Source organism: Bombina bombina, chromosome 3, assembly GCF_027579735.1.
Source record: "Bombina bombina isolate aBomBom1 chromosome 3, aBomBom1.pri, whole genome shotgun sequence".
NCBI lineage: Eukaryota > Metazoa > Chordata > Amphibia > Anura > Bombinatoridae > Bombina > Bombina bombina.
In genome coordinates this window covers 1,293,142-1,365,230 of record NC_069501.1, presented here as the reverse complement: position 1 = coordinate 1,365,230, position 72,089 = coordinate 1,293,142, and the positions used below count along the sequence as shown (strand labels likewise).

The window sequence follows — 72,089 nt, the reverse complement described above, 5'->3', positions numbered from 1 at the left end:
GCCCATATTTCTTTTTAGAATTTTAAATTTCGATGTCTTAATGTTTATGCCCATGTTCTTAAAAAAGGTAGAAGTGAGTTGTTTAGGATGTTAGCTTTGTTTTTAGCAGATTCTGAACCTTTGATTTTAGGTGGGGATTTTAACTGTATTTTACCTGGTGAGAAGAGGGAGAGTGTTGGTGCAAGTGCAAGGTTGGATGGTTCTGTGAGTTTTTTGAAAGGTATGATTGAGGATTTTAGGTTGTGTGATGTATGGAAGAAATTAATATAAATACAGATAGAGGGAGCGCCAGCTATAGCTAAAGTATCAGAATAACAGAATATTAAAAATTAATTTATTGCATTCATATAAACTAGGGTACCCTATGCACATATAACAATTCAATTGAAAACAATTAAAAAATAGTTAAAAACAATAGAGTAAGTGCCCCTCAGGAGAGAGGGGAATACCAAAACATATAAACACAAAGAAAGTCCCAAATGATATAAAAAGTCTTCATGAGTGATGATATCCTTAACGAATGTCCTGTGTAACAGATCCGGTGCCCTTGTGAATCCAATTAATCCTTTGTGTATGATGGGGTATCCAAGAAATCAAAAATAAAAATAAAAATGGTTATCAAAAATATATATGATAAAAATAAAACATAAAATAAAAAAATAAAAATTGGAGAAAAGGGAATCAAGTGAAAAAAGTGAATAAGAAATCCAAAAGGATCCAAAAATTGCAGTACCTGCGAAAATAAAAAATCACATAGTGCAATAACGCTAATATGAATATAAACTTAATTGAAAATAGGCTTGCCCTATGGGGCCTAGTTATCAAGCCGTCAACCTCAAATACGCTGGAATTCCGCAGCGTATTTGTGGCAAGGCTGATTCGCCTTAGTTATCAAAGGCTAGAGACCGGCAAAAGTAGAATTTTGTGACGTAAACTTCGATCCACCGGACTCAGTCCTACACAGATCAATTCTTACGTCACTCCAGATGTTCCGCACACAAGTGCGGCACAATCTGACTACTTTTGCTAGTTATCAAAAAACTAGCAGGTACGCTCGGCACTTTTCCGGCCCAGCGTACCTGGTTTTCAATCTGCCGCCCTGGAGGCGGCGGATCCCATAGGAATCAATGGGAGTCTGACCATAGCGAAAGTATAAGTTCGCTGCTGCCAGACATCCCATTGATTCCTATGGGAGCTGTCTACACCTAACACCCTAACATGTACCCCGAGTCTAAACACCACTAATCTGTCCCCCCTACACCGCCGCAACTAAATAAAGTTATTACCCCCTAAACCGCCGCTCCCGGAGCACACCGCAAGCTACTCTATACATATTAACCCCTAAACCGCCGCTCCCGGAGCCCACCGCCACCTACATTATACCTAGTAACCCCTATCCTGTCCCCCTATACTGCCGCCCTCTATAATAACGTTATTAACCCCTATCCTGCTGATCCCGCACCTCGCCACAAATAAATAAATATTTTAACCCCTAAACCGCCGCTCCCTGAACCCGCCACAACCTATATTAAATTTATTAACCCCTATCCTGCCCCCCTACACCGTTGCCACCTATAATAAATTTATTAACCCCTATCCTGCCCCCCACTACACCGCCGCCACTGTAATACATTTATTAACCCCTAAACCTAAGTCTAACACTAACCCTAACACCCCCCTAACTTAAATATTAATTAAATAAATCTAAATAATATTTCTATTATGAACTAAATTAATCCTATTTAAAACTAAATACTTACCTTTAAAATAAACCATAATATAGCTACAATATAAACAATAATTATATTGTAGCTATCTTAGGATTTATTTTTATTTTACAGGCAAATTTCAATTTATTTTAACTAGGTACAATAGCTATTAAATAGTTATTAACTATTTAATAGCTTACCTAGCTAAAATAAAGAGAAATTAACCTGTAAAATAAAAACTAACCTAAGTTACAATTACACCTAACACTACACTATACTTAAATAAATTATTCCTATTTAAAACTAAATACTTACCTTTAAAATAAACCCTAATATAGCTACAATATAAATAATCATTATATTGTAACTATCTTAGGATTTATTTTTATTTTACAGGCAAATTTCAATTTATTTTAACTAGGTACAATAGCTATTAAATAGTTATTAACTATTTAATAGCTTACCTAGCTAAAATAAAGAGAAATTAACCTGTAAAATAAAAACTAACCTAAGTTACAATTACACCTAACACTACACTATACTTAAATAAATTATTCCTATTTAAAACTAAATACTTACCTTTAAAATAAACTCTAATATAGCTACAATATAAATAATAATTATATTGTAGCTATCTTAGGATTTATATTTATTTTACAGGTAACTTTGTATTTATTTTAGCTAGTTAGAATAGTTATTAAATAGTTATTAACTATTTAATAACTACCTAGCTAAAAGAAATACAAAAATACCTGTAAAATAAATCCTAACTTAAGTTACAATTAAACCTAACATTACACTATCATTAAATTAATTAAATAAATTAACTACAAATAACTACAATTAAATACAATTACATAAAGTACAAAAAATAAAAAAAGCTAAGTTACAAAAAATAAAAAAAATAAGTTACAAACATTTTAAAAATATTACAACAATTTTAAGCTACTTACACCTAATCTAAGCCCCCTAATAAAATAACAAAGCCCCCCAAAATAAAAAAATAGTGTTAGGCTATTTTAAGGGGGGTTTGGGTTACATTAGGGGTATGTGGGTGGTGGGTTTTAATGTTGGGGGGGTTGTATTTTTCTTTTACAGGCAAAAGAGCTGAATTCTTTGGGGCATGCCCCACAAAAGGTCCTTTTAAGGGCTGGTAAGGTTAAAGAGCTTTGAACTTTTTTAATTTAGAATAGGGTAGGGTATTTTTTTTATTTTGGGGGGCTTTGTTATTTTATTAGGGGGCTTAGATTAGGTGTAAGTAGCTTAAAATTGTTGTAATATTTTTAAAATGTTTGTAACTTATTTTTTTTATTTTTTGTAACTTAGCTTTTTTTATTTTTTGTACTTTAGTTAGTTTATGTAATTGTATTTAATTGTAGTTATTTGTAGTTAATTTATTTAATTAATTTAATGATAGTGTAATGTTAGGTTTAATTGTAACTTAAGTTAGGATTTATTTTACAGGTATTTTTGTATTTCTTTTAGCTAGGTAGTTATTAAATAGTTAATAACTATTTAATAACTATTCTAACTAGCTAAAATAAATACAAAATTACCTGTAAAATAAATAAATTTTTCAGGTCCGCGGCGGCGATGTGAGGCGAGCTTAGGCGGGCGTATTGAGCCGGCGAAGGCAGGAAAGTTGACACGTTGATAACTGCTTATAACATGTATATGTAAACTCGAGCAGTGACTGCTTATAAGTAACATGTATATGTAAACTCGAGCAGTGACTGCTTATAACATGTATATGTAAACTCGAGCAGTGACTGCTTATAACATGTATATGTAAACTCGAGCAGTGACTAGTTATAACATGTATATGTAAACTCGAGCAGTGACTACTTATAACATGTATATGTAAACTCGAGCAGTGACTGCTTATAACATGTATATGTAAACTCGAGCATTGACTACTTATGACATGTATATGTAAACTCGAGCAGTGACTACTTATAACATGTATATGTAAACTCGAGCAGTGACTACTTATAACATGTATATGTAAACTCAAGTAGTGACTACTTATAACATGTATATGTAAACTCAAGTAGTGACTACTTATAACATGTACATGTAAACTCGAGCAGTGACTACTTATAACATGTATATGTAAACTCAAACAGTGACTACTTATAACATGTACATGTAAACTCGAGCAGTGACTGCTTATAACATGTACATGTAAACTCAAGCAGTGACTACTTATAACATGTATATGTAAACTCGAGCAGTGACTACTTATAACATGTATATGTAAACTCGAGCAGTGACTGCTTATAACATGTATATGTAAACTCGAGCATTGACTACTTATAACATGTATATGTAAACTCGAGCAGTGACTACTTATAACATGTACATGTAAACTCAAGCAGTGACTACTTATAACATTTATATGTAAACTCGAGCAGTGACTGCTTATAACATGTATATGTAAACTCGAGCATTGACTACTTATAACATGTATATGTAAACTCGAGCAGTGACTACTTATAACATGTATATGTAAACTCGAGCAGTGACTACTTATAACATGTATATGTAAACTCGAGCAGTGACTACTTATAACATATATATGTAAACTCAAGTAGTGACTACTTATAACATGTACATGTAAACTCGAGCAGTGACTGCTTATAACATGTACATGTAAACTCAAGTAGTGACTACTTATAACATGTACATGTAAACTCGAGCCTTGACTGCTTATAACATGTACATGTAAACTCAAGCAGTGACTACTTATAACATGTATATGTAAACTCGAGCAGTGACTGCTTATAACATGTACATGTAAACTCGAGCAGTGACTACTTATAACATGTATATGTAAACTCGAGCAGTGACTACTTATAACATGTATATGTAAACTCGAGCAGTGACTACTTATAACATGTATATGTAAACTCGAGCAGTGACTACTTATAACATGTACATGTAAACTCAAGCAGTGACTACTTATAACATGTATATGTAAACTCGAGCAGTGACTGCTTATAACATGTATATGTAAACTCCAGCAGTGACTGCTTATAACATGTATATGTAAACTCGAGCAGTGACTGCTTATAACATGTATATGTAAACTCGAGCAGTGACTGCTTATAACATGTATATGTAAACTCGAGCATTGACTACTTATAACATGTATATGTAAACTCGAGCAGTGACTACTTATAACATGGACATGTAAACTCGAGTAGTGACTACTTATAACATGTATATGTAAACTCGAGCAGTGACTACTTATAACATGTATATGTAAACTCAAGTAGTGACTACTTATAACATGGACATGTAAACTCGAGTAGTGACTACTTATAACATGTATATGTAAACTCGAGCAGTGACTACTTATAACATGTATATGTAAACTCAAGTAGTGACTACTTATAACATGTATATGTAAACTCGAGCATTGACTACTTATAACATGTATATGTAAACTCGAGCATTGACTGCTTATAACATGTATATGTAAACTCGAGCAGTGACTACTTATAACATGTATATGTAAACTCGAGCAGTGACTGCTTATAACATGTATATGTAAACTCGAGCATTGACTACTTATAACATGTATATGTAAACTCGAGCATTGACTGCTTATAACGTATATGTAAACTCGAGCAGTGACTACTTATAACATGTATATGTAAACTCGAGCAGTGACTGCTTATAACATGTATATGTAAACTCGAGCAGTGACTACTTATAACATGTACATGTAAACTCAAGCAGTGACTACTTATAACATGTATATGTAAACTCAAGCAGTGACTACTTATAACATGTATATGTAAACTCGAGCAGTGACTGCTTATAACATGTACATGTAAACTCGAGCAGTGACTGCTTATAACATGTATATGTAAACTCGAGCAGTGACTGCTTATAACATGTATATGTAAACTCGAGCAGTGACTACTTATAACATGTATATGTAAACTCGAGCAGTGACTACTTATAACATGTATATGTAAACTCGAGCAGTGACTACTTATAACATGTATATGTAAACTCGAGCAGTGACTACTTATAACATGTATATGTAAACTCGAGCAGTGACTACTTATAACATGTATATGTAAACTCGAGCAGTGACTACTTATAACATGTACATGTAAACTCGAGCAGTGACTACTTATAACATGTATATGTAAACTCGAGTAGTGACTACTTATAACATGTACATGTAAACTCGAGCAGTGACTGCTTATAACATGTACATGTAAACTCAAGCAGTGACTACTTATAACATGTATATGTAAACTCGAGCAGTGACTACTTATAACATGTATATGTAAACTCAAGTAGTGACTACTTATAACATGTACATGTAAACTCGAGCAGTGACTGCTTATAACATGTATATGTAAACTCGAGCAGTGACTGCTTATAACATGTATATGTAAACTCGAGCAGTGACTGCTTATAACATGTATATGTAAACTCGAGCATTGACTACTTATAACATGTATATGTAAACTCGAGCAGTGACTACTTATAACATGTATATGTAAACTCGAGCAGTGACTACTTATAACATGTACATGTAAACTCGAGTAGTGACTACTTATAACATGTATATGTAAACTCGAGCAGTGACTACTTATAACATGTATATGTAAACTCAAGTAGTGACTACTTATAACATGTATATGTAAACTCGAGCATTGACTACTTATAACATGTATATGTAAACTCGAGCATTGACTGCTTATAACATGTACATGTAAACTCGAGCAGTGACTACTTATAACATGTATATGTAAACTCGAGCAGTGACTGCTTATAACATGTATATGTAAACTCGAGCATTGACTACTTATAACATGTATATGTAAACTCGAGCATTGACTGCTTATAACATGTATATGTAAACTCGAGCAGTGACTACTTATAACATGTATATGTAAACTCGAGCAGTGACTACTTATAACATGTATATGTAAACTCGAGCAGTGACTGCTTATAACATGTATATGTAAACTCGAGCAGTGACTGCTTATAACATGTACATGTAAACTCAAGCAGTGACTGCTTATAACATGTATATGTAAACTCGAGCAGTGACTGGTTATAACATGTATATGTAAACTCGAGCATTGACTACTTATAACATGTATATGTAAACTCGAGCAGTGACTGCTTATAACATGTATATGTAAACTCGAGCAGTGACTGCTTATAACATGTATATGTAAACTCGAGCAGTGACTGCTTATAACATGTATATGTAAACTCGAGCAGTGACTACTTATAACATGTATATGTAAACTCGAGCAGTGACTGCTTATAACATGTATATGTAAACTCAAGTAGTGACTACTTATAACATGTACATGTAAACTCGAGCAGTGACTACTTATAACATGTATATGTAAACTCGAGCAGTGACTGCTTATAACATGTATATGTAAACTCGAGCAGTGACTACTTATAACATGTATATGTAAACTCAAGTAGTGACTACTTATAACATGTACATGTAAACTCGAGCAGTGACTGCTTATAACATGTACATGTAAACTCAAGCAGTGACTACTTATAACATGTATATGTAAACTCGAGCAGTGACTACTTATAACATGTATATGTAAACTCGAGCAGTGACTGCTTATAACATGTATATGTAAACTCGAGCAGTGACTACTTATAACATGTATATGTAAACTCGAGCAGTGACTACTTATAACATGTATATGTAAACTCGAGCAGTGACTACTTATAACATGTATATGTAAACTCGAGCATTGACTACTTATAACATGTACATGTAAACTCGAGCAGTGACTGCTTATAACATGTACATGTAAACTCGAGCAGTGACTACTTATAACATGTATATGTAAACTCGAGCAGTGACTGCTTATAACATGTATATGTAAACTCGAGCAGTGACTGCTTATAACATGTATAAGTAAACTCGAGCAGTGACTGCTTATAACATGTATATGTAAACTCGAGCAGTGACTGCTTATAACATGTATATGTAAACTCGAGCAGTGACTACTTATAACATGTATATGTGAACTCGAGCAGTGACTGCTTATAACATGTATATGTAAACTCGAGCAGTGACTGCTTATAACATGTATATGTAAACTCGAGCATTGACTACTTATAACATGTATATGTAAACTCGAGCAGTGACTACTTATAACATGTATATGTAAACTCGAGCAGTGACTACTTATAACATGTACATGTAAACTCGAGTAGTGACTACTTATAACATGTATATGTAAACTCGAGCAGTGACTACTTATAACATGTATATGTAAACTCAAGTAGTGACTACTTATAACATGTATATGTAAACTCGAGCATTGACTACTTATAACATGTATATGTAAACTCGAGCATTGACTGCTTATAACATGTACATGTAAACTCGAGCAGTGACTACTTATAACATGTATATGTAAACTCGAGCAGTGACTGCTTATAACATGTATATGTAAACTCGAGCATTGACTACTTATAACATGTATATGTAAACTCGAGCATTGACTGCTTATAACATGTATATGTAAACTCGAGCAGTGACTACTTATAACATGTATATGTAAACTCGAGCAGTGACTACTTATAACATGTATATGTAAACTCGAGCAGTGACTGCTTATAACATGTATATGTAAACTCGAGCAGTGACTGCTTATAACATGTACATGTAAACTCAAGCAGTGACTGCTTATAACATGTATATGTAAACTCGAGCAGTGACTGGTTATAACATGTATATGTAAACTCGAGCATTGACTACTTATAACATGTATATGTAAACTCGAGCAGTGACTGCTTATAACATGTATATGTAAACTCGAGCAGTGACTGCTTATAACATGTATATGTAAACTCGAGCAGTGACTGCTTATAACATGTATATGTAAACTCGAGCAGTGACTACTTATAACATGTATATGTAAACTCGAGCAGTGACTGCTTATAACATGTATATGTAAACTCAAGTAGTGACTACTTATAACATGTACATGTAAACTCGAGCAGTGACTACTTATAACATGTATATGTAAACTCGAGCAGTGACTGCTTATAACATGTATATGTAAACTCGAGCAGTGACTACTTATAACATGTATATGTAAACTCAAGTAGTGACTACTTATAACATGTACATGTAAACTCGAGCAGTGACTGCTTATAACATGTACATGTAAACTCAAGCAGTGACTACTTATAACATGTATATGTAAACTCGAGCAGTGACTACTTATAACATGTATATGTAAACTCGAGCAGTGACTGCTTATAACATGTATATGTAAACTCGAGCAGTGACTACTTATAACATGTATATGTAAACTCGAGCAGTGACTACTTATAACATGTATATGTAAACTCGAGCAGTGACTACTTATAACATGTATATGTAAACTCGAGCATTGACTACTTATAACATGTACATGTAAACTCGAGCAGTGACTGCTTATAACATGTACATGTAAACTCGAGCAGTGACTACTTATAACATGTATATGTAAACTCGAGCAGTGACTGCTTATAACATGTATATGTAAACTCGAGCAGTGACTGCTTATAACATGTATAAGTAAACTCGAGCAGTGACTGCTTATAACATGTATATGTAAACTCGAGCAGTGACTGCTTATAACATGTATATGTAAACTCGAGCAGTGACTACTTATAACATGTATATGTGAACTCGAGCAGTGACTGCTTATAACATGTATATGTAAACTCGAGCAGTGACTGCTTATAACATGTATATGTAAACTCGAGCAGTGACTACTTATAACTTGTATATGTAAACTCAAGTAGTGACTACTTATAACATGTATATGTAAACTCGAGCAGTGACTGGTTATAACATGTATATGTAAACTAAACTTTTGCACACTTACCACTATCCTAAAGCCACAGGTCACCCAGGCAAGAACCAAATTATTTGGTCTGTCACTCGACAATTCTGGTGGCCAGGTCTTCGTTCTGATGTTGCTGCGTATGTTGCCTCCTGCTCAGTTTGTGCACAGAATAAGACTCCTCGACGTCTTCCTGTGGGTCTTCTTCAACCTATTGCTAATGGTGAGCATCCTTGGACACATTTTTCCATGGACTTCATTGTCAAGCTCCCAGTTTCCAATGGCAATACTGTTATCCTTATGGTGGTTGACCGTTTTTCTAAAATGTCAACTTGCATTCCCTTGATGAAGCTGCCTACCGCTCAGGATCTTGCTTCAATTTTTGCCCGGGAGGTCTTCCATTTACATTGGTTACCCAAGGAGATAGTGCCAGTTTGTCTCCAGATTTTGGTGTTCCTTTTGTGCTCAAATGGGGATCCAGCTTTCCTTCTCCTCGGCATATCACCCTCAATCCAATGGGTCTGTGGAACGGTCTAATAAAGCTCTGGAACAGTTCCTCCATTGCTATGTCTCAGATCACCACAATAATTGGTCTGAACTGTTACCTTGGGCAGAGTTTGCTCGTAAAAGTGCTATTAATGCTTCCTCCAAGTTATCCCCATTCATGGCGAATTATGGGTTTCAACCATCCTTGTTGCCCGATTCATTCATGTCTCAAGGTATTCCGGCTTTGGAGGAGCATCTCCGGCAACTCCGTTCCACGTGGGTGCAGATTAAAGATTGCCTTCATCGTTCTATACAGCGCCAAAATGTCCAGGCTGATCGTAGGCGTCTCCCTGCACCTTCCTACCAGGTTGGTGAGAGAGTTTGGCTGTCCTCCCACAACTTGAACCTTTGTGTGCCTTCCAATAAATTGGCTCTCCGTTATGTTGGTCCTTTTCGAATACTCCGACGGGTTAATCCTGTTGCTTACGCTCTTGACCTTCCTCCTGCTATGCGCATCTCCAATGTTTTTCATGTCTCCCTCTTGAAACCATTGGTTTGTAATCAGTGTTCTTGGGTTCCCTCCTCTGATGTTCATGCTCCTGCCCTCCTCTGTGCCTTCCATGCCCGTTTCCCCAATAAGCCTTTTGTCCTCCCGCAGGGGAAGGGTCATTGAGGGGAGGGTACTGTCAGGGTTTTTTCCCTGTTGTGTTTGCCATGTGCTGCTGGCAGCCATTTTCTCACCTCTCTTCCTGTCTTGGTGCATTGTGGGGGATGCTGCTCATTGCCTGCACTTCCTTTTATGGCCAGACTGTTGTGCATCATCCATGTGAGACAGGATGCGGTCTCAGAATTGTGATGTCATCACTTATTATTTAAAGGGCCTCGGTTCAGTATGCTTTGCCCTTGCGTTGTCTCAGACCTGTTTGTGAGAGCTCCTGTATTTTACCTGGCTGACTGACGTCCTTCCTTGTTCCTGATCCCTGGCTTGTTCAAGACTCTGCTGTTTTCCTTGTTCCTGATTCTGGCTCGTCTGACTATTCGCTTTGGCTCCTGACTCGGCTAGTCTGACTACCAGCTCTGGTTTTGACTCCTGGCTTGTTATTTGACTTGTGGACTTTTTATTATTTTTTGCTATTAATAAAGATGTGATTATTTTTGCACTTCTCGTCTCAGTCTGATTCCTTGCACCCTGACATACGCATACTAAACTCTTTGTCTCCACAGAAATACACCCCGGAGTGAAGCGGATATGGATTGTGGGTCACTCCTTTATCCACTAGGCCTCCATTCCCATTGGACCAGAATTTAAGGTTCCCCTCACACAAAGCCTCTGTTAGGTGGTTAGGGAATAGGGGAATGTGCTGGCCTCAACTTGCTGAGTTGATCTCTTGGGCCCTCTTAAGATGGGGGAAACCTCATCTCCTTGTCCTTCATCTGGGGGGTAACAATGTGGGGTCTGTCCAAGTACTCCAATTGATTAAAATTATGCAGTCAGATATCAGCAGGCTGCATAGGCATATCCCGGGAGTAGTTGTAGGGTGGTCAAACATAGTTCCCTGCCTTCATTGGAGGCATATGTCAGCCCATAAGGCGGAAAACAGAATTAGAAAAAAAATGAATGCCTCAATTTCAAAAACTGTCACAGGGTCTTGTGACTTTGTGGTACGGCACGAAGCCATCTCAGCCAACAGAACTGAACTCTACAGAAGGGACAAGGTTCATTTATCAGATGTAGGGCTAGATCTGTTTATTAAGAACATCCAGAGAGCTATTTCACCCTTCCTGTAAGTCAGGTTGTGGTGGTGGCGGCAAGAGCATTGGTAACGCTTCCTTGTGGCAGGAGGTCTCTGCCCTGTTGCACAGGAAAAGGTCGCTAGGGGTGAGTGATGACCAGAAAGGGGAGGGGTGGTAGGCCTCATGTGCACGTGAGGTAACCCCCCTCTCTCCCCATTGGGGGATGGTCACGTCATCTCTTCAAACCCTCAGCGTCATTTCTATTTTTGAGCAGAGACCCCTCTGTTGCTTGTTTCCATTGGGCCGTTGATCTCCTTGCTGTTCTGGGCCTTATTTAGCTCTATGCCGACATTTTTGTTTCTGTTGGCTAAAAATAAAGTTAAAAGTTTAATAAAAATTTGACCTGTGATGGTCAAAATTTTCCCACTACGAAGTTGTCTGTCTTTATTTATTATTGCACATGTTTAAATTATATTTATGTAAGTTAAAGTGTCCCCCCTTCTCTCCTGGAAACGCCCCGATAAGCATTTAATCCCTTAGTAGAAGAGGATATTGTTAAGATAAAGGGAGAAATAAAAAAGATTTTAGAAGATAAAGCAAAACAAATCATTTTTAATTGTAAAGTTCAGGTTTTAGAGGAAGATGAAAAGTGTTCCCGTTTCTTTATTAAAAAAAAACTTGCCAGTGATAAGAGTTTTATTGAGGTTTTAGAAGGGGAAACTGGGATTTTAAATATTAAAAAGGTTGTTTTTGATTTTTATGATAATTTATTTTCTCCTAAAATTTTAGACCGTTCTTTAGAAAAACATTTTTTAAACCTTTTAGATTTTTCTTTTAATATTGATGACCAAAGTTTTTTAGCCCAGGATTTTACTAGTGAGGAGATTTTAAATGCTGTTAAGAGTTTTTCAAATGGCAAGACCTGTTTCATGTGGTGTAAATAATGACAGTACAAGCATTAGTGTACAGAAGCCATGATCTTAGCATAGAACTAACAGGAACAGGAAAAGCCAAACAGGAAACAAGTGCAATAGAAATAAATCATAGAGTTGCATATAAGCTAAACATAACACCCATAACATCTCCCTCTTTTAGTGTTAATAAATCAACATTGTAAAATTTGGATGAGTCCTTGTAACAACACATTCTACAGGTTGTCTCTTGGGCGGTTGTGAATGTCTGCCACTATGGGTGAAGACTGGCCCTCCTTGTACAAAGAGTTTCTTAGCCCTCTCTGAGGTTAATGGGCTCTCCTCAATACTTGCTGGCATGCTCTGTCCTTGACTGACATGAGGTATACCTGCTTGCTCAGGACTGTCATTAATATTAGTCTGTGGCATCACCTCATTACATTTCTTACTGCCAATGGGTGAGTGTGTCCTTATAATATCAGATGAGTCTGGTCTGTCAACTGGATATTGAGAATCAGGCTGCTCAGCCACTCGCAGATCCACACGATTCCGTCGATAGAGGGTTCCTTCAATGTCCACAAGATAGGAGCGTGGTGCAACTTTTTGCAGACAGGTACCCATTCTCCAATGACTTGTTCGATCTCCAGGCAGGGGTTTCATACGGATTCGTTCCCCAATATTCAATTCAGGCAAATCTCTGGCAGATGTGTCATATCGTGCCTTGAACACTTGCCTCTTAAGTCGTAACTTTTCTGGAATACCATGTATCACAGAGGGTTCAAGTAGCTTGTTGGCAACTGGTAAAGAGGTCTTTAATCTACTTGACATCAGTCTCTGTGCCGGACTACTATCCATGCCCTCGGTTGGAGTGTTTCTCCAATGTAAGATGGCCTTCCATGGGTCTTTACCATCACGTTGTGCTTTCTTGCATACATTTTTAACAATCTTCACAGCAGATTCAGCTTTGCCGTTAGCCTGTGGATGACGTGGTGAAGAAGTCACATGCTCAAACTCCCATTCAGTGGCAAATTTCCAGAATTGTAAGCTTGCAAACTGAGGGCGGTTATCAGAGATCACTTTGGGGCCTAGTTATCAAGCCGTCAACCTCAAATATGCTGGAATTCCGCAGCGTATTTGTGGCGAGGCTGATTCGCCTTAGTTATCAAAGGCTAGAGACCGGCAAAAGTAGAATTTTGTGACGTAAACTTCGATCCGCCGGACTCAGTCCGACACAGATCGATTCTTACGTCACTCCAGATGTTCCGCACACAAGTACGGTACAATCTGACTACTTTTGCTAATTATCAAAAAACTAGCAGGTACGCTTGGCACTTTTCCGGCCCACCGTACCTGGTTTTCAAACCGCCACCCTGGAGGCGGCGGATCCCATAGGAATCAATGGGAGTCTGACCATAGCGAAAGTACAAGTTTGCTGCTGCCAGACATCCCATTGATTCCTATGGGAGATGTCTGCACCTAACACCCTAAAATGTACCCGGAGTCTAAACACCACTAATCTGTCCCCCCTACATCGCCGCAACTAAATAAAGTTATTACCCCCTAAACCGCCGCTCCCGGAGCCCACCGCAAGCTACTCTATACATATTAACCCCTAAACCGCTGCTCCCTGACCCCGCCGCAACTATAATAAATGTATTAACCCCTAAACCGCCGCTCCCGGAGCCCACCGCCACCTACATTATACCTAGTAACCCCTATCCTGCCCCCCCTATACCGCCGCCCTCTATAATAAAGTTATTAACCCCTATCCTGCCAATCCCGCACCTCGCCGCAACTAAATAAATAGTTTAACCCCTAAACCGCCGCTCCAAGACCCTGCCGCAACCTATATTAAATTTATTAACCCCTAATCTGCCCCCCCTACACCGTAGCCAATTATAAAACATTTATTAACCCCTATCCTGCCCCTCACTACACCGCCGCCACTGTAATAAATTTATTAACCCCTAAACCCAAGTCTAACACTAACCCTAACACCCCCCTAACTTAAATATTAATTAAATAAATCTAAATAATATTTCTATTATAAACTAAATTAATCCTATTTAAAACTAAATACAGTACCTTTAAAATAAACCCTAATATAGCTACAATATAAATAATTATTATATTGTAGCTATCTTAGGATTTATTTTTATTTTACAGGCATCTTTCTGTGGCCTAGATTTAGAGTTGGGCGGTAGCCGTCAAAACCAGCGTTAGAGGCTCCTAACGCTGGTTTTAGGCTACCGCCGGTATTTGGAGTCAGTCAGGAAAGGGTCTAACGCTCACTTTGCAGCCGCGACTTTTCCATACCGCAGATCCCCTTACGTCAATTGCGTATCCTATCTTTTCAATGGGATCTTTCTAACTCCGGTATTTAGAGTCGTGGCTGAAGTGAGCGTTAGAAATCTAACGACAAAACTCCAGCCGCAGAAAAAAGTCAGTAGTTAAGAGCTTTCTGGGCTAACGCCGGTTTATAAAGCTCTTAACTACTGTGCTCTAAAGTACACTAACACCCATAAACTACCTATGTACCTCTAAACTGAGGCCCCCCCACATCGCCGGCACTAAAAAATTGTTAACCCCTAATCTTCCGCTCCGTACACTGCCGCCAACTACGTTATCCCTATGTACCCCTAATCTGCTGCCCCTAACACCGCCGACCCCTATATTATATTTATTAACCCCTAATCTGCCCCCCACAACGTCGCCTCCACCTGCCTACACTTATTAACCCCTAATCTGCTGTCCGCACGCCGCTGCCAGCTACATTATAGCTATGTACCCCTAATCTGCTGCCCCTAACACCGCCGACCCCTATATTATATTTATTAACCCCTAATGTGCCCCCCACAACGTCGCCTCCACCTGCCTACACTTATTAACCCCTAATCTGCCGAGCGGACCGCACCGCTATTATAATAAAGTTATTAACCCCTAATCCGCCTCACTCCCGCCTCAATAACCCTATAATAAATAGTATTAACCCCTAATCTGCCCTCCCTAACATCGCCGACACCTAACTTCAAGTATTAACCCCTAATCTGCCGATCGGAGCTCACCGCTACTCTAATAAATTTTTTAACCCCTAAAGCTAATTTTAACCCTAACCCTAACACCCCCCTAAGTTAAATATAATTTTATTCTAACGAAATAAATTAACTCTTATTAAATAAATTATTCCTATTTAAAGCTAAATACTTACCTGTAAAATAAACCCTAATATAGCTACAATATAAATTATAATTACATTATAGCTATTGTAGGATTAATATTTATTTTACAGGCAACTTTGTATTTATTTTAACCAGGTACAATAGCTATTAAATAGTTAAGAACTATTTAATAGCTACCTAGTTAAAATAATAACAAATTTACCTGTAAAATAAATCCTAACCTAAGTTACAATTAAACCTAACACTACACTATCAATAAATTAATTAAATACAATATCTACAATTATCTACAATTAAACCTAACACTACACTATCAATAAATTATTTAAATACAATATCTACAATTATCTACAATTAAACCTAACACTACACTATCAATAAATTATTTAAATACAATATCTACAATTAAACCTAACACTACACTATCAATAAATTAATTAAATACAATATCTACAATTACCTACAATTAAACCTAACACTACACTATCAATAAATTAATTAAATACAATATCTTCAAATAAATACAATGAAATAAACTAACTAAAGTACAAAAAATAAAAAAGAACTAAGTTACAAAAAATAAAAAAATATTTACAAATATTAGAAAAATATTACAACAATTTTAAACTAATTACACCTACTCTAAGCCCCCTTATAAAATAACAAACCCCCCCAAAATAAAAAAATGCCCTACCCTATTCTAAATTAAAAAAGTTCAAAGCTCTTTTACCTTACCAGCCCTAAACAGGGCCCTTTGCGGGGCATGCCCCAAACAATTCAGCTCTGTTCCGATCAGCCAATAGAATGCAAGCTCAATCTGATTGGCTGATCGGATCAGCCAATCGGATTGAACTTGAATCTGATTGGCTGATAGAATCCTATCAGCCAATCGGAATTCGAGGGACGCCATCTTGGATGACGTCCCTTAAAGGAACCGTCATTCGTCGGTAGTCCGTCGGTAAAGAAGGATGTTCCGCGTCGGCGGGATGAACTACATGGATACGGAAGAAAGAAGATTGAAGATGCCGCTTGATAGAAGACTTCAGTCGGATCATGGACCTCTTCAGCTCTCGCTTGGATGAAGACTTCAGCCGGATCATGGACATCTTCAGCCCCCCGCTTGGGCTTGGATCAAGACATCGGAGGCTCTTCTGGATCGATCGGTGAACCCGGCGTGGTGAAGACAAGGTAGGGAGATCTTCAGGGGCTTAGTGTTAAGTTTATTTAAGGGGGGTTTGGGTTAGATTAGGGGTATGTGGGTGGTGGGTTATAATGTTGGGGGGGGGTATTGTATGTTTTTTTTTTACAGGCAAAAGAGCTGAATTCTTTGGGGCATGCCCCGCAAAGGGCCCTTTTCAGGGCTGGTAAGGTAAAAGAGCTTTTCTATTTTAATTTTAGAATAGGGTAGGACATTTTTTTATTTTGGGGGTATTTGTTATTTTATTAGGGGGCTTAGAGTAGGTGTAATTAGTTTAAAATTGTTGTAATATTTTTCTAATGTTTGTAAATATTTTTTTATTTTTTGTAACTTAGTTCTTTTTTATTTTTTGTACTTTAGTTAGTTTATTTCATTGTATTTATTTGTAGGTATTGTATTTAATTAATTTATTGATAGTGTAGTGTTAGGTTTAATTGTAGTTAATTGTAGGTAGTTTATTTAATTAATTTATTGATAGTGTAGTGTTAGGTTTAATTGTAACTTAGGTTAGGATTTATTTTACAGGTAATTTTGTAATTATTTTAACTAGGTAGCTATTAAATAGTTATTAACTATTTAATAGCTATTGTACCTGGTTAAAATAAATACAAAGTTGCCTGTAAAATAAATATTAATCCTAAAATAGCTACAATATAATTATTATTTATATTGTAGCTATATTAGGATTTATTTTACAGGTAATTATTTAGCTTTAAATAGGAATAATTTATTTAATAAGAGTTAATTTATTTCGTTAGATTTAAATTATATTTAACTTAGGGGGGTGTTAGTGTTAGGGTTAGACTTAGCTTTAGGGGTTAATACATTTATTAGAGTAGCGGTGCGGTCCGGTTGGCAGATTAGGGGTTAATTATTGTAGGTAGGTGGAGGCGACTTTGGGGGCGGCAGATTAGGGGTTAATAAATATAATATAGGGGTCGGCGGTGTTAGGGGCAGCAGATTAGGGGTACATAGGGATAACGTAGGTTGCGGCAGTGTACGGAGCGGCAGATTAGGGGTTAATAATAATATGCAGGGGTCAGCGATAGCGGGGTCGGCAGATTAGGGGTTAATAAGTGTAAGGTTAGGGGTGTTTAGACTCGGGGTACATGTTAGGGTGTTAGGTGCAGACTTAGGTAGTGTTTCCCCATAGGAAACAATGGGGCTGCGTTAGGAGTTGAACGCTGCTTTTTTGCAGGTGTTAGGTTTTTTTTCAGCTCAAACAGCCCCATTGTTTCCTATGGGGGAATCGTGCACGAGCACGTTTTTGAAGCTGGCCGCGTCCGTAAGCACCGCTGGTATCGAGAGTTGCAGTGGCGGTAAATATGCTCTACGCTCCCTTTTTTGGAGCCTAACGCAGCCCTTCTGTGAACTCTAAATACCAGCAGTATTTAAAAGGTGCGGGGAAAAAAAGCATGCGTAGCTAACGCACCCCTTTGGCCGCAGAACTCTAAATCTAGCCGTTAGTTAGTAAAAAGAGTTTTATGGGGAGTATAGAGGGGAAATCTGATATTAATGGTATGAAGCAAGAGGTTTTAATTTTTATTCTGATTTATATTCTCCAAAATTTTTAGATCCCTCCCTAAAAGAATTTTTTTTATCTCAATTGGATTCTTCTTTTAATTTTAATGATCAATCTTTTTTAGCTCAAGATTTTAGTTGTGTGGAAATTTTAGGGGTTATGAAAAGTTTTAGTAATGGTAAAACCCCGGGGAATGATGGGTTACCAATTGAGTTTTATAGGGTTTTTTGGGATGTTTTAAAGGATGATTTTATGATTTTATTTAAAAAATTTAAAAAAAGTTAAGCAGGGCTGCCCCTTATCACCTATTTTATTTATTTGTTGTGTTGAGCCACTATTATGTGCATTAAGAAAAGACAAGGGGGCCTAGTTATCAAGCCGTCAACCTCAAATACGCTGGAATTCCGCAGCGTATTTGTGGCAAGGCTGATTCGCCTTAGTTTTAATTACAATAAATATACCAAATATCACAAAGAAAAAAAAATGTGAAATAAATGTGATAACAAAAATCATAAAAGGAAAACCAAATAAAGTTCTGAATAAAGGATATGTCTGTGTCCTCTGGATGAGTTTTTCAGCTTGTTAGCATTCCTCAGTGAGATCCCATAAAAAAGGAGACAGAAAATTGCAACATAGTGTGAATCTGTAATGGCACTTTGAGGAAGTAGTTGTTTTGTAACAAATGACTACTCACATTTGTTGGAGCTTTCCACTAAGCTCAAGGATATGCGCACTCCCACTTTATACTGATGGGAAAACAGTACACTAGGCAAAACTTGGATACAAATTTATTTTAAAATATATAAAAGCGTCACATAAGCCTTGATAACACCACAATGTAAGGGTACAAAAGCAGATATGCTGTAATAAATGCTTCAAATCGCCAAACTTGCAAAGAGGTAAATGGATCAGCAGGAGTGTGACCGCCGAAACCAAAACCTCTTTAGTAGCAAGACAGTAGCGCTAAGCCCCCAGGTGTCCTGGCTAGTGTAGAGACGTGATAAAACTCAATATAGAACAGTTCAGTTCCTTTCTGATTCGCCTTAGTTATCAAAGGCTAGAGACCGGCAAAAGTAGAATTTTGTGACGTAAACTTCGATCCGCCGGACTCAGTCCGACACAAATCGATTCTTACGTCACTCCAGATGTTCCGCACACAAGTGCGGCACAATCTGACTACTTTTGCTAGTTATCAAAAAACTAGCAGGTACGCTCGGCACTTTTCCGTCCCAGCGTACCTGGTTTTCAAACCGCCACCCGGGAGGCAGCGGATCCCATAGGAATCAATGGGAGTCTGACCATAGCGAAAGTACAAGTTCGCTGCTGCCAGACATCCCATTGATTTCTATGGGAGCTGTCTACACCTAACACCCTAACATGTACCCCGAGTCTAAACACCCCTAAGCTGTTCCCCCCTACACCGCCGCAACTAAATAAAGTTATTACCCCCTAAACCGCCGCTCCCGGAGCCCACCGCAAGCTATAATAAACTGATTAACCCCTAAACCGCCGCTCCCGGAGCCCACCGCAAGCTACTCTATACATATTAACCCCTAAACCACCGCTCCCGGAGCCCACCGCAAGCTACTCTATACATATTAACCCCTAAACCGCCGCTCCCGGAGCCCACCGCAAGCTACTCTATACATATTAACCCCTAAACCGCCGCTCCCTGACCCCGCCGCAACTATAATAAATGTATTAACCCCTAAACCGCCGCTCCCGGAGCCCACCGCCATCTACATTATACCTAGTAATCCCTATCCTGCCCCCACCATACCGCCACCATCTATAATAAAGTTATTAACCCCTATCCTGCCGATCCTGCACCTCGCCGCAACTAAATAAATAGTTTAACCACTAAACCGCCGCTCCTGGACCCTGCCACAACCTATATTAAATTTATTAACCCCTAATCTGTCCCCCTACACCGTCGCCACCTATAATAAATTTATTAACCCCTATCCTGCCCCCCACTACACCGATGCCACTGTAATAAATTTATTAACCCCTAAACCTAAGTCTAACACTAACCCTAACACCCCCCTAACTTAAATATTAATTAAATAAATCTAAATAATATTTCTATTATGAACTAAATTAATCCTATTTAAAACTAAATACTTACCTATAAAATAAACCCTAATATAGCTACAATATAAATAATAATTACATTGTAGCTATGTTAGGATTTATTTTTATTTTACAGGTAACTTTCAATTTATTTTAACTAGGTACAATAGCTATTAAATAGTTATTAACTATTTAATAGCTTACCTAGCTAAAATAAAGAGAAATGTACCTGTAAAATAAAAACTAACCTAAGTTACAATTACACCTAACACTACACTATCATTAAATAAATTATTCCTATTTAAAACTAAATACTTACCTGTAAAATAAACCCTAAGATAGCTACAATGTAATTAATAATTACATTGTAGCTATTTTAGGAATTATATTTATTTTACAGGTAACTTTGTATTTATTTTAGCTAGTTAGAATAGTTATTAAATAGTTATTAACTATTTAATAACTACCTAGCTAAAAGAAATTCAAAATTACCTGTAAAATAAATCCTAACCTAAGTTATAATTAAACCTAAAACTACACTATCATTAAATTAATTAAATAAATTACCTACAAATAACTACAATTAAATACAATTACATAAACTAACTAAAGAACAAAAAAATAAAAAAGCTAAGTTACAAAAAATAAAAAAAATAAGTTACAAACATTTTAAAAATATTACAACAATTTTAAGCTACTTACACCTAATCTAAACCCCCTAATAAAATAACAACCCCCCCCCCAAAATAAAAAAAATGCCCTACCCTATTCTAAATTAAAAAAGTTCAAAGCTCTTTTACCTTACCAGCCCTTAAAAGGGCCTTTTGTGGGACATGCCCCAAAGAATTCAGCTCTTTTGCCTGTAAAAGAAAAATACAACCCCCCCAACATTAAAACCCACAACCCACATACCCCTAATCTAACCCAAACCCCCCTTAAAATAAACTAACACTAATTCCCTGAAGATCATCCTACCTTGAGTCGTCTTCACTCAGCCGAGCAGCGATGGAACCGAAGAGGACATCCGGAGCGGCAGAAGTTATCCTCCAAGGGGCGCTGAAGAAATCTTCCATCCGATGAAGTGATCCTCCAGTCGGCACTGAAGAAGTCTTCCATCCGGGCGATGTCATCTTCCAAGAGGCGCTGAAGAAGTCTTCTATCCGGGCGATGTCATCTTCCAAGCGGGGTCTTCAATCTTCATCCCGCCGACGCGAAACATCCTTCTTTACCGACGGACTACCGACGAATGAAGGCTCCTTTAAGGGACGTCAACCAAGATGGCGTCCCTTCAATTCCGATTGGCTGATAGGATTCTAAAGGAGTCTTCATTCGTCGGTAGTCCGTCGGTAAAGAAGGATGTTCCGCGTCGGCGGGATGAAGATTGAAGACCCCGCTTGGAAGATGACATCGCCCGGATAGAAGACTTCTTCAGCGCCTCTTGGAAGATGACATCGCCCGGAAGGAAGACTTCTTCAGCGCCGACTGGAGGATCACTTCATCGGATGGAAGATTTCTTCAGCGCCCCTTGGAGGATAACTTCTGCCGCTCCGGATGTCCTCTTTGGTTCCATTGCTGCTCGGCTGAGTGAAGGCAAGGTAGGATGATCTTCAGGGGATTAGTGTTAGGTTATTTTAAGGGGGGTTTGGGTTAGATTAGGGGTATGTGGGTGGTGGGTTTTAATGTTGGGGGTGTTGTATTTTTCTTTTACAGGCAAAAGAGCTGAATTCTTTGGGGCATGCCCCACAAAAGGTCCTTTTAAGGGCTAGTAAGGTAAAAGAGCTTTGAACTTTTTTAATTTAGAATAGGGTAGGCCATTTTTTTTATTTTGGGGGGGTTAGTTATTTTATTAGGGGGCTTAGATTAGGTGTAAGTAGCTTAAAATTGTTGTAATATTTTTAAAATGTTTGTAACTTATTTTTTTTTATTTTTTGTAACTTAGCTTTTTTATTTTTTGTACTTTAGTTAGTTTATGTAATTGTATTTAATTGTAGTTATTTGTAGGTAATTTATTTAATTAATTTAATGATAGTGTAGTGTTAGGTTTAATTGTAACTTAGGTTAGGATTTATTTTACAGGTAATTTTGTATTTCTTTTAGCTAGGTAGTTATTAAATAGTTAATAACTAATAACTATTCTAACTAGCTAAAATAAATACAAAGTTACCTGCAAAATAAATATAAATCCTAAGATAGCTACAATGTAATTATTAATTACATTGTAGCTATCTTAGGGTTTATTTTACAGGTAAGTATTTAGTTTTAAATAGGAATAATTTATTTAAGTATAGTGTAGTGTTAGGTGTAATTGTAACTTAGGTCAGTTTTTATTTTACAGGTTAATTTCTCTTTATTTTAGCTAGGTAAGCTATTAAATAGTTAATAACTATTTAATAGCTATTGTACCTAGTTAAAATAAATTGAAATTTGCCTGTAAAATAAAAATAAATCCTAAGATAGCTACAATATAATTATTATTTATATTGTAGCTATATTAGGGTTTATTTTAAAGGTAAGTATTTAGTTTTAAATAGGATTAATTTAGTTCATAATAGAAATATTATTTAGATTTATTTAATTAATATTTAAGTTAGGGGGTGTTAGGGCTAGTGTTAGACTTAGGTTTAGGGGTAAATAATTTTATTACAGTGGCGGCGGTGTAGTGGGGGGCAGGATAGGGGTTAATAAATTTATTATAGGTGGCGATGGTGTAGGGGGGGCAGGATTGGGGTTAATAAATTTAATATAGGTTGCGGCGGGGTCAGGGAGCGGCGGTTTAGGGGTTAAACTATTTAGTTGCGGCGATGTGCGGGATCAGCAGGATAGGGGTTAATAACTTTATTATAGAGGGCGACGGTATAGGGGGGCAGGATAGGGGTTACTAGGTATAATGTAGGTGGCAGCGGTGTCCGGGAGCGGCGGTTTAGGGGTTAATACATTTATAAGAGTTGCGGCGGGGTCTAGAAGCGGCGGTTTAGGGGTTAATACAATTATAAGAGTTGTGGCGGGGTCTAGGAGCGGCGGTTTGGGGGTTAATACATTTATAAGAGTTGCAGCGGGGTCTAGGAGTGGCGGTTTAGGGGTTAGTAACTTTATTTAGTTGCGGGAGGCTCCGGTATAGGGGGTAGAACAGTGTAGTTAGTGTGGGTGCTTAGTGACAGGCTAGCAAGAAAGCTGTAAAAAAGCCGAAGAGCAGCGAGATCGGATGAGTGATAACTCTCACAGTCCGCTGCTCATCGCCCCGTACTTGGTGCGTGGCTTTTTGACAGCTTTTTGATAACTTAGGCAAATTTTTGCAGGTCCACGGCGGCGATGTGAGGCGAGCTTAGGCGGGCATATTGGGCCGGCGAAGGCAGAAAAAGTAGACACGTTGATAACTACCCCCCAAGGTGATTTGTGATGTGCCTGTTCCTGGAGGGGGAGGAACGCAAGCTAAAACCGTGGCATACATGGATGACATCACCGTTCTGTGCACTGACATAGTCTCTTTAAATAGAGCAGTAAGGACTGTGGAGTGGTTCTGTTGTGCATCTGGGTGTAAGATGAATGCGGATAAATCTGAGTGTGACTGTGCCACTTGTGAGAGATAAGATTAAGATGAAGTATGATTTTATGTGGGAAACCGTTTTAGCAAAAGTGAAGAAAAAAATTCAGTTGTGGGCTTTTAGAAAATTAACATTAGAGGGTAAGATTTTAATAGTTAGACAGGTGATTTTACCCATTGTTTTATATGTATCCATGGTTTTATTTCCCCCGGTTTTATTTTTAAAGAGAATTATCCGTGAATGTTTTATTTTTTATTGGGGGGCTAAAATGGAGCGTTTTAAAAGAACTGAATTACAGAAATTGTCTTTTAATGGTGGGAAGAACGCTCTGGACATGGATAGGTTTTTAAGTTTTAAGTTTTTATCCTATAATATAAAGATGGCTCTTTGCAGTGAGGATTGCATTGCTAGTTTGTTTATAAAATACACCACTGGATTTATTTTTCACAAATACAAATGGGTTCAATTGGCTTTGAATAGACCTTATGCGTTTAACCTGCCCAAACATTATGTGGTTTTAGAGAGAATCATTCGAGTTTTTAAGTTGCAGAATTTTACTACAGAGACTTTAATTGACCATAAGAAAATTTTTGGGGTATTTTTCACTGGCGAAGTTATAAGTCCTGTTGTAAATTTTTCTGCAATTGTCTCTCGACAAATCTGGAAGAATGTGGCGCATAAATTTCTATCTAACTTCCAGAAGGATTTGGCCTGGGGGATTGTCACAGACTCTCTCCCTACCAGGGAATTCCAGCATAGACGGGGCCTGGTTGCCAGTGCCAAGTGCCCTCGAGCAGGGTGTGAAAGTTGTGAGACGCCACTTCACATCTTTTGGAACTGCAGATTTGCACAAGAGGTCTGGAGGCAAATTAGTCCCCTTCTAAAGTGGGTAGGCGGTCTGAGGATTCTCAACCATGAGGCTGTTTTATATGGCAAGATGCTTTGCATAGCGGAAGAAAAGTTTTTATATGTCTGGCTTATTATCAATTATTTTAAAGAAGCCATCTGGCTGGCCAGAAATATTTTACTTTTTAATCATGAAATTTTATCTGTAAAGAACTGTGTACAATATGCCCTGAGTTTGATCCATATTTATTATTTACGTAAAAAGAAAAGCATTGGAGACAAAGACGCTAAAGCACATTTCGGTTTTCTTTTTTGGAGCCGGATCTCCTTTTAATTATATTTTATGCTTTTCTAGGGACAGTTGTAGGGACAGCTGTAGGGAAAGCTGTAGGGTCAGTTAGTTGGGTTGGGTGAAGAGAGGGACAGAGCTGAGGGTGAGCTTATAGGGTTATTCTGAGGGACAGTTCTTTTATGCCAGTTATTTTATGCCATTTTTCACTGATTTTTCTGGCTTTTTCACAAATGATGTGATTGAGTTCCTCATTGGTTTTATGTGTGTATTCTCCTCCGGGGGAATTAAAACTGGACGTTAACTCTTGACTGAAGTGAAAGAAAAAAAAAATCTGTTCTTATCAGTTTAATATCTGATACGCGCCCTATCTGGGTGCCATATATTAAATGGATTTTTGAAACAGGGAGATGGAAGAAGAGCTTGCTCTGTCCACTCCACGCATTGACCTGGTATTGCAGTACCTCCAGGACCGGTGAACCCCTCTCTTTTGCTGTGTGACAAAAACAGAATAATCCTCCTCATCCATACAACAACCAGAAGCCGAAATGAGCTGCAGCAGCATGTTTCTGGAAGAAATCCTGAGCGACGAGCTGCTTTCCTGCCTGCTTGATTTCATTTTGGATTCTTGTTAACCCCTTGTGTGCTGCTTGGCCAAAAAAGCCTAGCAAACGTTATTTACCTGTCGAGGCGACGTGTTTGCTATCCTTTTGTGTTCATTCTTCATTTGATGAGCATTTCTTCCCAAATCTATGTATTGCTGTGTAAATGCATGCATTCATTTATATTTTTTTTGGTTCTCTCTATTTATTAATTTATGTATTTATTTATTTATTTATTGATTGATTGATTTATTTCTCTGGTTCCTCATTTTGTATGTATTTCGATGTGTCCATTTCTTGCTTTATTGATGTGTTTACTAATAATTTCTTTATCTTTCTATCTTTCTATCTATCTATCTATCTATCTATCTATCTATCTATCTCTCCTTCTTGGCAGACAATAAAAGTCTTTGGAGCTGTAAATGTTGTCTGTGTGCTTCTTTCTCCCCCTGGTGGTGCCTGGACAGGGAAGTTTTAAAAAATAGAGTTGAGCCTGCTTGCTAGCTAGCGAGTGAGACAGGCAGGCAGCTAGGCCCACAAGATCCAGTAGCAGCAGCAGCTACTCGGTCCAATCAGCCTGATGTGCCAGCCCGGTGGCTTTGACGCCTTTCTGTGTGTCTGCGGAGTGCAGCTCCGACGATGGCGGGGGGGAAGGAGGGGGGCTGTTTTCGGGGGAGGGTGGAGGAGGCGGAGCCATGCAAATTGGAGAGCAGCTCTCTGTCCAGTAGTCAGGAGGCAGCAGCAGCAGCAGGTTCCTGGTCGCCGCTGCTGCTTTTTCTCCTAAAGCAGATTATTTAGTGGTTATCTAGTTGTGTTTTTTGTCTGGCCTAGCCATGTGTTGTTATTTGCTGCTGCTTTTGGATTTGCAATGGTGTGATTAGTGGTTAGCATTGGAGTGCTGCCCTGTCTCCCCGAGGCAGAGGGAGTGCTCTGAGCGTGCGGCGTCCCAGACAAGAGCGTTGCGGTTATCGCTTCTCGGCCTTTTGGCTAAGATCAAGTGTAGTATCTGTTCTTATCAATTTAATATCTGATACGCACCCTATCTGGGTGCCATATATTAAATGGATTTTTGAAACAGGGAGATGGAAGAAGAGCTTGCTCTGTCCACTCCACGCATTGACCTGGTATTGCAGTACCTCCAGGACCGGTGCACCCCTCTCTTTTGCTGTGTGACAAAAACAGAATGATCCTCCTCATCATCCATGCAACAACCGAAAGCCGGAAAAAGAGCAGCAGCAGCATCAGATTTTTGCAAGAAAGCCTCAGCGACGAGCAGCTTTCCTGCCTGCTTTCTTTTCCGAGTCTTGTTAACCCCTTGTGTGCTGGGCCCAAAAAGCCTAGGAAGCGGTATTTAGCTGGCGAGGCGACGTGTTTGTTAGCCTTGGTTGTTCCTTTTTCATGGGACGAGCCTTTCCGCACAAATCTATGTATTGCAGCGTGAATTTATTTCTTTATTTAATTATTTAATTATTTATTTATTTATGTATTTATTTGTATATTTATTTATTTATTGATGTATGTGTGTCATCCTTTTGGATGTATTTTGATGTGTCCATCGCTTGATTTATAGCTATATGTTTATTAAATCTTTCTTTTGTTTGTTTGTTTCTTTCTTTCTTTCTATCTATCTATCTATCTATCTATCTCTCCCTCCTTCTTGGCAGACAATAAAAGTCTTTGGAGCTGTCAATGTTGTCCGTGTGCTTCTTTCTCCACCTGGTGCCCGCTCATGGAAGTTTTTTTTAAAAATTATTGTAGCCTACTAGCTAGCTAGCTAGCTAGGTAGGTAGGTAGGTAGGTAGGCGGACAGCTAGGCCCACAAGATCCACTAGCAGCAGCTAGGTAGGTGCAATCAGCCTGATCAGCCAGGTGGCTTTGTCGCCTTTGTGCCTGTCTGTCTCCAGAGTGCAGCTCCGAAGATGGCGGGGGGGGAAGGAGGGGGGGCGTTTTCGGGGGAGGGTGGAGGAGGCGGAGCCATGCAAATTGGAGAGCAGCTATCTGTCCAGTAGTCGGGCAGCAGGTTCCTGGTGGTGGTGGTCGTCGTCGTCGTCGTCGCCGCTGCTGCTTTTTTTTTATCATGAAGCAGATTGTGTTAGTTGTGTTTGTTTGCCTGGCCTGTGTTGTTGTTTGCAGCAGCAGCAGCAGCTTGTGAATTTCCAAAGGTGTGATGTGTCTCCTCGAGGCAGAGGGAGTTCTCGGAGCGTGCGGCGTTCCAGACAAGAGCTTTGCGTTATCGCTTCTCGGCCTTTTGGCTCAGATCAAGTGTCTGAGCCATTAGGAGTTGAAGAACCTGTCCCCTCGGCCTGGTGGTGTTTCCTTCGGGTGCACCACCTGCTGCTATTGGGGGGACAGCTATCTGAGACGTCCGGGTTGCGATCGGGTTGCCATTATGGCGGCGACTGTTGGAGCTGTGTCCATGGAGAGTGTTATCGGAGGAGTCGTTGGAGAAGGTGTCGGAGGTGCTGGAGGTGTCGGAGGTGTCGGAAGTGTCGGATCTGCTGGACGTGTCGGAGGTGTTGGAGGTGTTGGAGGTGCTGGACGTGTCGGAGGTGTTGGAGGTGCTGGACGTGACGGAGGTGTTGGAGGTGCTGGACGTGTCGGAGGTGTTGGAGGTGCTGGACGTGTCGGTGGTGTCGGAGTCGGTGTGGAGGCTGGAGGTCGTTTTGATGGTAAGAGGGTTCCAGGTGGTCGTAGTCAGGAATATTCTATGGGGACCTACCCATTTGATACTTTACGCATCCAAGTGGCTCCTGAACATCAGGTTCTGAAAAATGGTGTGTTTATTCAGAAAAATATTATGGTGGCTCTGTTTGGATTTTCTTTTAACCAATTCATGTGCTTCCAGGATTTTTATAGGAAAGGATATTTTGATATGACAATGATATCTAACCATTTGGCGAACGTTGTGTTAGAAAAATGTCGAGTTTATAGGGCACATGAAGACCTGCAGGGGGTTAAATTTTCCCCAATGTTTGGTGGCGGTGACAAATTACTTATTGTCCATATGTACAATCCTCATACGAAAGAGGAGGAGATTGCCCGCTACCTTATGAGGTTTTGTGCTCGGATCAAACCTGAAGGGAAGGTTTTTAATTCATGTGGAGTCTGGACTGGGAAGGGGAAATTCCGTGTGTCTTTCCGTCCGGATGAGGGGGAATTTGGGGGTTTTCTTAGACCCCCACCTCTGTTCTCCATCGGGAGTAACAGAGGTTTTCTGGTATTTAACCAGATGCCCCCGTTTTGCCGCACTTGTCTTAAATATGGTCACGATTCTTCGGATTGTGTCGAGGATCAGGTGTGTCGGTTTTGTAAAAGACCGGGGCATTTGAGCAAGGATTGCAGGATTCGTATCTGCGATCTTTGCGGTGAGTCTGATCATCTAAGCAGATATTGTCCTGAGAGACGAAGGTGGGAGACAAGGAAGCAGCCCTTTGTGGTGCACTTGGGTAGTCCTTCTGTGAGGGGGGAGTCTCAGGTGCATCCTGTGGTGGAATTGTCTGTCCCCGTGCCCCCTACGGAGGAAGGGGGTGAAGAGGTAATTATTGAGGATCAAGACCTTATGGATACTGGTGAAGCAGGTACCTCTGACTCAGTACAGGGGTCTTTTGTTCCTCCTACCTCAGAAAAGAGGTCTGATGTTTCAAAAACTGGATCTAGGGCTGAGGAGTTTACTTCTGAGAAGCTGAAATCTATCGTTTCTGAAGTGGATGTTATGGCTGAGGGAGGTGAAAATCCCCCTAAGAAGCCGAAGTTTCAGTCTGAGGAGGAGTCTTCTTCCTCCTGGAGCCACTTGGAGCATCCTAATAGATTTCTTGCTCTTGATCATGAACCAGTCTCCTCCCGTGAAGATCTGCGGAACATTGACTTTACTGATCTGACCGGGACAGATAGGATTTCTGATGCTAGCAGTGATGAGGCTAGCATCATCAGGATTGACGATACGTCAATGCCTGCTGGAGAGGTTGTGGCAAGTCCTGCGCCCAGTGACGTTTCTGAGGGCCAGGATGGTCTCCTGCTTAGGAGGTTTTCTAGGTAGGATACTGTGCTACTCCTCTCTAGATGCTTAAGTTAGCATCGCTAAATACACGGGGCTTTAAAAGCCCTCCTCGGAGGGCGGCCCTGTGTGATTTTCTGGTTAATACCAATAATAACATTATTTATTTACAAGAATGCTGTATTAATACAAATGATAAAGTGGAAGTTTTACAAGGATATTGGGATAGGGGCCCATCAGTATGGTCAGGTAGTAACGAGAATAAGTCTGTAGGGGTGGGTATCCTTTTTAATAGCCATGATTTTATTATTAATAGTTTTAAGGAAATTGTCCCGGGTAGGCTTTTAGTTGCTCATGTCAGTTATTTTAATTTTAGTTTTAGATGTATTAATGTCTACGCCCCGGTTATTAAAAAAGAGAGGTTAGAATTTTTTAAGATTTTAGCTTTGTTTTTAGCAGGTTCAGAACCTTTGATTTTAGGTGGGGATTTTAACTGTGTTTTACCAGGTGAGAAGAGGGAGAGTGTGAGTGTGAGTGAGCGTTTGGATGGGTCTGCCAGTGTGTTGAAAGGTATGATTGAGGATTTTAGGCTAAATGATGTATGGATGAGGTTGAATGGTGCGGATCCTGGTTTTACGTGGAGTAATAGGGCGGTTAAATCCCGTATTGATTTTATGTTTTTATCAAAGGTTTTTAGTTTGCGGTCTTGTGTTTTAAGTGAGAATGTGTTTTCTGACCACAAGCTTTTAGAGTGTGTGTGTGATTTACCTGCTGAGCAGAATTTTAAATCTTCTTATTGGAAATTAAATACCTCTCTTTTAGATGATGATTTTATTAGACAGAGTTTTATTGATAATTATAAGAAGTGGAGTTTTAGTCGGGGGGATGAGGACATTATTTTATGGTGGGATAAGGTTAAAGTTTTAATTCGGGACTTTTTTATTAAAATGGGTAAGAGAGTGGCTAGGGAGAAGAGGGAATTTTATGCTAAACTTAATTTTAGACTTCAAGCATTTTATCAGGCACGTTCTTATGGTTTTAATGTAGATGATGATATTTTAAAATTAAAAGAAGAAATTAGGAAAAATTTAGAAGAAAAGGGGAAACAAATAATTTTTAATTCTAAAGTACAAGTTTTAGAGGAGGATGAGAAGTGTTCTAGATTCTTTTTTAAAAAATTAGTTAGTAAAAAGAGTTTTATGGGGAGTATAGAGGGGAAATCTGATATTAATGGTATGAAGCAAGAGGTTTTTAATTTTTATTCGGATTTATATTCTCCCAAATTTTTAGATCCCTCCCTAAAAGAACATTTTTTATCACAATTGGATTCTTCTTTTAATTTTAATGATCAATCTTTTTTAGCTCAGGATTTTAATTGTGCAGAAATTTTAGGGGTTATTAAAAGTTTTAGTAATGGTAAGACCCCAGGAAATGATGGGTTACCAATTGAATTTTATAAGGTTTTTTGGGATGTTTTAAAAGATGATTTTATGATTTTATTTAAAAAGTGTAGTGATTTTAATATTTTACCTTTATCTTGGACGCAGGGAGTTGTTGTTTTAATTTATAAAAAAGGTGACAAAGATTTTATTAAGAACTGGCGTCCCATTACACTTTTAAATACTGATTATAAAATTTTTACTAAACTTTTAGCATCCCGTTTGAAATCTGTCATTTCCAAAGTTGTAGCCCCCTGTCAGGCCTGTGCGGTGCCTGGGAGGAGTATAATGGAAATTTTAAGCACGATTAGAGATTCGATATTTTATTGTTTAGATAGGGACCAGAGCTTGGCTCTTTTTAGTGTAGACTTTGAGAAAGCCTTCGATCGCGTGTCACATGAGTTTTTATTTACGGTTTTAGAAAGGATGGGTGTGCCTGTACGGATGCTGAATCAGATTAAGAGTGTGTATGATGGTTGTGTGAGTAGAGTGTCTGTTAATGGTTTTTTAACTGATGGTGTTTTAATTAAGTCTGGGGTTAAGCAGGGCTGCCCCTTATCACCTATTTTATTTATTTGTTGTGTTGAGCCACTATTATGTGCATTAAGAAAAGACAAGGTGATTCGTGGTGTGCCTGTTCCTGGAGGGGGAGGAACGCAAGCTAAAACCGTGGCATACATGGATGACATCACCATTCTGTGCACTGACATAGTCTCTTTAAATAGAGCGGTAAGGACTGTGGAGTGGTTCTGTTGTGCGTCTGGGTGTAAGATGAATGCGGATAAATCTGAGTGTATGTTGTATGGCCGGTGGGACAGTTTGCTTGGTGTGACTGTGCCGCTTGTGAGAGAGAAGATAAAGATTTTAGGCATCTATTTTACGGGTAACATGAAGTATGATTTTATGTGGGAAACCGTTTTAGCTAAAGTGAAGAAAAAAATTCAGTTATGGGCTTTTAGAAAGTTGACTCTAGAGGGTAAGATTTTAATAGTGAGACAGGTGATTTTACCCATTGTTTTATATGTATCCATGGTTTTATTTCCCCCTGTTTTATTTTTAAAGAGAATTATTCGTGAATGTTTTATTTTTTATTGGGGGGCTAAAATGGAGCGTTTTAAAAGAACTGAACTACAGAAATTGTCTTTTAATGGTGGGAAGAACGCTCTAGATATGGATAAGTTTTTAAGTTTTAAGTTTTTATCCTATAATATAAAGATGGCTCTTTGCAGTGAGGATTGCATTGCTAGTTTGTTTATAAAATACACCACTGGATTTATTTTTCACAAATACAAATGCGTTCAATTGGCTTTGAATAGACCTTATGCGTTTAACCTGCCCAAACATTATGTGGTTTTAGAGAGAATCATTCGAGTTTTTAAGTTGCAGAATTTTACTACAGAGACTTTGATTGACCATAAGAAAAATTTTGGGGTATTTTTCACTGGCGAAGTTATAAGTCCTGTTGTAAATTTTTCTGCAATTGTCTCTCGACAAATCTGGAAGAATGTGGCGCATAAATTTCTATCTAACTTCCAGAAGGATTTGGCCTGGGGGATTGTCACAGACTCTCTCCCTACCAGGGAATTCCAGCATAGACGGGGCCTGGTTGCCAGTGCCAAGTGCCCTCGAGCAGGGTGTGAAAGTTGTGAGACGCCACTTCACATCTTTTGGAACTGCAGATTTGCACAAGAGGTCTGGAGGCAAATTAGTCCCCTTCTAAAGTGGGTAGGCGGTCTGAGGATTCTCAACCATGAGGCTGTTTTATATGGCAAGATGCTTTGCATAGCGGAAGAAAAGTTTTTATATGTCTGGCTTATTATCAATTGTTTTAAAGAAGCCATCTGGCTGGCCAGAAATATTTTACTTTTTAATCATGAACTTTTATCTGTAAAGAACTGTGTACAATATGCCTTGAGTTTAATCCATATTTATTATTTACGTGAAAAGAAAAGTATTGGAGACAAAGACGCTAAAGCACATTTTGGCTTTCTGTTCTGGAGCCAGATCTCCTTTTAATTATATTTTATGCTTTTCTAGGGACAGCTGTAGGGACAGCTGTAGGGTAAGCTGTAGGGTCAGTTAGTTGGGTTGGTGAAGAGAGGGACAGAGCTGAGGGTGAGCTTATAGGGTTATTCTAAGGGACAGTTCTTTTATGCCAGTTGTTTTATGCCAGTTATTTTATGAAATTTTATGTCTGTTTGTTTAAGCCAGTTTTTACAGATTTTTCTGGCTTTTTCACAGATGATGTGATTGAGTCCCTCATTGGTTTTATGTACGTATTCTCCTTCGGGGGAATTAAAACTGGAGGTTAACTCTTAACTGAAGTGAAAAAAAGAAAAAAAAAAAGAAAAAAAAAAAGAAAAAATCTGTTCTTATCAGTTTAATATCTGATACGCGCCCTATCTGGGTGCCATATATTAAATGGATTTTTGAAACAGGGAGATGGAAGAAGAGCTTGCTCTGTCCACTCCACGCATTGACCTGGTATTGCAGTACCTCCAGGACCGGTGCACCCCTCTCTTTTGCTGTGTGACAAAAACAGATTAATAACAACCTGATGATCAAGTGGAAAAGAAGCATCAGCAAGCAGCCTACTGCCTGCCTTTTTTTTCATGCATTCTTTTTTGCTTGTATGTTGTCGCTGCGAGCTACTTGCTTTCAGACTCTTGTTAACCCCTTGTGTGCTGGCTGAAATTCTAGAAAACGGCTGTTGGAGAGGCGACGTCTTCGGTATTATTTATTTCATTCTTAATTTGATCATTTTTTTAATAATTTATTGATTTATTTATGTATTTATTAATTTTGTGACATTATTTCTATCTATCTAACCTTTTTTTTAAGGAATAAAAGTCCATTGAGCTGCTGTTTGTGTCAATGTTGTCCGTGTTCTTCTTTCTCCACCTGGTGCCTGGACAGGGAAGTAAACATTGAGTTGAGCATGCTAACTAGTTAGCTAGGTAGGTAGGCAGCTAGGCCCCAGTAGCTAGGTGCCAGTTGCCAGGTGCTTTCACATCTCTCTGTCTCTGGCACTGAGTGCAGGACCGTTTTTGGGAGGAGGAGCCATGCAAATTGGAGAGCAGCTAGCTGTCCAGTCAGGCAGCAGGTACGAGCTACAGCAGCAAGCAGGGGGTCTTCCCTGGCCAGTAAGGTGGGTTTAGCTGGATGAGGCTAGTAGTTTGCTTTTTCTGGCCTAGCCTAGCAGCCAGGGGGCACCAATGAGCACTGCTGCTTAGAAATGTAAAATGGCGTTTTTGGCGGCTGCGTCTCCTAGAGGCAGAGTATTGCCATTATCCCTTTTCTGCCTTTTGGCTCAGATCAAGTGTCTGAGTCAGAAGGAGTCTTGGAACCTGACCCCTCGGCCTGGTGGTGTTTCCTTTGGGTGCACCACCTGCTACTATTGGGGGGGTCAGCTATCCAAAGCATCTGGGTTGCGATTGAGTTGCCATTATGGCGGCGATTACTGAAGAGGAGTCTGGGGAGAGTGTCATCGGAGGAGGTGTCAGAGGAGGTGTCAAAGCTGGAGGTGTCGGAGGAGGTGTCAAAGCTGGAGGTGTCGGAGGAGGTTTTGGAGCTGGAAGTGTTGGAGGAGGTGTTGGAGCTGGAGATGTCAGAGGAGGTGTTAGAGTTGAAGATCACAATGGAGGTGGTGTTCAGGGTGGTACTAGCCAAGAAGATTGTGGTGGAGGGGAACCCAGAAGAACTAATAGGGTAAGATCTATAGGTACTTTTCCTTATGATACCCTGCGTGTCAAGGTAGCTCTGAATATCAGGCATAAAAAAATGTGGCTTACCTGCAGAAAAATATACTGGTTGATTTGTTTAGATTCTCTTTCGATCAGTTTATGTGTTTCCAAGATTTCTTTAGAAGAGGCTATTTTGATTTATCTTTAATCAAATAAACTGGCCAATGTAGTCCTGGAAAAATACAGGATGTTTAACCAACATGATGCTTTGAAGGGGGTAAAATTTTCTCCTCTCTTCGGAGGAGGAGAAAAGTTACTAATTATTTATATGTAACATCCCCACGTGAGTGAGCAGGTGATTACAAGATATCTGAAGCGATTTTGCACTCGGATAAAATTGGATGGGCAGGTGTTGAACCAATCTGGAGTGTGAGCAGGAAAATGGAAATTTTGAGTTTCCTTTCATCTGGATGATTCTGAATTTGGAGGTTTTCTGAGACACCCCCCATTATTTTCTCTTGGGATAAATAGAATTTTTTTTGTTTTTAACCAGATGCCCCCTTTTGCCGTACATGTCTTAAATATGGTCATGAGGGCTCTGATTGCTGGAATGAGCAGGTGTGTCGCTTCTGTAAAAAATCGGCTGAAATTTCTATTTTGGATGATGGTGCCATGGAAGTGGGAGGTGATGACAATGTCGAGAGCTCTGAAGGCTCTGTTTTCCCTCCTACTGATATGAAGTCTCAGCCAGACAAATCTAAGTCAAAGAGTGAATCTAGGGCTGAGAAGCATGCACATACGTCTTCTAAGACGCCGAAGAGTTCTGTGGATGAAGCTGACTGTCATGAGGATCCACTGGATTCTATGGCAGAGAAGGGTTTGTAAACCTTCCAAGATGCTGAAATCTGTTCCTGTATCTGTTTCAGAGGTTGCAACACCTGCCTCTATATCCCCTGATTTCAGTATTTTAGAGCATCCAAATAGGTAATTGGTCTTGACTCTTGATTCAGTGTTCCCCCCTGAACATGAACAAATTGACTTTGGTGCATTAGCCAGGGCTGAGTCCATTACCAGTGACAATTCTGTACTCAGGATTTATGATTTATCAATGCCTGTGGGAGAGGGAGTGGCCAGTCCTGTGCCCAGTGACTTATCAGAGGGTCGGGAATTGGCGCTTGTTAGGAGATCTTCCAAGTGAGATCTTTTGCCACTCTCTCTCCTTAGATGCTTAAGATGGCATCTATAAATACACATGGCTTGAAAAGTTCTCTTAGGAGAACTGCCCTGTGTGATTTTTTTAAGTTTACAAAATAATGATATAGTGTTTTTACAAGAATGTGGGATAAATAGAAATGATAGAATTGAAGTTTTAGGGTCATATTGGAAAAGGGGCCCATCCTTGTGGTCAGGCAATAATCAAAAGAAGTCTGTGGGGGTGGGTATTCATTTTATTAGCCCTAGTTTTATTATTGAGAAGTTTCGAAGAAGCTATCCTGGGGAGACTTTTAATTGCCCCAGTTATTTATCAGAATTTTAGATTTTTTTGTATTAATGTCTATGCCCCTGTTTTAAATCAGGAGAGACTTGATTCTTTTAGGCTTTTAGGTTTTGTTTTAGCAGGTCCAGAACCTTTGATTTTAGGTTGGAATTTTAATTGTATTTTACCAGGTAAAAAGATGGAGAGTGTGAGTATGAGTGAGCGGTTGGATGGGTCTGCAAGTGTTTTGAAAGGTATAATTGAAGATTTTAGGTTGCGTGATGCATGGAAGGTGTGTGGTGGGAATGATGCTGGTTTTACCTGGGGGAATAAAAAAACTAAATCCCGTATTGATTTTATGTTTTTATCAAAGGTTTTTAATTTGAGGTCGTGTGTGGTTAGTGAGAATGTTTTTTCTGATCATAAGATCCTTGAATGTGTATGTGATGTGCCTGCTGAGCGAATGTCTAAGTCTACGTATTGGAAGTTGAATGTCTCTCTTTTAGATGATGATTTTATTAAGCAGTCTTTTATTGTACAGTATAAGAAATGGAGTTTTAGCCGGGGTAATGAGGATATTGTTTTATGGTGGGATAGAATTAAAGTTAAGATTCAGGAGTTTTTTTATTAGGATGGGTAAAAAGAAAGCTAGGGAAAAAAGGGATTGTTATAATAATGTTTATTTTAGGCTTCAGGCCCTTTATCAGTAATTTGGAAGAAAATGGAAAGGAGATTATTTTTAATTATAAGGTTGAGGTTTTGGAACAGGATGAACAATGTTCCAGGTTCTTTTTTAAGAAAATGATAACAAAAAAAGTCTCATGGATAGGATAGAAGGGGAATGTAAAATAGATAAAATGAGGGAGGTTGTACATAAATTTTATTCTGATCTATATTCTGTAAGAAAGCTTGATGACTCTTTTAAAGAACACTTTTTAAACCAGATTCTTCCTTTACTTTTAATGATCAGTTATTTTTATCTAATGATTTTAATAGTGCAGAGGTTTTAGGGGTTATTAAGAGTTTTTTAAATGGGAAGACCCCTGGGAATGATGGTCTACCTGTTGAGTTTTATTCTTCTTTTTGGGATGTTTTAAAAGATGATTTTATTTAAGAAGTGTAGTGATTTTAATATTTTACCATTGTCTTGGACGCAGGGCGTTGTAGTTTTAATTTATAAGAAGGGAGGCAAAGAGTCCCTTAAGAACTGGCGTCCCATTACACTTTTAAATACCGATTATAAAATTTTTACCTAGCTTTTAGCATCTAGACTGAAGACCGTCATTTCCAAAGTTATAGCCCCCTGTCAGGCCTGTGCGGTGCCTTGGAGGAGTATAACTGAGATTTTTATGCACTATTAAAGATACTATAATTTATTGTTTAGATAGGGACCAGAGCTTGGCTCTTTTTAGTGTTGATTTTGAGAAAGCGTTTGATCGAGTGTCGCATGAGTTTTTATTTGCAGTTTTAGAGAGGATGGGTGTGCCCGAGAGGATGTTGAAGCAGATTATGAGTGTGTATGACGGTTGTGTGAGTAGAGTGTCTGTGAATGGTTTTTTGTCAAGTGAGGTGATTATTAAATCTGGGGTTAAGCAGGGTTGTCCCCTATCACCTATTTTATTTATATGTTGTATTGAGCCTTTGTTGTGTGCGCTGCGTAAGGATAAAGTGATTTGTGGTGTGCATGTTCCGGGTGGAGGTGGGAATCAAGTGAAGTTGGCTGCGTACATGGATGATGTGACTATTTTGTGTACGGATGTTGTGTCTCTGTGTAGAGCGGTCAAAACGGTCAAGTGGTTTTGTTGTGCGTCTGGATGTAAAGTGAATGTGGATAAGTCGGAGTGTATGTTGTATGGGAGATGGGAGAGTTTGCTTGATGTGGATGTGAAGATTGTTAGGGATAAAATTAAGATCTTGGGCATTTATTTTACTGCAGATATGAAATATGATTTTAATTGGGACCTCGTTTTAGCTAAAGTTAAAAAGAAAATACAGTTGTGGGCTTTTAGAAAATTAACATTGGAAGGAAAGATTTTAGTAGTTCGCCTAGTGATTTTACCTATTATTTTATATGTTTCTATGGTTTTATTTCCCCCAACATTATGGTTAAAAAGATTAATTCGTGAGTGTTTTATTTTTTACTGGGGAGCAAAAATGGAACGTTTTAAAAGATCTGAACTCCAGAAATTACTAGAAAATGGAGGGAAAAACGCCTTAGATTTAGAAATGTTTTTAAGTTTTTAGTGTTTAATATAAAGATGGCTCTTCGTAGTGATGATTGCATGACCAGCCTTTTTATCAAATACGCCACGGGTTTTATTTTTTAAAAATATAAATAACCTACCCAATCATTATGTTATTTTAGAGAAAATTATTAGGGGTTTTAAATTACAACATTTTACTGTGGAGATTTTAATTGACCATAGGCGGATTTTAAGGGTTTTTAATTCGGATGAAATTGTGTCTCCAGTTTTAAATTTTTCTGGTAATGTTTCTCAGCTAATTTGGAAAAATGTGGCACAATTATTTTTATCTAATTTTCAAAAGGATTTGGCCTGGGGGATAGTCACAGACTCTCTTCCCACAAGGGAATTCCAGCATTGTAGGGGCTTGGTTGCCAGAGCCAAGTGCCCGAGAGAGAGATGTGTCTCCAGTGAGTCGCCACTACACCTCTTCTGGAACTGTGGTTTTGCAATAGGAGGTTTGGAGACAAATTAGTCCCCTTTTAAAATGGGTAGGTGGTCTGCGTGTTTTAAATCATGAGGCGGTTTTATTTGGTAATTTTTCATGCATAGCCGAAGACAAGTTTTTATATGTTTGACTGATTTTAAATTGTTTTAAAGAAGCCATTTGGTTCGCTAGGAGGAATTGTATCCAGTATGCCCTTAGTCTTATTCATATTTATTATTTAAGAGAGAGGAAGAGAGTAGGAGAAAAGCAAGCTAAGATTAACTTTGGCTTTTATTTTTGAAACAAGCTTTTTTATTAATGCTCTCTAGGGATAGATATAGGGAAAGTGTTTAGGGACAGGTTTTAGGGTCATTTAGTGGGGTTGGTGAAGAGAGGGACAGCATTGAGGGATAAAGTTGGAGGGATATACTGAGGGACAGTTTTTATGGATATTTTTATTAAGCTCTGATATTTTTTAAGTTTTTTAAAAGTATTTATATGTTTTCCTATATACCACCATCATGTGACTAAGCTCTCCATATGGTTTTTAAGGCATAAAAGTCTCCTTTGGTGGAATAAAAAATGGAGGTTTCTTTAGCTCTTAACTGAGTAGTAAAAAAAAAATCTGTTCATTTTGTGACATTATTTCTATCTATCCAATTTTTTTTTATATTTAAGAGAGAGTCCCTTTCTGTGTCCGATTGCGTAGGTTTAACGCTAGGTACAGCCTATACTTACTTTTTGTTGGAAAAAAAACAGGATGATGTTAAAGCCAAGTTATTATGGAAAATTGATCTTTGGAATAATAAAATTGTGATTTAAGTTTTCCATTGATGTTTTTTTCTTTTCTTTTAGGTTTGTTTCCTGATTGCAGTTTTCTTTCTGAGGGACAGCGTGGAGGGACATCGTAGTTTATTTGTAGGGTCATGGGGTTTTTTTTTGTGAGGGGCAGATTTAGTTTATGAGTAGGGTGAGTTTTTTAGGGAAATTAATGGAAAGTAAGGGATAGTTTATTGTGATTTGTTTGTTTTTGTATTTTATGATTACGTAAATATGTTTCTTTTAATTCTGTTTTTAAACTTGTGTATATATTTGTGAACATTTTGTATAAAAGATAAAAAAAAAAATCTGTTCTTATCAGTTTAATATCTGATACGCGCCCTATCTGGGTGCCATATATTAAATGGATTTTTGAAACAGGGAGATGGAAGAAGAGCTTGCTCTGTCCACTCCACGCATTGACCTGGTATTGCAGTACCTCCAGGACCGGTGCACCCCTCTCTTTTGCAGTGTGACAAAAACAGAATGATCCTCCTCATCATCCATGCAACAACCAAAAGCCGAAAGGAGCTGCTGCAGCAGCAGATTTTTGGAAGAAAGCCTCAGCGACGAGCAGCTTTCCTGCCTGCTTTCTTTTTGGAGTCTTGTTAACCCCTTGTGTGCTGGGCCAAAAAAGCCCAGGGAACGGTATTTACCTGGCGAGGCGACGTGTTTGTTAGCCTTTGTGTTTCCTTTTTCATGTGACGCGCCTTTCTGCACAAATCTATGTATTGCTATGTGAATTTATTTATTAAATTATTTAATCATGCATTTATTTATTTATGTATGTGTTTCATCCTTTTGTATGTATTTGGATGTGTCCATCCCTTGATTTATATCTATGTGTTTACAAAATCTTTCTTTCTTTCTATCTATCTATCTATCTATCTATCTATCTCTCCTTCTTGGCAGACAATAAAAGTCTTTGGAGCTGTCAATGTTGTCCATGTGCTTCTTTCTCCACCTGGTGCCTGCTCATGGAAGTTTTTCTAAGGTGGAGACAAGTATAAAGTTATATCTACCCATTCAGAATGACCTGTAGATTCCGTATATTAGGGTAATAAGGCTGGATGATCAGTTATTTCACTGGCTATCGGCAAAATATCAGTGATCCACACAGAGCTACTAATTTTGCTACCACTCAAGGTGCTGCCCAGAGACACGCCCCCCCGTATTGATTTTTTATTTTTATCTAAGGTTTTTACTCCTAGGTCGTGTGTTGTCAGTGAGAATGTTTTTTCTGACCATAAGATTGTGGAGTGTGTGTGTGATATGCCTGCTGAACAAATGTCTAAGTCTGTGTACTGGAAGTTGAATGTTTCTCTTTTAAAGGATGATTTTATTAGGGAACGTTTTATTGCACAGTATAGGAAGTGGAGTTTTAGTCGGGGGGATGAGGATATTGTTTTATGGTGGGATAGAGTTAAGGTTAAGATTCGGGAGTTTTTTATTAGGATGGGCAAACAGAAGGCTAGGGAAAAAAGGGAGTTTTATGCTAAGTTAAATTTTAGGCTTCAAGCACTATTTCAGGCTCGTTCTTATGGTTTTAACGTAGATGAAGATATTTTAAAATTAAAAGAAGAAATTAAGAAAAAATTGGAAGAAAAGGGGAAAGAAATTATTTTTAATACTAAAGTAGAAGTTTTGGAAGAAGATGAAAAATGTTCTAGATATTTTTTTAAGAAATTGGTCAATAAGAGTTTTATGGATAAAATTGAGGGAGAGGGTAAAATTAATGATATGAAGAGGGTTGTACATAAGTTTTATTCAGATTTATTTTATTGCAGAACTCTTGATGATTCTTTAAAAGAGCATTTTTTAAGCCAGTTGAATTCTTCTTTTAATTTTAATGATCAGTCTTTTTTATCTAGTGATTTTAGTAGTGATGAAATTTTAGGTGTTATTAAGAGTTTTTTAAATGGGAAAACCCCTGGAAATGATGGTCTGCCTATTGAATTTTATTCTACTTTTTGGGATGTTTTAAAAGATGATTTTATGATTTTATTTAATAAGTGTAGTAATTTTAATATTTTACCGTTGTCTTGGACGCAGGGCATTGTGGTCTTAATATACAAAAAAGGTGATAAAGATTCCCTTAAGAATTGGCATCCTATTACACTTTTAAATGCGGATTATAAAATTTTTACAAAGCTTTTAGCATCTAGACTTAAGACCGTCATTTCCAAAGTTATAGCCCCCTGTCAGGCCTGTGCGGTGCCTGGGAGGAGTATAACTGAGATTTTATGCACTATTAGGGATACAATTTTTTATTGTTTAGATAGGGACCAGAGCTTAGCTCTTTTTAGTATTGATTTTGAAAAAGCTTTTGATAGAGTGTCGCATGAGTTTTTATTTGCTGTTTTAGAGAGGATGGGTGTGCCTGAGAGGATGCTAAATCAGATAAAAAGTGTGTATGATGGTTGTGTGAGTAGAGTGTCGGTGAATGGGTTTTTATCTGAAGAGGTTTTTACTAAATCTGGCGTCAAACAAGGTTGTCCCCTTTCGCCTATTCATTCTTGCAAAAGTTAAGAAAAAAATTCAGTTCTGGACATTCAGAAAGCTTACTTTAGAAGGGAAGATTTTAGTTGTGCGACAAGTTATTTTACCTATTATTTTATACGTAGCTATGGTTTTATTTCCCCCAGCACTTTGAATGAAAAGGTTAATACGTGAATGTTTTATTTCTTATTGGGGAGCCAAAATGGAACGCTTCAAAAGATTGGAGCTTCAAAAATTGCCTGAAAATGGGGGGGAAAATGCCTTGGATTTAGAGATGTTTTTAAGTTTTTAGCATTTAATATAAAGATGGCTCTTCGTAGTGATGATTGCATGACCAGCCTTTTTATCAAATACGCCACGGGTTTTATTTTTAAAAAATATAAATGGGTTACTTTGTTTTTAAATAGACCGTATGCTTTTAATCTACCCAAGCATTATGTTATTTTAGACAAAATTATTAGGGGTTTTAAATTACAACATTTTACTGTGGAGATTTTAATTGAAGAAATTAAAGAACACCAAGTTTTCTTCCTAGTTAAGTACTCTGAGCAGCATACAAACTATGATCTGATTAATACAATTATATTAGTGGTTAGGAATTTAATCTTAAAAAAATGGAAATCGACCTATCCGCCAAAATTAGCTCACGTTAAAAACAATATTTGTGTACAATGTACAATGGAACAATATATGACTCAACAACACTCTAGTTCTCAATTAAAATTATTCTTTAAGAAATGGCTCCTTCTTTTTAACTCATTGCCCAATAATGCTCAAATGGAATTAATTAGACCTTTGAATAAAACAGAATATGTATTACAAAAAATACATGCTGGGCATTTCTCTGAATTCCCCCCCCCCCCTTTGTGTTTCCCCCCCCCCTGTATTTAACCCCTGCCCCACCCACTCACTTTGCTTTGGGTCACCTTGGAAGAAATAGATTTAAGTCTCAGGTCCGACAGATATAAGAACATGCCGATATAATGAGAATACAATAAATGGAATATGGGAAAGGAACAAGATTATGCTTAAAAAGACTAAGGATCACAGTCACACGGATAAACTCAGGTTGAGTTAAAAACAGAATGTTTAATAAGTCTTATGGTTGCTTGTACATGTTTGTTTTCTGTGCCTTTTTCTTTTATTATTTTGCCCTTATGGAATATAATTATTTGACAAAGCAATGTACTTCAAAGACTCTGAAGATGTTGATCAAATCTCGTAGATATATTTTTTGTTTTTTTCTGGCTGAATCTGAAATAGAGGCAGTAAAGATGGACCTTAAAATAAGTTCAGGTACATAAGAGTATGGATATATATATTAGATGCTAGAATATATGTTCGGTTAAACTTATGAGAATCAATATAATTGTATGAGTTTGTTTTTGTTTATATTTTCTGTTGATGTTTATAACTCAAAAAAAAAGGAAAAAAAAAAGGCTGGATACAAAAGATGCTTGGACGTGGCATACCCAAAATCTTCTCCAAAACAAAGTTCTGGATGTGTAGCAATCCAACAGTAGCCTTCCTCTCCTCAGCAACATACAGCCTAACTGTATTTTTTATCTCTGGCGCAACTTGAGCCATTGTGATCGCCCCCGTAAGTGTTAACCGTCCAGGAATAGCAAACACTTCACTCCAACTGCAGGGAATGCTGTACCCCCAATAGCAGCATGGACCCAACCCACAAGGGGAAGAGCCCAAGGCCGAGGGACAGGTACTCAGTAACACACCAATTGACCCAAGACACTTGATCTTAGGCCAAAAGGTCGAGAAGCGATAACCGCAACTCTCTTGTCTGGGACGCCGCACGCCCAAAGCACTCCCTCTGCCTCGGAGAGCCGCACACCATTGCCGACAAAATCTCTTTGAGGAAAATTTCAAGCAGCAGCAGCCCCAGGCTTGGTTCTAGTCTAGGCCCAAAAAAGACAACAACTAGTAGCCTCAGCCAGTTTACTGGCCAGGGAAGACCCCCTGCTTGCTGCTGCATCTCCTACCTGCTGCCTAACTGGACAGCTAGCTGCTCTCCAATTTGCATGGCTCCTCCTCCTGAAAACTGCCCCCTCCTTCCCCCCGCAAACATACACGCCCGCTGCTGCACTCCGGAGACAGAGAGACGTGAAAGCACCTGACTGATGCTGATTGTACCTAGCTACTACTGGATCTTCTGGGCCTACCTAGCGTCCTAGCTACCAGGCAAGCAGGCTCAACTCATTTTTTAGTTCCCTGTCCAGGCACCAGGTGGAGAAAGAAACACATGGACAACATTGGCATCTCTAAAGACTTTTATTGTCTGCCAAGAAGGATAGATAGATAGATAGATAGATAGATAGATACAAGAAAAAAGAATGTCACAAAATTAATAAACACATGAATAAATAAATGAATTAACACATCAATAAATACATTTGGGAAGTAATCATAATCAAATGAAGATTGAAAAACAAATTAGAGCAAAGACGTTGCCTCTCCTAGAACAGCCTTTTTCTAAACTTTTTGGTCAGCACACAAGGGGTTAACGAGTCCAAAAGAAAGCTGTGCGCACAGACAAAACACAAGCAAGAAAAGAATGCAAGGCAAAAAAAGAATGCAGGCAGCTTGTTGCTGAGGCTTTCCAAAGCTCTGCAGCTAAAGCTTGCTGTTGTTGTTGCGGTCGTTGTTCTGATTCTATTTTTGTCACACAGCAAAAGAGAGGAGTATTGCAATACCAGGTCAATGCGTGGAGTGGACAGAGCAAGCTCTTCTTCCATCTCCCTGTTCCAAAAATCCATTTTATATTTGGTCCCCAGATAAAGGGACATATCAGATATTAAATGGATAATAACAGATTATCTTTTTATTGAAAATATCCATATATACCGTTAAAAACAGTATAGAGTGTTACATAAAGTCATTAAATTCAAATACAATACAGTAAAGTAAAATACAATACAGTAAAGTAAAATACAATACAAAACAATAAAAAGAAACATCAATTCCAACAAAATTACACAAGAAAAAACAAATAAACTTTCCCTAACTAAAAAAACCTAAATTTCCCTCAAAAAAAAAATATCCCTAAAACACAATCCCTTACAAGAAACAAAAACTATCCCTCCGACTCTTCCTCTTCATCTGTCCCTGTCACTAGCCTTCTTCTCTACCTCTTGACTTGAGGATCTGAAAAAGCGAGAAAAACAAATTAGGCAATAATCATAACATAACACGACCAACCCATAATTCAGGTTTCCATTTAATTAAAGCTTTTTGTTCGTCATACATTTATCAACTAAAAAATAAATATATACAGAACTCAAAGTAAGACCTACATAGTCAGCCACTGATAAAAAGTAGGATATTCCTAAACTTCCACAGAGACTCTTTAACACAATTGATGATCTGCCATGCCATACACTGGTTTTCCACAGTTAAAGAAAGCCCTTTTCCAAACAGGATCATATCATAATTAACCAGTTGTATGCCACACAAATCCCCAATCAACGGAAAAAACTTAGACCAAACATGTTTTGCAAAATTACAACCCCAAAAGAGATGATACACATACTCAACCCCACCACTCTTCGACAGTACTGGAAAGATCGAGTTGGAACACAAACATGTACGGCCATCCAGGCTAAATTTTTCTGGGGATTAGACAGAGATTTGTTAGATACATTTTTCCATATCAGTTTACATAGCTGTTAAAAAAAAAAAAACGGTTAACTGGTAAAACAATCATATTATTGCAAACAAACTCTTAACTTCTTTTGGTTCCTCATGACATCAACAGACACATTTTGCAATTTATACTGAGCTATTATTTTTGGCAGAACTGAAAAAAACTTAGGTAGCATAAAAGCATATGGAATGGTATGAGACATCTGAAGCCATTTATTTTTATGGAATAATTGGCCAAGGAAAAACCTCAAAAAAAGCAGCAGCCTTAGTTTGATAATTGACAGTTTGGACCATATATGCTAAAACCTTTAAGAAAAAATAAATTTGGCCAAGTCAGGAACATCCTTGCCTCCTAACTCCTTCTTCCTGCACAGTTTGTCCCGGCTAAGCTTATCCATTTTAGAACTCCAAAAGAATAAAAACAAAGGTTTTTTCATCCTTTTTAGCCACAACTCATTTGGGGGAAATACTAAACAGCCAAAAAGAATAAGGGGCAACAAAACTGCTTTGATCACTAAAACTTTCCCTTCCATAGTCAGGTCACGTAATTTCCAAAAGGATACTTTAGTTTAAATTTTTTGACAAATGTTTGACCAATTCTCTGTACCCTTTAGTTCACGATCAAACCAAATCCCCAAAACCTTCATACCATCATACTTAACCTGGACTTGACATGGCAAATCATCTTTCCAATCACCCAGTATAAGACAGGCACTTTTCTGGAAATTAACAGTCAGGGCAGATGTTAAAGAGAATAACCTCACCCAGAACAGTGTCCTGTGAATAGAGGCATAAGAAGTACATAAAACATTAACATCATCCATGTATGCTACACACTTGGCTTGCTGTCCCTTTGTCCCCGGCACAAACACACCACAGACTACCTTATCCTGCCTGATCTTACATAACAAAGGCTCAATAGCGCAGATAAAAAGGACCGGAGACAAAGGGCAGCCTCACACCTGAACTAACTGAAAATGCTTCACTACAGTACCCATTAATCTGAATATTACTTGTCTATTCTGATATAAAAGTCTAATATGATCTATAAAACCTTCTGGAAACCCCATTTTATGTAATACAGAAAAAAGAAAATCATGAGAAATAGAGTCATAAGCTTTTTCAAAGTGTAAGCTGAGAAGCGCCAAAGGCACTTTCCTATCGGCTACATACAGCAAGGTGTCGCGTAACAAATACAGACCATCATAAATAGACCTTCCGGGCACTGCACAAGATTGTTCTTTATTTACAACAAAATGAATAATGTTTTTAACCCTATTAGCAAAGATCTTGGTCAGAAGCTTGTAATCACAGTTGAGTAATGTGATTGGTCTCCAGTTTCTGATGTTTTCTCTGGGACCCTTTTTATAAAGTAGAACAATAGTACCTTTAGTGAAGGACTCAGGAAAATCCCCCTTACATAAAACCAAATTTAAAACTTCCAAAAGGTCATCCTTAATGACCCCCCAAAAAACTTTATAAAATTCATATGGGAGACCATCTAGACCTGGGGACTTACTGTTGGCACTTTCATCTATAACTCTCTTTAACTCAGCTTCTGAAAGGGAAGTACTTAAAAAGATTAGTTTCTGCATCAGGGAGTTTATCAGTCACAGATTGTAAAAAATCATTTTTAACAGACTCATCAAGATCTTTACCAGCATACAGATGTGAATAAAATGTACAGGCAATCTTAAGCATACCATTAGTTGTAGAGACATTAACACCATCCTCTTCTAAACAACTAATATTTGTTTTCTGATAAGGCTTATTAAAAAAATACCTTGTGCATTTTTCATTATCCTCAAAGATCTTAACTCGAGCAGTAAAGATTATTTTTTTCCCTACATCCTCAATTTTTTTTAGTTATCTGAAGTTTAGTTTGTGCAACTTCATCATCTACCATAACAACATTGGCTTTCAACCTATACAACCATTGAAGTTTATTTTGTAGTACAGTATAAACTTCCTTTTCTTCTTGTTTTTTTTTATTACCCCATTTGTCAAAGAAAAACATAATTTATGCTTACCTGATAAATTTATTTATCTTGTAGTGTATCCAGTCTACGGATCATCAATTACTTGTGGGATATTCTCCTTCCCAACAGGAAGTTGCAAGAGGATCACCCACAGCAGAGCTGCTATATAGCTCCTCCCCTCACTGCCATATCCAGTCATTCGACCGAAACAAGACGAGAAAGGAGAAACCATAGGGTGCAGTGGTGACTGTAGTTTAATTAAAATTTAGACTTGCCTTAAAAGGACAGGGCGGGCCGTGGACTGGATACACTACAAGAGAAATAAATTTATCAGGTAAGCATAAATTATGTTTTCTCTTGTTAAGTGTATCCAGTCCACGGATCATCCATTACTTGTGGGATACCAATACCAAAGCTAAAGTACACGGATGATGGGAGGGACAAGGCAGGAACTTAAAAGGAAGGAACCACTGCCTGTAGAACCTTTCTCCCAAAAACAGCCTCTGAAGAAGCAAAAGTGTCAAATTTGTAAAATTTTGAAAAGGTGTGAAGCGAAGACCAAGTCGAAGCCTTGCAAATCTGTTCAACAGAGGCCTCATTTTTAAAGGCCCAGGTGGAAGCCACAGCTCTAGTAGAATGAGCTGTAATCCTTTCAGGGGGCTGCTGTCCAGCAGTCTCATAGGCTAAGCGTATTATGCTCCGAAGCCAAAAGGAGAGAGAGGTTGCCGAAGCTTTTTGACCTCTCCTCTGTCCAGAGTAAACAACAAACAGGGCAGATGTTTGACGAAAATCTTTAGTAGCCTGTAAGTAAAACTTCAAGGCACGGACTACGTCCAGATTATGCAAAAGACGTTCCTTCTTTGAAGAAGGATTAGGACACAATGATGGAACAACAATCTCTTGATTGATATTCCTGTTAGAAACCACCTTAGGTAAAAACCCAGGTTTGGTACACAGAAACTACCTTGTCTGAATGAAAAATCAGATAAGGAGTATCACAATGTAAGGCAGATAACTCAGAGACTCTTTGAGCCGAGGAAATAGCCATCAAAAACAGAACTTTCCAAGATAAAAGTTTAATATCAATGGAATGAAGGGGTTCAAACGGAACTCCCTGAAGAACTTTAAGAACCAAGTTTAAGCTCCACAGGGGAGCAACAGTTTTAAACACAGGCTTAATCCTAACCAAAGCCTGACAAAATGCCTGGACGTCTGGAACTTCTGCCAGAAGCTTGTGCAAAAGAATAGACAGAGCAGAGATCTGTCCTTTTAAAGAACTAGCTGATAAACCTTTGTCCAAACCCTCTTGGAGAAAGGACAATATCCTAGGAATCCTAACCTTACTCCATGAGTAACTCTTGGATTCACACCAATAAAGATATTTACGCCATATCTTATGGTAGATTTTCCTGGTGACAGGCTTCCGAGCCTGTATTAAGGTATCAATGACTGACTCGGAGAAGCCACGCCTTGATAGAATCAAGCGTTCAATCTCCATGCAGTCAGTCTCAGAGAAATTAGATTTGGATGATTGAAAGGACCTTGTATTAGAAGGTCCTGCCTCAGAGGCAGAGTCCATGGTGGAAAAGATGACATATCCACTAGGTCTGCATACCAGGTCCTGCGTGGCCACGCAGGCGCTATCAGAATCACCGATGCTCTCTCCTGTTTGATTTTGGCAATCAGTCGAGGGAGCAGAGGAAACGGTGGAAACACATAGGCCAGGTTGAAGAACCAAGGAGCTGCTAGAGCATCTATCAGCGTTGCTCCCGGGTCCCTGGACCTGGATCCGTAACAAGGAAGCTTGGCGTTCTGGCGAGACGCCATGAGATCCAGTTCTGGTTTGCCCCAACGATGGACCAGTTGAGCAAACACCTCCGGATGGAGTTCCCACTCCCCCGGATGAAAAGTCTGACGACTTAGAAAATCCGCCTCCCAGTTCTCTACGCCTGGGATGTGGATCGCTGACAGGTGGCAAGAGTGAGACTCTGCCAAGCGAATTATCTTTGAGACTTCTAACATCGCTAGGGAACTCCTGGTTCCCCCTTGATGGTTGATGTAAGCCACAGTCGTGATGTTGTCCGACTGAAATCTGATGAACCTCAGTGTTGCTGAGGCCAAACTAGAAGAGCCTTGAATATTGCTCTTAACTCCAGAATATTTATTGGGAGGAGTTTCTCGTCCTGAGTCCACGATCTCTGAGCCTTCAGGGAGTTCCAGACTGCGCCCCAACCTAGAAGGCTGGCATCTGTTGTTACAATCGTCCAATCTGGCCTGCGAAAGGTCATACCCTTGGACAGATGGACCAGAGAAAGCCACCAGAGAAGAGAATCTCTGGTCTCTTGATCCAGATTTAGTAGAGGGGACAAATCTGAGTAATCCCCATTCCACTGACTTAGCATGCATAATTGCAGCGGTCTGAGATGCAGGCGCGCAAATGGCACTATGTCCATTGCCGCTACCATTAAGCCGATTACTTCCATGCACTGAGCCACTGACGGGCGTGGAATGGAATGAAGGACACGGCAAGCATTTAGAAGTTTTGATAACCTGGACTCCGTCAGGTAAATTTTCATCTCTACAGAATCTATAAGAGTCCCTAGGAAGGAAACTCTTGTGAGTGGTGATAGAGAACTCTTTTCCACGTTCACTTTCCACCCATGCGACCTCAGAAATGCCAGAACTATCTCTGTATGAGACTTGGCAATTTTAAAGCCTGACGTCTGTATCAGGATGTCGTCTAGATACGGAGCCACTGCTATGCCTCGCGGTCTTAGAACCGCCAGAAGTGAGCCCAGAACCTTTGTAAAAATTATCGGGGCAGTGGCCAACCTGAAGGGAAGAGCTACAAATTGGTAATGCCTGTCTAGAAAGGCAAACCTTAGGAACCGATGATGATCTTTGTGAATCGGTATGTGAAGGTAGGCATCCTTTAAGTCCACTGTGGTCATGTACTGACCCTCTTGGATCATGGGTAGGATGGTCCAAATAGTTTCCATTTTGAATGATGGAACTCTGAGGAATTTGTTTAAGATCTTTAGATCCAAGATTGGTCTGAAGGTTCCCTCTTTCTTGGGAACCACAAACAGATTTGAATAAAATCCCTGTCCTTGTTCCGTCCGCGGAACTGGATGGATCACTCCCATTACTAGGAGGTCTTGCACACAGCTTAGGAATGCCTCTTTCTTTATCTGGTTTGCTGATAACCTTGAAAGATGAAATCTCCCTTGTGGAGGAGAAGCTTTGAAGTCCAGAAGATATCCCTGAGATATGATCTCCAACGCCCAGGGATCCTGAACATCTCTTGCCCACGTCTGGGCGAAGAGAGAAAGTCTGCCCCCCCACTAGATCCGTTTCCGGATAGGGGGCCGTTCCTTCATGCTGTCTTGGGGGCAGCAGCAGGCTTTCTGGCCTGCTTGCCCTTGTTCCAGGACTGGTTAGGTTTCCAGGCCTGTCTGGAATGAGCAACAGTTCCCTCTTGTTTTGAAGCAGAGGAAGTTGATGCTGCTCCTGCCTTGAAATTTCGAAAGGCACGAAAATTAGACTGTTTGGCCTTTGATTTGGCCCTGTCCTGAGGAAGGGTATGAACCGTGCCTCCAGTAATGTCAGCAATAATTTCCTTCAAGCCAGGCCCAAATAAGGTCTGCCCCTTGAAAGGAATGTTGAGTAATTTAGACTTTAAAGTCACGTCAGCTGACCAGGATTTAAGCCATAGCGCCCTACGCGCCTGGATGGCGAGTCCGGAATTCTTAGCCGTTAGTTTAGTCAAATGAACAATGGCATCAGAAACAAATGAGTTAGCTAGCTTAAGCGTTCTAAGCTTGTCAATAATTTCATTCAATGGAGCTGTCTGGATGGCCTCTTCCAGGGCCTCAAACCAGAATGCCGCCGCAGCAGTGACAGGCGCAATGCATGCAAGGGGCTGTAAAATAAAACCTTGATGAATAAACATGTTCTTAAGGTAACCCTCCAATTTTTTATCCATTGGATCTGAAAAAGCACAACTGTCCTCAACCGGGATAGTGGTACGCTTTGCTAAAGTAGAAACTGCTCCCTCCACCTTAGGGACCGTCTGCTATAAGTCCCGTGTAGTGGCGTCTATTGGAAACATTTTTCTAAATATAGGAGGTGGGGAAAAGGGCACACCGGGTCTATCCCACTCCTTGCTAATAATTTCTGTAAGCCTTTTAGGTATAGGAAAAACGTCAGTACACACCGGCACCGCATAGTATCTATCCAGCCTACACAATTTCTCTGGAATTGCAACTGTGTTACAGTCATTCAGAGCAGCTAATACCTTCCCAAGCAATACACGGAGGTTCTCAAGCTTAAATTTAAAATTATAAATCTCTGAATCAGGTTTCCCCGAGTCAGAGATGTCACCCACAGACTGAAGCTCTCTGTCCTCATGTTCTGCATACTGTGACGCAGTATCAGATATGGCTCTAACAGCATTTGCGCGCACTGTATCTCGCCTAACCCCAGAGCTATCGCGCTTGCCTCTTAATTCAGGCAATCTAGATAATGCCTCTGACAGGGTATTATTCATGATTGCAGCCATGTCCTGCAAGGTAATCGCTATGGGCGTCCCTAATGTAATTGGCGCCATATTAGCGTGCGTCCCCTGAGTGGGAGGCGAAGGGTCTGACACGTGGGGAGAGTTAGTCGGCATAACTTCCCCCTCGACAGAACCCTCTGGTGATAATTCTTTTATAGAAAAAGACTGATCTTTACTGTTTAAGGTGAAATCAATACATTTAGTACACATTCTCCTATGGGGCTCCACCATGGCTTTCAAACATAATGAACAAGTAGGTTCCTCTGTGTCAGACATGTTTAAACAGACTAGCAATGAGACTAGCAAGCTTGGAAAACACTTTAAAACAAGTTTACAAGCAATATAAAAAACGTTACTGCGCCTTTAAGAAACACAAATTTTCCCAAATTTTGAAATAACAGTGAAAAAATGCAGTTACACTAACGAAATTTTTACAGTGTATGTAATAAGTTAGCAGAGCATTGCACCCACTTGCAAATGGATGATTAACCCCTTAATACCAAAAACGGAATAACAAATGACAAAAACGTTTTTTAAACAGTCACAACAACTGCCACAGCATTTGAAGCCTTTTGAGCCCTTCAGAGAAGTCCTGGATCATGCAGGAAGAAGCTGGATGTCTGTGTCTGTAATTTTTGCTGTGCAAAAAAACGCCAAAATAGGCCCCTCCCACTCATATTACAACAGTGGGAAGCCTCAGGGAACTGTTTCTAGGCAAAATTCAAGCCAGCCATGTGGAAAAAACTAGGCCCCAATAAGTTTTATCACCAAACATATTTAAAAAACGATTAAACATGCCAGCAAACGTTTTAAAATACACTTTTATAAGAGTATGTATCTCTATTAATAAGCCTGATACCAGTCACTATCACTGCATTTAAGGCTTTACTTACATTACTTCAGTATCAGCAGCATTTTCTAGCAAATTCCATCCCTAGAAAAATAATTTAACTGCACATACCTTATTGCAGGAAAACCTGCAAGCCATTCCCCCTCTGAAGTTACATCACTCCTCAGAATATGTGAGAACAGCAAAGGATCTTAGTTACTTCTGCTAAGATCATAGAAAAACGCAGGCAGATTCTTCTTCTAAATACTGCCTGAGATAAACAGTACACTCCGGTACCATTTAAAAATAACAAACTTTTCATTGAAGAAATAAACTAAGTATAAAACACCACAGTCCTCTTACGACCTCCATCTTTGTTGAGAGTTGCAAGAGAATAACTGGATATGGCAGTGAGGGGAGGAGCTATATAGCAGCTCTGCTGTGGGTGATCCTCCTGCAACTTCCTGTTGGGAAGGAGAATATCCCACAAGTAATGGATGATCCGTGGACTGGATACACTTAACAAGAGAAAATGTGATTTCTCGTTTCACCATACACCACCAATAAACAGATGAAGAAAAATGTTTCTAAAGGTAGACTAAACTTCTATACATTTTACAGAAACTCTCAATAACAGTTTTATCATACAAAAGAGACGTGTTTAGCTTCCACACACCCTTACCTCTGTTTTCACCCTGTACTTGCAGGGTGGAACACAATACCTTATGGTCCGAAAACACATTTTCTAGAAGCGTTGCCTGTTGGACTGAAAAAAAGGGAGAACAAAAAATAAAATCAATTCTGGACTGTGTATCTGTTCTCCCCCACGTGTAACCTGGATCTCGTGGGTTCACTTTGCTCCATACATCAGTCAGACTCAGATCGGACACTATATCATTAAGGAGCCTAGAGGTGACATTGACCGCTCCATCACCCCTCTTCCTCCCCTCAGCTTGAAGAACCGTATTGAAATGTCCAGTGAAGATCACAGGATCAGGACCTGGCAAAAAAAAAAGCGTAAAGTTTGAAAAAGTTCAATACGATCCTGTTTATAAGGAGAGGCATACACGTTAACAATATTAACTGGAATATCATGCACTACAGCCCTAACAGACAACGCTCGCCCAGGAAGGATTTCAGTCTGGTTTAAAACCTTACAATCTTGCGTTCTAAATAAAATAGCGACACCTGCTGACTTACAATCGTTTCCTCCAGACCACAGTGAAGGACCATACTTCCATTCTTTCTGATACTCACTGTAGCCTGGACTGAAAGGCAAAGCACATTCTTGTAAACAAATTACATGCACACTTAAAGTAGCCAGATAGGCCAACAAAGCTGCTATGCGTGCCTGAGTCTTTATAGCACGCACATTAAAAGATAAAACCTTTAACTCCATTATGATCTGGATTCAGCTCCACTCACTTCACTGATCCTTGTCTTCCTAAGAACTCCTCCTGTAGAAGAAACTGAGGAATCAGATTCTCCCACACTGAGGCTAACAGATAAGGAGTAACTCTCAATGTTATCAGTCCCTCTTATAGCTTCACAAGAGGAAAATTAAGTTAGTACCTCAGACTCAGCGTCCAGCTTTTTCTTCAGCACAGGCTCACTTTCCCCTTTATCATCCAGAGTCCTTTTATTGCTCTCACTTGTATCCATGGAAGGATTCTCTGGCTCAGGCTACGACAGGATGATGACCTCGGACGACACTCCCACTTCTGCACAAGCCTCCTCCGTAGTCACGTCTCCACTCTGTTCCAGTTGCCTCTGAGCACATGAAATGCCAGACTCATCTAAAGGGGAAGAAACACGCACATTCTTTTCTTCAGAACGAGACACAGAACGAATGTTACCAACTTCTTGGTCCTTAGATGATGACAAGGACTCGGCTGGAACACAGACACCACCCTCCTGCTGAGCCGATTCACTGTTCTTCTGAGAGGAAGTTTTCTTTTTTTTGAGAGTTCTTCTTACTCCTCTTTGGCTTAGGTTGAGCCTCAGGATCTGTATGCGAAAAGGAAGAGATAAGTGGAGTACCACCAGACTCAACATCAGGTATAACATCAACTTAAGCAGCTTCATTAGATGTGCTAGGTCCTTCAAAAACCTCAGCCACAAGAAGCCTATTTACTCCTCATTAATATGGGGTCTCCAGAGTCATCTAGATGTTGTTGGACAACAGAAGCAAATGACTTTCCCCTCAGAGGACATTCGTTAAAAAGATGAGAGACAGAATTACATAAGTCACATTTCTTAAATAAACATTCATTCCCTAGTACTATGATCTCCCTTAACACATTTAGTACATATAGTTTGTTTGCAGTTCTCCATCCTATGCCCATAGCTTAAACATTTCCTGCAAAAATCTGCCTGCCCTCTATAAAAAGCCCTACCCTTATTTGGGCAAATGGACACATTAATAGGGGGATTCCTCATTCCAGTATAACAAGTATCATCCTTAATAAACTTCACAAAGAACAGACGTTTAACATTCCAGATACCCTGAGTATTAACCAATTTTTTAACAAAAGTTATCTTGGAACAATAACGCAATAGGTAATTACAAATATCATCCGTAGGAACATATGGATTAAACATATGAATTACAAGGGGTATTTTTTTCCTTCCTATAACTAAACTCAACAGAAAGTCCCTGCATAATTTTATATGTCTTATGCTCAGTATACCTGTTCCTGACATTCAAACACTGGCTAGAATTAATAAAATTGACATTGAAATAACCTATCTTTCCAAAATCCTGACTACACAAAAAAACATAATTATAAAATGTAATAAGCCTAGCAAAATCTCTGTCACTAAAACAACTAAACAATCATAATGTAATTAACACATCATTACATAATAACAAAAAATATAAAGCAACAAAAAAAAACTTCATAACATTACATAATATTAGCAACATAATAAAAAAAAAAAAAAAAATCAACATATAATTTACTAGTCATTAATAATACAAAATTACATAAAAAATACCCATCATGCAATTCACAACTCATTGCATCATAATAACATAAATTAAACTTTATTACAAAAACAAGAAATCATTATTAAAAAAACACACATAACTAAAACCAACCCTAAAAAAAAAATACATCTCTCCCTCACCATCACCCATCCCACTGAACCCCAACAATCTCCCAAACATGTCCCTCGTGCTATTCATTCATTCCAATCCAAAACAGATCTGATAAAAGAAGAAAAAAAACATAATCAACTAAAAACTTTAAAAAACAAAAAAACAAAACAAAAATAAAATACATCAGAACCCTAAAACTTTCCCTCAAAACTTATCCTAAACCTGTCCCTCATACTAAACCCTAACACCAAACCCCACTAAACCTAACACACCCCTAACAAAGTCCCTCAGCTATCCCAAACCATACAAATAAAAAATCATCATCAAAAAAAAAATACTATATACACCACTTTTTTCATTTATTTGTCTTCCAGACACCTTCAGAGTCTATCTTGCCATGTTTTCTATCAAAACAGAAATACATAAATAACCTTCCACGGATCAAGCCTAAACATTATCTCACCTTCATCTTATGCTTCTTAAACACCCATACATTTCTAGCATCCCACAAAGACTCTTTCACACAATTCATAATCAACCATAACACTCTTTTTCTTACAGGATCCACATCACACATCCCATACAACATCTCATAAGTGAACAACTGAACACCAGTCAAACCAGCAATCAACTTAGTCATACCTTTCCAAACTTCCCTAGCATACAAACAGTCCCACAAGACATGCACAACATTCTCAATCCTATTACACTCATCCCTAGGACAACATTCACTATTTACTAAGCCTCTCTTACCATGCACAGACATCCATGCCACATCTTTCTGCCTATTAACTAAACTTTCCCACTCACATTCTTCCAGACCTCCACACATTCTTCCTCAGACAAAAAAAAACAACCAAAACCACTTTCTCTCTTCCTGCAAGAACTTTCATGAACTGCTTACTCACACACCACTCTTCTTTTGACACATTCTCTAACTTCAAACTTCTCACATACTTTTCAATCTTTCCATAAAACCACGGTACATCAAAACATACCGGCCTCCTATTATCTCTTTCACACAATCTCAAGCGCCTTAACACATTCCAAGCAACATATCTTATCATACAACCTCCCAAAGTATCCTTCCCACACAAAACCACACATGCACTCACATATTTCCCAGACAAAAACACATCAATATCAGTCAAATTCTTACCTCCATTCTTCAAACTTCTCACAATATTATCCCTCTTCAATTTTTCCATCTTCGAACTCCAAAAGAAGAAAAAAATTAATCTTACCACTTTTCTTAAAACACTCTCTGGAACAGGAAAAAACATTAAATACATATAATAAAATAGGAATTAAAACAGCTTTAATAACTAGTACCTTCTAAATTCTCAGACTCCAAAAATCAATCTTCACTTTCTCACAAATATCCTGCCAACTCTCATTCCCTTTCAAATTATCACTAAACTTAATACCTAAGACCTCCACAAAATCCTCAACAACTGGCCAACCACACAAATCTTTCTCACTGCAAACACCAAAGAACTTACACTGACACTTAGCCCAATTAAAGTTAAAACCACAACCCATACAAAACCCTTCCACTTGCATCTTCACCCTTCTCAAACTTTCCTGTGTCCTACATACAACTGTCACATCATCCATATACCCTTTTTTTTTTTTTATTTCTTTTTATTGAATTTTTTCAAGACATAAATTATAAACATAATGAATGAAAAGTAACATCTTGTTACCAGTATTACATTTTTACCTGTATTATTACCGTACAATAATAACGTTCTATTTTACAAATCATAATATCAACATACTCATGATAGAGTTACCTCATCAATTTTTTATAAATCATATAATACAGTTTACAGCTGACAATCATTTGGGATTTGATAACCCTTTATCATGTATTCTACAAATACCTTCTGTTATAGTCAGGGAAAGAGAGGGAAAAAGGAAGAAAAAGCGGAAAGGAAAGGAAAAAAAAAAAAAAAAAGGCAGAAAAATATCCCATCACTCTTTCCCCTCTCTCCCCCCTCCCCCTCCTCTTTTAATCAAAGTTGTATCCTATCTTACCCTAGATCCCATACTGAGCTATATCTATCCAATACTGGGGCAATTCTTTCTCTAATACTAAGGACAGAAATATTGGTGAGTTCTGAAATCTAGTAATGAATTGCAATTGCAGAGGTAACGGCCAAGCGCAGATATATTTTCTCCATTTTGCAAAAAAAGCTCGGAAATGTCGTCTTAATTTTAACATCATAAGATTCAATTGTCATTTGAATGGTTAGTATATTTAATAATTCAGGAATCGTAGGAATCTTTGGCATCTTCCACTCTCTAAATATTTTATTTCTAACTGCTATTATAACAAAGTTAATAAAAAGTTGTTCTCCTTTGTCTCTTTTTTCTGAGTCTAACATGAATATCTGTCGAAAAGAGAGAGTGATTTTTTTTGGAGATATTTATTTAACCAATAATTAACTTTTCTCCAATATTGGTAAATTTTGGGGCAAGCCCAAATACAGTGAACAATATCTGCCATTTCCTTACTACATTTAAAACAACAACTTGTTTGTTTATTTTTTGAAATCTTATATAGCCTATATGGCGTTAAATAGTAGTTATTCAATAACTTTATTTGGGCTTCCCGCCAACTTATATTACTTGTTGCTAGTGTTGAGAGGGATATACTTTTTACTATCTCCTGTTCTGTAATATCTGGGATTAATTTCATTATATTTTCTTTTAATTTTCCTATATTATTTCGACCTGACTTTACGATTAGAGAATCGTACCAGTAGGACGTTGACCTTCGGCCATTCTCATATAATTTTATTCCATTGGGAATTTCTTTAATACCCCACTCGAGACTACCTGCACCCCTCACTTGTCTTGCATAATTCCTTATCTGCAGATAAGCATAAAAATTTCTTACCGGGAGAGCATATCTATCAGAGAGATTTTCAAAAGATTGAATTGTTTCGCTACCATCCTGAAAAATTTGAGCCACATTAGCAAGACCCTTTCTTTTCCATTCTCGGAATACTTGATCCCGGATCCCGGGAGTAAAGTCAGGGTTACCTGTAATAGGGAGTAGCTGAGATAACCTTGGGTCATGTCCCAATTCCCTACAATACTTCTGCCAGGCAACGATCACATTAACAAAGGTTGAGCGATGTATAATGTTACTGGGTAACCTCTTACTCGGGCAATGCAACAAGGCTCTCAGATCAAACGGCTTGATAAGTCTTGTTTCAATTTGATAATATGTAACATGATTAGCTTCCGTTATCCAATCTATCGCAACCTTTATCAGACAAGTCCAATTATAATATTCTATATTTGGTAGCGCTAACCCCCCCAAATATCTTGAGCTGAGTTATTCTGGACCTTGAAATTCTGGGTCGAATCTTTCCCCATATAAAAAATGAGCATGCTGAATATGTCATCGTTTCTACTTCTTTAAAGGTATGTGTTAGATTGCTGTTCGTGGTCTTATAAATCCACAATATCTCAGATTTTGTGGGATTGATTCTATACCCTGAGAATGTACTAAAGCCGTTAATCAGCTCAAGAGATTGAGGGATGCTGCGTCTTGTATCGCTTAGGAATAGTATCAAGTCATCTGCATACAAAGATAAGGTGACTTTCTCATCTCCCAGAACCATTCCTTCTAACTCTTGTCTGAGGTATATTGCCAATGGTTCTAGCGAGATATCGAAAAGAAGGGGTGACAAGGGGCATCCTTGTCTCGTACCCCTCTGTAATGTAATATATTGTGACAGTAGGCCATTGACTAGTATCTGCGATCTTGAGTTTTTATATATCTTTCTAAGCATATTAACAATATTACCTGCAAACCCGAAATTTTCTAGCGCCAAAAACAAGTGTTCCCATATAATCGAATCGAAAGCCTTTTCGGCATCTAAAAGTAACCAAGGCCAAATCTGTCTTAATCTTAACTTTCTCCCTTCTTTTATTATGGTAATCATCTAAAGTCAACAATGCTTTCCTAATATTGCGTGAAACATTTCTTGCTGGTATGAATCCTGTCTGATCACTATGAATTATTGTTCCGATTACTTTTTTAAATCTTTGAGCTAAAATAGCCATCAGCTTATAATCATTATTTAAGAGGGATATAGGTCTATATCCTCCTGGATCCTCTGGATCTTTACCTTTTTTATGTATAAGCGTGATAATGGAGTCTGAAAAGTATAGAGAATTCATCTGGTTTCCACTAAGGTAGTAATTAAATAATTTAGTTAAAGTAATCGTTACCTCTTTAATTAAGATTTTATAAAATTCAGATGGTAGCCTATCTGGGCCGGGAGCTTTATTTTGTTTCATCTCTTTAATAGCTTTTTCACACTCCTCTGCTGTAATTGGTTGATTAATCATCTCTAAATCCTCTTCAGTAATCTTTGGTAGTTTAATATTCTGCCAAAACTGTATTTGTTGTAATTCATCTATCTTTACCTTAGCGTAGATATTTTTATAATATTTATAGAATATGTCGCGGACTTCAGTAGCCTGAGTACATCTTTTCTCTCCATCCCTGATACTGCTTATTATATTTTTATTTTTTCTAATTTTATGGATCCTTGCTAAATGCTTGGCCGTAGTGCCTTGAAATCCTTGATAGAAGGCTCTATTTTTTAAATCTTCAACTGACCAAGCATCTTTCAAAAACAATTCCCTAGCTGCTTTAACTTGTTTATATTTCTTCCAGTGGGCATTATTTGGTTCATTCAAATATCTCCTGTAGGCATTTTTTAATTGATTGGCGAGTTGAGTTTCTTGTTGTTTATATTTCTTTTTTTCCTTAACCATATACGATTTAATCTCACCTCTCAAAACGGCCTTAGCCGCTTCCCAAAAAATTTCTATTTTATGGAAATAATCCCTATTATTTCTATGGTATTCTCTCCAGGCTTCCACTAGCCAGTTTCTAAATTGCATGTTGTTTGCCATATAGTTTGGAAAATGGATAATATTATTATCCATCTCCCCTTTAGGGAAAATATGTAGTTTTAGACTCACTATCGCGTGATCTGATAGAACGATCTCTGCGATCTGAGACTCAGCATCCAGGGATAGCAGACTCTCTTCCAAGAGAAACATGTCTATTCTCGAGAAATTTTTATGGGATTTTGATTCACATGTATAGTTACGTGTATCAGGGTGTTGGGCTCGCCATATATCCTTTACATTCAATAATTTACAAAAATCTCTCAAAAATTTAGCCTCTCTTGCATAATATCTCGATGAGCTCAACCTGAGCCTATCCATCTCTGGATGCTGAGTCATGTTAAAGTCTCCAGCTATTATTAAATTACAACCTAAATAGGGAATTAACTTATTTTTTAATTTATTCCAGAACTGGACATCAAGTTTATTTGGCCCATATACATTACAAAGTGTCCAGATTTTGTTATTTATTTCTATCTGTAGGATAATATATCTACCAAGAGAGTCTAGCTCCTGAGTTATAACCCTGTATGTGAGATTCTTATGAAGTAAGATGGCAACGCCACACTTTCTGCGATTACATGGAGTGGCTATCACCTCTGCAATCCATCCAACCCTTAATTTATCTATTTCGGCTACCTTTAAATGTAATTCTTGTAGAAAAATAATATCTGGTTTCTGTCTTTTAATCTGTTTTAAAACATTTTTTCTTTTAATTGGGGACGTAATCCCTCCCACATTCCACGATATTAATTTCAGCCCAGATGCCATTTTACGTCTCGTGTAATCTCGTACTTTTAATCACTACGTAGGTGGGGAGAGGGAGAAGAAGGGAAGGGAGAGAAAGGAAGAGAGGAGAAGAGAAAAAAAAAAAAAAGGGGGAGAAAAGAAAAGAAATTTTCTACCTCTGTCTCCGAAATGTATAAATTTAAACTTAAATAATATACTTGTTTTCCCTAAAGATTGTAATAAAATCTTTTTAGTTACCGGTATCACAAATAGCATATACCAAAAAATTAAAAAAGTCAGTTCACCCCCCCACCTTTCGGGGGGACACTGGCGACACAAAATTATATTTATCAACCTAAGTTCAGTCATTCCTATATCAAAAACAATCTTACCCCTATGGCGCTATATCAAACTCCAATGAATTTATTGTTTAAGAGGTATACTTATTCTTCCTCTCTGCTGTTACATGTTCTATTTTATATCTCTCAAGAAAGGTGTTCACTTCTCTAACATTATTAAGTATTTGAGTCGTATCTTCCAGATCAATCAGAATTTGTGCCGGGTATCTCATTCTTGCTCTATAACCTGCCTTAATTATAGTTGTGCAGTAGGGGGCCATTTCCTTGCGTTTGGTAGAAGTTTCTAATGAAAAATCTTGAAATAAATGTATAGGATTACTATTAATTGTTAAACCATTTAGCTTTTTAAAGTGCCTTAAAATATTGATTTTATCTTGGAAGTTAAGGTAGCGTATGACTACTATTCGGGGTCTGCTATATCCGTCACTGAATTTCTTTATCTGTCCTGTCCTATGGGCCCTTTCTACCACCACGCCTTCTGATTGATCAGACATTCCAAGCAAATGAGGGAGAGTTTGTGAAGCAAATTTTATAAGGTCATCAAATTCTCTAGTCTCAGGTAGTCCTACTACACTGACGCTATTTCGTCGTGACCTGTCTTCCAGGTCTTCTATTTTGACTTGTAAGGACTTAATCTTATCATTATATTCTTTACATTGTATTTCCTGTGTATTTTTATAGTCCTCCAGGTCCGACACCCTCATTTCAACCTCGGCAATTCTGCTTGAGAATTGTCGAAATTCATTTGTTAATCCCGCTATATCTTTTTTTAGGGATTCAAACTGGGGCAGTATAAGATCAGACATTTGGTTAAAAATTATATTTGCATCAGAATTTTGTGCAGATGCAGTCATTGTATCGGTGGAATTATCTAAAGCAGATCTAATTTTTTTTTCCTTTTTTGCAGGCATAACAGGTGATCTATTTTTAGAATTAGTGATATATTTTTCCATGAGTGATGTACAAAGTAGCTTTTATAGAGAAAGTATATCGCTGTGTGTTGGTGACAGGAAATAAGTGATAATTTAATGTGGAGTAAGTGTAAAAAAAAAAAAAAAAAAAAAAAAGACAAAGAAAAGCACAACAACCTCTGGTAGTGTTAAAAGGTGAACAAAAAAAAATCCTCTATTAGTGTAGAGAACAAGTGAATCAAATCTACTTATGTTTTGCAATACTTTTGATTAAAATACAGTTGTATTGCTCATGACTATAGTGAGAATATGTGTTAACAACAGTTGTTAATAGAACTATAGGTGTTCACTAAGTGTAGTGATTGCCTGTTTAATTAGGAAACAACCAGTCAAATTCTAATTATATTGATCTGTTCAGCTAAATATTATCTGAACTTCTATATAATTTTCTGAAGAAATCCTTCTCTCCAGTCCTTACTTAAGTATTCTTGCTTACTGGAGTTATTATATAGCTAGAATACTTTACCATTTAGTACCAATATTGTATACATTTCAATGACACAACTTATTCAGTATCTAAAATTCTTATCTTAATAAAACATTGCAATAATAGCCTTAATGGATAGACTCCCCTTCCCCTTAAAGAAAAACAAACAGGTAGCATATGATATACAAAAAGTCTCTTTAAGGCATTTAACAGCTAGTTCCCATCTATGCTGTAAGTCCAAAATCTCCTACTTCTTAAGTTCACATATGCACTGACACTTCTTAATATTATGACCGATTTTGGGTTAATTCTTAAAGGAGTATAACCCCCTTTTACTTTTAATATCCTCTCCTGATGTTAGCCCCTTTATACTCCAGAAAGAAGAGTCAACTTAATGCCCGTAAGCATACAAAAAGTACATTGCTTCTTCTATTAATCAGGCCTTGGGGCAGTAAGGATTACTTGTATTGTCCTCCCCTGCTGTAAGCCCCTTTATACTCCTGGGCGGAGAATCAGCATAATACCATCCAAAAATACAACAAAGGAAGAAAGAAAAAGGGGGGCACACAACAAAAAGTCTCAGTTTGTAGCTTTAAATCTTATGGATCAGTGTCGTGGGAGTCCCCCAGACAGAGCAATAATCAAGTAAGAGAAAAATAATTAAATACTTGCGGTCTGTAGAAGCTTCTCCTGTAGCGCTATGCTGATGAGACTTGAAGACCCCTTCTCTGCCTAGAGCCCCCCAGGCAGAGCAATAATCAAGTAAGAGGAAAGTAATTAACTACTTGCGGTCTGCAGAAGCTTCTCCTGTAGCGCTATGCTGATGAGACCTAGAGACCCTTTCTCTGCCAGAAGCCAGATGTGGCAGGTCTGCCGGTTCAGGCTTCCTTTATTTCTTTTAAAGATCTCCTCTCTTTAATTTTTCTTTCCCCTCCGGTATCTTTCTTACTTCTGTGGGTGCTTCATTCCGGTCAGCAAGGTTTAAAGCTGTTTATATATATTGCGGTCTAGGTGTAGTTTCTGCTGCGCGACTGTAAGATTCTCATTCACCAAAACCAAGCTTGGCGTCCTTCCTCTTATCTAGTCGCTGTACAGGCTCCCTTGTTGCTTTTTAGGGATTACACGGCTTAGACCTTTATCTTGTAACCCAGCGATCATCCACTCTCAGACTCCTGTCGGCACCGGTTTTGGCGGATTCACCTCTCCACTCCAGTGCGACACTGCAGAGTTTCCAGATATCCGCCACTCTTCTTCTCGCTGGAGAGTCCTCCTCCCCACTTCAGAGGGTCTAGCTCTTTTTTCCTCCCTCTCTCTGGTTATATCTGTTCAGCTCCAGCGTACCAGTACCTGATCCGACTGGGCGTAGATTGTGGCCTTGGCAAAATGGCCTTCAATTGCCTGTTATGAGACACCGGCGTCTCCAGCTGCAAGAAAACTTCTCCAGGCAGACACGAGTCAGGGGGGCTGCCTATGGAGACTTGGTGCAGTTCACCACGAGCAGCTGAGATTCAGACGCCACCTCGATCTCCCATGCGTACGACGTCACATGTCATACGTCCTGCGTCTCCCACATCATCCATATACCCTATCACTTTCAGACACTTCCCACCACTCCCAGGCACTTCAACTCCTCTAATAACCTTATCAAATCTTAAAATCTCTAACAATGGCTCTATAACACAAATAAAAACAAAAGGAGACAAAGGACAACCCTGCCTTACCCCTGACTCAACCCTAAATTCCTCTGACAAAACCATTCACAACCACCTTATTCAAAATATCCTTATACAGACTCTTAAACCACCTCAACATCTTAAATGGAAAACCTAAAAATTCTAAAACACAAAACATAAATTCATGCATCACTCTATCATATGCCTTTTGAAAATCAATTGCTGCCGCAGCTACAGACTGACCTCTATCCTTACAATACCACAACACATCCCTCAAACATGCAAAATTCTCAGCAATTCTCTTACCTTGTACAGCACACACCTGTTCCTCTCCCACCACTTTACCAATTACACTTCTCACTCTCTCAGCAACAACCTTAGCAACAATCTTGTAATCAATATTCAACAATAAATTAGGCCTCCAAATCTTAAGATCCTTAAGATAACCTTTTTTATACAATACAACAATTCCTTCTCTCAGACTGACACAACACCCCATTTAACAACACCCACCTACACACATCACACACATCTTTCCCAATCAAATCCCAAAATTCACAATAAAACTCAACAGACAAACCATCACTCCCGGGCGTTTTCCCTTTTTTCTTCCCTTTCACAACAGCCTCAATCTCGCCATTACTCACATCTTTCTCCAATTATATACAATCTCCCTTCGCTAGCTTCACGCTCACAAAATCCATTAAATCCTTCTTTACACTTTCATTCCTAGGCTTCACCTTATATAACTCATGATAAAAATTACACACCAACTCCAAAACACCATCTTTACCTTTCACCTCAACTCCTTCCTTATCCAACACACCAGTCATTCCTACCTTACCAGCAAGCACTCTCTTAAAGAAATACCTAGTACATTTCTCACCTTTCATCCATACGTGCCTGCATCACAATCTTTCTACCATTTTCATACAAACACTTCTGAATCACATTCTTAGCTTCTTCTAATTCAGCAATAACATCCATTCCCAACCTTTTAAACTCCTTCAAATATTCCAAAAGTTTCTGCCACCTATCATACTCTTCTATTTAATTCTTCACCTTCTCACAACCTCTCCTAATAAAAAACCTTTTTGACTCTATTTTCACCTATTCACACCAATCCAACAAGCACTCAAACTCTCTCTTTTTCCTACACATCCAATTATACTTTCTCTCATACTGCATCCTTACACCAACATCACTTAATAAACTAATATTTAATTTCCAAACACCCTTACCATACTCCATATCAGTATTTATACTCACGCTACATTTTACACACTCATGATCCGTGCAAGGCAACCGAGTTGTTGAATATGATGCAACTGAAATATTATTAGAAAAAACTAAATCAATTTGTGAAGAAATATCAACTTTCTCGCTAAAAAAAGTAAAACCAAGATTGCGACCATGACAGACTCTGTTGGCATCACTAAAACCATATATCTTTATTATTTCTAAAAGATCCTTACTGGATTTATCTAAATAAACTAAACCACCACCCACCCTATCACCAACACCCAATTAAAATCCCCTACAACCAAAGTTGGATCCCTCCCTCCCACCCAAAAACAATCTCAAATAACTAAATTCTATCCCCCCTATTAGGGGAAGCATATACATTAAACAACCTAACAATTACACTGCCATATTAAAAAAAACACCAACAAAATCCTACCCTTAACCACATGTTCCACCTACACAATATTAAAGTTATCCCCAACAAACAAAACACCCACCCATTATTTTCATTACTGTATGACCACACAGCAGGGCTATAATCCCAGGTGGTTTCTTTAAAAGGTTCTGATAAATTACATTCCTGTAAACAAAAGATATTACTTTTGTACAGAACTCAAAATTTTAAAAACACTTGCTCTCCTGACATTATTCTTAATACTTTTAACGTTCAAGGAGGCAAGATGAAAAGCCATCTGGAAAAGACAAAAAATACACCAAAGAAAAAATTATATACACAACAATCACGTGAATGGCTGACCACAAGGGCCTCTACAAGGACGTTTTAAAGAGGGTTTTCCTTTAACCCCAGCCATTTTCTCTGTCAACTTAGTTCTAGATGAAGTTTCAGCAGACTTCTTTTTGACATCCGATGAAGCAATACCAACCACAACTGCCAAATTAGAAACAGCAATTGCATCCAGAAATTAAGTATCACCTACAAAAGAGGCAGAATCTGACAAGATGTCAACTTCAGGAGACTCTGAAACTCTTCAATGTGCTGAGATGAAGACTCGCTATCAGTCTCCAGCTTCCGTTTCCAGACCTCAGGATCCAAATCCATAGATTCCCCTTCCAAAGAAGCAGGATCAAGCAAAGGAAGATGATCTCCTACCTCCAACTCCTCAATCTCAGAATCTGGCACCTCTGTTGACAAGAGAAAATGATCATCACTTCCAGGCAAATCACCTCCAGTAGATGGTTTAACTAAAAGAACAAAACCAGACCCTGAGGAAGCAGCATTGCAAACTTCAGAAACATCCTGCCGCTCAACAACAGGCTCAGATCTTGCAGGAGCTCCCTGCTGCTCAACGACCTCATCAGCCCTACTGGTAGCAGGACCTCCAGCAACACGACCAGCCAAAACATCTGCAAAAGTGCCCCTCTTCTGCAATTTAGGACACTGTCTAGCCAGATGTTCTCCAGCCCCACAGAGATCACAACAGCGGGCTTTACGGCAATCAGCTGATCTATGCCCAACTTTGCCACCATTGCGACACACCATTTGGTCATCGGAAAGAGGACTGCCCTGCTGAAAATGCTGACACCTTCAACAAAAGGCAGGCATAAAGGGATAGAAAAGAAAGCCTTTATTCCCAGCAATGGAGAAGGTCTGGGGAGGATGGTAGATGTCATCACCATTCTTCTTAAACTCTACCCAAAACCTCCTCTTGCCATAGGGATTCAAAAGACGTTCAGCTTGGGACACAAAGGAACAAAATCTCTCTAGCCAAATAAGGATCTGTGAATCCGGAAAGAACGGATTGTACATTTGTAAAATCACTGGAACCCTTCTTGGTTAATCCCTCTGCTGGTACTTGACAAAAGTAATCCTCTCCAGCTCAGGACTTGCTGCATACTCAATGCTGTACAGATGAGACACTTCAGCATCCTCAGCCTTATAAAAAGCCACATCAAAGAACCCCTGCTGGGGAAAAGGCTGCATACAGAACATCGCTCCATCTTCAAGATCTTCTCCAAGACCACAGTCTGCATATGCCTCAGACCCACAAATTCTCTCCTGGCCTCAGTAATGTACAGCCGAAATGTATTATGCACCTCTGGTGCAGAAAAAGCCATCACGCCCTTATCGCCTCTTTAGGTGGCTTTTGGAGCGCCCCCCAAAAGTAACATGTGACTTAAGCCCCAAGGGGCGATGCTACAAGACCAAGGGGACGGTGCTACTCACCAAATGCCCTATGCCTAAGGAGAAACCAACCCCCCTAATAGCAGCAGAGGCCCAACCCATGAAGGGTAGGAACCCCAGGCAAAGAGGGCTGGTCTCCAGACAGCACACCCCTCGTCCAAGACCAAATTTACACTTGATCTTAGACGAAGGGCCGAGAAACGATAACCACAACGCTCTTGTCTGGGATGCCGCACACCCAAAGCACTCCCTCTGCCTCAGGGAGATGCACACCATTGCCGACAATCTTTTCAAGAAAAATTTCAAGCAGCAGCGGCCCCTGGCTTGCTGCTATGTTAGGCTGAAAAAGACAACTACTAGTAGCCATGGCCAGCTTACTGGCCAGGGAAGACCCTGCTTGCTGCTGCAGCTCCTACCTGCTGCCTGACTGGACAGCTAGCTGCTCACCAATTTGCATGGCTCCTTCCCCCTGCAAACACATGCCCGCCGCTGCACTCCGGAGACTGAGAGGCGTGAAAGCACCTGGCTGATGCTGATTGCACCTAGCTACTGGATCTTCTGGGCCTAGCTGCCTACCTACCTACCTAGCTAGCAGGCAAGCAGGCTCAACTCAAAATTAATTTAAAGTTCCCTGTCCAGCCACCAGGTGGAGAAAGAAGCACACGGACAACAATGACAGCTCAAAAAACTTTTATTGTCTGCCAAGAAGGATAGATAGATAGATGAAAGAAAAAAAGAATGTAACAAAATTAATAAATACATGAATAAATACATGAATTAACACATCAATAAATACATTTGGGAAGTGATCATAATCAAATGAAGATTGAAAAAAAATGAGAGCAAAGACGTCGCCTATCCTAGAACAGCCTTTTTCTAAACATTTTGGTCAGCACACAGGGGGTTAACAAGTCCAAAAGAAAGCTGCACGCACAGGCAAAATACAAGCAAGAAAAGAATGCAGGGCAAAAAAAGAATGCAGGCAGCTTGTTCCTGAGGCTTTCCAAAGCTCTGCAGCTAATGTGTGTTGTTGTTGCGGTCGACGTTCTGATTCTATTTTTCTCACACAGCAAAGAGAGGGGTGAACCGGTCCTGGAGGTATTGCAATACCAGGTCAATGCGTGGAGTGGACAGAGCAAGCTCTTCTTCCATCCCCCTGTTTCAAAAATCCATTTAATATATGGCACCCAGATAGGGCGCGTATCAGATATTAAACTGATAAGAACAGATTTTTTTTTAATCTTTTTATTAAAAAGTAAAATTTTAAACAACAATTAAAAACAAAACATATAAAAACAAAAATACACTAAAAAACATATTTAACAAGAAAACTAACTAATACAATAGAGTAACCTAACCACAAAACAAACATATCACAGTGTCATTTTTTTAGACCATGAATTCAGCTTCCATGTTTCAACAGCTTTTCCTTCATTCTTTACTTTATCAACAAGGAAATAAGTATACAAGGAACTCAAAAGCAATTCCAATACAATCTTTTACAGACAAAACATCTCTTTTGAACAAAAAAATATTACGACATTTCCACAAGGATTCTTTAATACAATTGAGAAATTTCCAGGCCATACAATGTTTTGAATTTGACATAGAAAGAGTTAAACCATAAAGTAGCATATAATAATTTATACTTGGGATACCTGTAAGAAAAACAAACAATGGAGTACATTCCTGCCAAACATTTCAAGCAAAAAAAACAATCCCACAATAAATGATGAACTGTTTCACTCCCCCAACACTGTTCCCTAGGGCACACCTCCGATCTGACCAACCCACGCCTATGTTGAAAATATCGAGTGGGAACACACTGATGGATGGCAGACCAAGCAAAATCCTTCTGAAAATTCAAAAGACAAACATTAGATACTTTCTGCCAAACTCCTTTACAGACAGACTCTGAGAAGCGCTCCACTGGAACAATAGTAGAACCCTTCTGAACCCAATCTGTCAGTTATCTTTGTTTCTGAGCAACATCTAAAGGAACAGATTGTAAATGAAAATCCCTAATAATTTTCTCAACAAACCTAAAAAACTTTGGTGGCGTCAGCAAAAAAGGACATTTTAATGAAATTTAAAACCATTTATACTTAGAAAAGTACCTCCTAGAAAAAACCTTAAAAAAGCAGCAGCCCGGGGGAACTTCCGGAAGGCGGCCATGACTGGTCGCATATTCATCAGCTCTCCACATCATTAGCACAAATCCACCTAAAACTCTTTTATTTACCCTGCTACAAGGATTATTTTGAGCCAACCTAGCACAGATGAACAATTCCCAGGGTATTGGACTTTCACCCTTTGATTTGAAGCTATTTGCATCATCCCGGCAAGGCACAAAGGCTGCGGCCTATTAACTTAACCCCCCGGCGGAGCGAACATCTGCTTCTGTCGTTAAGAAGCAGGGAAATACTGTGAAACTCTGCAAGGTGTCAATGCAATAAGACACTACAAGCTATCCCATGAACATTGCTTATTGCGTGTGTACTCAACGCTTGGGCATAGGTGTTTTGATATGGAGATCCCCGCGACCTTCTTCGCGGAACTGCGCAGCTTACTAGAGAGCCATCATGCTGCCTTAGAGAGCAAACTCTATCACTCCTGCCTGCCCTGCAATTGACTCGCCTGGCTGCGGGGGTGGCGGCGCCTTGGGGCCCCGGCGCCTTCACCCTCCTTCTGCTGGGCCTGCAGCAATAACTGTCTGCCAGAGGGAGGTAGGGACAGCACGACAGGGCACTATGCTGAAAAATAGACCGGAGACTGCTGCAGATGACTCAGCACATATATCCCAGTCCTGTGCCCCTTTAACCGCTGACCCCCTAAGCACTGATCAGCAAGGCAGCTCCTGGAGGGACTCACACACTGCTCCTGTTAAACATGTGGTCTCGGGCACCGGACACAATCAAGTTATGTGTACCACAGAGAGCTGCACTCAAAGTCC

General features: G+C 38.8%; 5 non-coding genes and 1 pseudogene across 5 annotated transcripts; 4 read left to right on the top strand and 2 right to left on the bottom strand.

Annotated features, from left to right (window-relative positions):
• The first annotated feature begins 25,644 nt into the window (after positions 1 to 25,644).
• LOC128655020 (U2 spliceosomal RNA) lies at positions 25,645 to 25,828 on the top strand. Its single transcript, XR_008401620.1, has one exon. It is a non-coding gene; the product is annotated as a U2 spliceosomal RNA (small nuclear RNA).
• Positions 25,829 to 26,911: 1,083 nt separating this feature from the next.
• LOC128654929 (U2 spliceosomal RNA) lies at positions 26,912 to 27,102 on the top strand. Its single transcript, XR_008401568.1, has one exon. It is a non-coding gene; the product is annotated as a U2 spliceosomal RNA (small nuclear RNA).
• A 6,583-nt stretch (positions 27,103 to 33,685) lies between these two features.
• LOC128654999 (uncharacterized) lies at positions 33,686 to 33,895 on the top strand (annotated as a pseudogene).
• A 6,410-nt stretch (positions 33,896 to 40,305) lies between these two features.
• On the top strand, positions 40,306 to 40,487 carry LOC128654956 (U2 spliceosomal RNA). The gene has a single exon (XR_008401587.1). It is a non-coding gene; the product is annotated as a U2 spliceosomal RNA (small nuclear RNA).
• A 4,709-nt stretch (positions 40,488 to 45,196) lies between these two features.
• On the bottom strand, positions 45,197 to 45,382 carry LOC128655068 (U2 spliceosomal RNA). The gene has a single exon (XR_008401643.1). It is a non-coding gene; the product is annotated as a U2 spliceosomal RNA (small nuclear RNA).
• A 24,830-nt stretch (positions 45,383 to 70,212) lies between these two features.
• On the bottom strand, positions 70,213 to 70,396 carry LOC128654984 (U2 spliceosomal RNA). Its single transcript, XR_008401603.1, has one exon. It is a non-coding gene; the product is annotated as a U2 spliceosomal RNA (small nuclear RNA).
• Positions 70,397 to 72,089: the final 1,693 nt, after the last annotated feature.